Source organism: Aegilops tauschii, chromosome 3 (assembly GCF_002575655.3).
Source record: "Aegilops tauschii subsp. strangulata cultivar AL8/78 chromosome 3, Aet v6.0, whole genome shotgun sequence".
NCBI lineage: Eukaryota > Viridiplantae > Streptophyta > Magnoliopsida > Poales > Poaceae > Aegilops > Aegilops tauschii.
The window spans coordinates 65122250-65194338 of NC_053037.3; the positions used below are offsets into that span (position 1 = coordinate 65122250).

At 46.7% G+C, this 72089-nt stretch overlaps 1 non-coding gene across 1 annotated transcript; it reads right to left on the reverse strand.

Moving 5' to 3' along the window:
• Positions 1–18196: 18196 nt before the first annotated feature.
• LOC120962243 (small nucleolar RNA snoR83) lies at positions 18197–18321 on the reverse strand. Its single transcript, XR_005753084.1, has one exon. It is a non-coding gene; the product is annotated as a small nucleolar RNA snoR83 (small nucleolar RNA).
• Positions 18322–72089: the final 53768 nt, after the last annotated feature.

Below are 72089 nucleotides of genomic sequence, written 5' to 3' on the forward strand. Positions count from 1 at the left end.
TGATGACGACGGCGACGGATTCCCCTCTGCGGAGCCCCGAACGGACTCCGGATCAGCCCTCCCGAGAGAGTTTAGGGCTTGGCGGCGGCTCCGTATTGTAAAACGCGATGAATCCTTCTCTCTTATTTTTTCTCCCCGAACACGAATATATGGAGTTGGAGTTGAGGTCGGTGGAGCAATAGGGGGCCCACGAGGCAGGGGGCGCGCCCAGGGGGGCAGGCGCCCCCCACCCTCGTGGACAGGTGGAGGCCCCCCTGACGTGGATTCTTCTTCCAGTATTTTTAATATTTTCCAAAAATAAGTTCCGTGGAGTTTTAGGTCATTCCGAGAACTTTTGTTTCTGCACATAAATAACACCATGGCAATTCTGCTGAAAACAGCATCAGTCCGGGTTAGTTCCATTCAAATCATGCAAGTTAGAGTCCAAAACAAGGGCATAAGTGTTTGGAAAAGTATATACGACAGAGACATATCATTTGGCTCTAAAAAGAACTCCAAGGGTGTTATTGGGGAGTCTTTTGACAGTGATCTCCACCCCCGGAGGTAGGCGGTGGTGCGGCCGTGCGAATGGCCGCACACCCCATTCCTGGAAGAGGCTGGAATTCTCCAGGAGTTCACACAATATGTTGCCAATGCCGGCCTCACCGACTTCATCGCAGATGAGTGTGACCAGCACCAAATCCTCACAAACATCTGTGTTCAGAGTTTTACTTTCCTGCCTAGAAATAATCCTCCTGAGGTGAGCTTTTATTTATATGTTGAAAACCACCAGATACCACTTACTGAATTTTGTAACATATGCATGATCCCTTCTGATGGGAGCTTAGCTGAGCCTAGGCCGGCTGGGTTTGAGGACTTTTATCGCACTTCGACAGTGGGAGATGAGAGAGGGGTGTCAGCCACCACGGCTGCTAGCATACACTTTCCTGTCGTACATTAATTTGCTTTATTTGTTGCTAAGTGCTTTCTTGCTAGAAAGAAAGTAGGTGCGATCAGCGCACCAGACTTTGCTGTTTTACGCCGAGCACTAGAGGGCGACAACACTCATCGCTTGGGAGCTATTGTGGCCCGTCGCCTCCATCTTAATAAATCACAGGGTGAAATACATGGTGGGATTTTTGCTGCTCGTTTGGCGGCTCACTTCGAGGTTGAGATACGCCCTCATGATTACCCTCTGGCCAAGGTTTACCTAGACCGGGCAGCCATGGAACACCATCATTTTCTTGCACTAGATTATCCTAATATCCCCATTCCTTATAACCTTGTTTTTAGCATTAAAATTCGTGATATTATTCCACTGCTTGCACCTGCTTTGTTTGATTCTGCTGCCAGGGGCAGATATAGGATTATGCCTGCAGACATCATCGCCTACCGGAACGCTCAGGCTGCTGCGGAGGCAGCATAGGAGGAGCCTCAGCAGTGGGATGAGTGGATGCCCGCTCCTCAGCACCCCTACTACCCTCCAGGCCACTGATTGACCGCCAAGTTAGGTCAAAGGCCTAAGCTTGGGGGAGTACGTGTTTCTCACCGACATTACATTCATGTCCACTTATATATTCATTTGTCAGTGTTCATACTTTTTCTTTGTATCATCCATGCTTAAATTTATTTTCTTGCTTTCTTCTTGTGTGTTTGAAAAACTTTGGAAAACCCAAAAAATTCAGTTGTAGTCAATTTACTTTCTATGCATGCTTATTAGTAATATTAAAAAGAAAACCCAAAAATATTTCCTTATTCTTCTTTTGCTTGTTGGGAGCTTTCCCGTGTAAATAGTTTTTCCTCGTTTTTGCTTTTTTATTTGCTTGTTCATGAAAACCAAAAACTCCAAAAATATTTCAGTTTGTTTCTCTGAATTTATTTTCTTTTTATTCGAGTTGTAACAAGGAGAAGACCACGATGAAAATGTTGAGTGGCTCTCATATGAATAATTGTTGAACTAATAAAGAGCACATTTTACCTTGTCTTCTCCTATTGAATAAAATATTTGCAGATTCCAGCTTAGTCCATGGCACTCTTGCACTATTATTATTTTCATATCGTTCAGTCGTGCAAGTGAAAGGCAATGATGACGACATTCGATGAACTGGCCGGGGCAGAGAGAAACTGGTATGAACTCGACTTGTTCTGTTTGTGTAAATATGTTTAACCTAGTATCCATGACTCAGCCCATGATGATTAAACATGTTTGCAATCACAATTAGAGATTATAGTTTCTCATGCCATGCATAAGTAGCTGGGAGTTGATTATGATTTATCTTGGATATCGTTAAAATGATTGTGATGTAGTATGATGATATGGTATCCTTCTCTGAATGTTTGAGTGGCTTGACTTGGCACATGTTCATGCATGTAGTTGAATCAAAACCAACATAGCCTCTATGATATTTATGTTCATGGTGTTCATATCCTACTCATGCTAGTGTCCAATGTTACTTATGCATAATGCATGGTTATGACCATTGTTGCTCTCTAGCTGGCTGCTTCTCAATCTAATTGCTAGCCTTCACCTGTACTAAGTGGGAATTCTGCTTGTACATCAAAAACCTTGAACCCAAAGTTATTCCATATGAGTCCACCATACCTCCCTATATACGGTATTACCCTGCCGTCCTAAGTAAATTGCATGCGCCACCTCTAAAAAACTTCTAAAAAAATATCCGTTTTGTGTGCCTGGATCGTTCATGGAACGACAGGAGGTGGTCGGTATCTTCCATGCTAAGCGGGTTATTCTCAGGTCGAGTGTTTATTCACTCGCCATCGCACGAGAAAAGGGCGGTAATAGGGATGCCCAGTCCCAAACTGCAAACATGAAAAGGAGTTAATCTCTTAAATAATCAAACAAAAACTCCCAATGGAGTCAAAACATTTACCTTTTATCGCTTGGGAACCGCCACTAGCTTGTTTATCATGGAAGATATTGATAACTGATGGTCGTGAAGTAAATGAGAAGGATGCATGTATCAAAATATCAATTATCTCTGTTTTAAAAATTGAGCTCCGGCACCTCTACAAATCACTGCTTCCCTCTACGAAGGGACTATCTATTTACTTTTATGTTATGCCATCACCTTCTAAAACAAGCGCTAGAACCTGAGAGCACAGCTGTCATGATTCATGCATTGTGTGTAGCTAATGTTGGGTGCATCATGACCGGATCTTTTCTACCATGAATTACAATGTTTAGTCGCTGCTTGAACTTTGGAGGTGCTCTGCATTTATGTTTTGCAGTCTCAGAAAGGGCTAGCGAGATACCACTATTGTCATATTATATCATGGCTGTTTCGACAACGTGTTGCCATTTGAGATATCTTATTGTTGCTCGCTAGCTGATTATGTCATTGATATGAGTCATTATAATTTTTAAGAGTTATTGTCAGCATGGTTAGTTATAATGTGGCTGAAAACCTGGGTTCTGTTTAAGCCTATTTATGCAAACAAGAGCCAAAGAGTTCGTAAAACTTTTTCTTTTTCACTATCAGTTTATCAACTGAATTGCTTGAGGACAAGCAAAGGTTTAAGCTTGGGGAGTTGATACGTCTCCAACGTATCTACTTTTCCTAACGCTTTTCCTCTTGTTTTGGACTCTAATTTACATGATTTGAATGAAACTAACCCCGGACTGACGCTGTTTTCAGCAGAACTACCATGGTGTTGTTTTTGTGCAGAAATAAAAGTTCTCGGAATGGAACGAAACTTTGCGAGGATTTTTTATATCAATAATACGAATTTATGGAGCCAAGACCTGCCAGAGAGGGGCACCTGGGTGGGCACAACCCACCAGGGCGCGCCCCCCTCTCCTGGCGCCCAGGTGGGTTGTCCCCACCTGGTGGCCCTGCAGACCCTGATTCCAACGCTATAAAATCCTATTTTCGGAGAGAAAAATCAGGGAGAAAGAATTATCGCGATCCATGAGACGGAGCTGCCACCAAGTCCTGTTCTTCCTCGGGACGGCAGACTGGAGTCCGTTTGGGGCTCTGGAGAGGGGGTCTTCGTTCTTCGTCATCACCAACCCTTCTCCATCGCCAATTCCATGATGCTCCCCACCGGGAGTGAGTAATTCCTTCGTAGGCTCGCTGGTCGGTGAGGAGTTGGATGAGATTCATCATGTAATCGAGTTAGTTTTGTTAGGGCTTGATCCCTAGTATCCACTATGTTCCTAGATTGATGTTGCTATGACTTTGCTATGCTTAATGCTTGTCACTTTGGGCCCGGGTGCCATGAACTCAGATCTGAACCATTTATGTTATCATCATTATATCCATGTTTTAGATCCGGTCTTGCAAGTTATAGTCACCTACTACGTGTTATGATCCGGCAACCCCGGAGTGACAACAACCGGGCGCACTCCCGGTGATGACCGTAGTTTGAGGAGTTCATGTATTCACTATGTGTTAATGCTTTGTTCCGGTTCTCTATTAAAAGGAGGCCTTAATATCCCTTAGTTTCAAATATGGACTCCGCTGCCACGGGAGGGTAGGACAAAAGATTTCATGCAAGTTCTTTTTATAAAGCACGTATGACTATTTACGGAATACATGCCTACATTATATCGATGAATTGGAGCTAGTGCCGTATCGCCCTAGGTTATAACTGTCACATGATGAATATCATCCAACAAGTCACCGATCCAATGCCTACGAATTTATCCTATATTGTTTTGCTAAGTTACTACTGCTATCATCACTGTTACGCTTGCTACAAAATTACTGCTATCACTGTTACTGTTACTATTACTGTTACTGCTATCACTACTATCAAAACTATCATATTACTGTGCTACTGATTACTTGTTGCAGATAATTAATCTCCAGGTGTGGTTTAATTGACAACTCAGTTGCTAATACCTTCAAATATTCTTTGGCTCCCCTTGTGTCAAATCTATAAATTTGGGTTATCAGCAGGTCCTGAGGTGGTGCCGCTGGAGACACCGCTCTCCTGAGGCTCTTGTCGGAGCAGCTGCTTCTACTTCTTGGGGACAGCCTCAGGAGGGTAGATGGCTCCTTCGTGGTCTGGGTCTTCGATCTCCTCAGCCTGGTAGGCGCGCTCGAGGGAGCACAGCGCGTCCTTTTCCTCGCAGACGATCGTGATGATGTCGCGGTTCCCTGGCATCTTGAGGACGTTGTAGCCATGGTGGGTCACTGCCATGAACTTGGCCAGGGCCGGATATCCTAGGATGGCGTTGTACGGAAGGCGGATGTGGGCGACGTCGAAGTCGATTAGCTCGGTGCGGTAATTGTCACGCTGGCCAAAAGTGACAGGGAGGCGGATCTGCCCTATCGGAGTGGTGGAGCCGTCGGTCACTCCTGAGAAGGGCTTAATGGGCTGTAGCTGATCATACGGCACTTGGAGGCGGTTGACCGTCTCGATGGAAAGAACATTGAGCCCCGCACCGCCATTGATGAGGGTCTTGGTGACAAGGACATTGCTGATAACGGGCGAGCAAAGCATCGGAAGGGCGCCGGCAGTCGCCGCGCACTTGAGCTAGTCGGATGAGCTGAAGGTGATGGTGCACTTGAACCACTTGAGAGGACGCGTGGCCTCGAGCCTGGGAAGGGCCGCGTTCACCTCACGAGTGAACTACTTGAAGATGCGCTGGGAGGCTGGGGCCTGAGCGCCACCCAAAATGCAGGTGATGGTGCGAGGCTCCTGGAAGCCCCCAGCCCCCTCGTCCTGGTGGTGGCTGTCGTTCCTTCTTGTGGTGGTGGCAGCGGAGGAAGGTCGGCATTGCCCTGAGGACGGTCCTCACGAGGCCGGTCTCTCCAGGCGCCCTAGCGAGGCTGGCCTTTCCAGCGGTCCTCACGAGGCTGGTCACGCCACTCCTGGCAGGGACCGCGGTCATCCCAACGTCCTCCACGTCTGCCTCCTCCGCAGCCGTAGCCTCGGTCGTTGCGCTCGGGGCGTCGACCGAGGCACCCATCGCGAATGTCCCTGAGCTCTTGACAGTCATTGGTGTTGTGGCTGTGTACGTTGTGGAAGACGCAGAATGGACGGCTGCCCTTGGACGATTCTGGGTGGTCGCAGCCGCGCTTCATTTCTGGTTTAGCCGCGAGCAGGCAGCCCCCTTGCGCTTCACGTCCTTGACCTTGGCCTTCTTGTCTTCTGGGCCGGCCGCTGGGAGTTCGAGGAGGGAGAGGCGCCCCTCCTCAGCTCTCGCGCACTTGGTTGCCATGTTGAACATCTCCAGGGCCGTGCACAGGTCCTCATGGATGGCGAGCTCCTCCTTCATCTTGACATCGCGGACGCCATCGGAGAACGCCGAGATGATGGCTGATAATCCCCAAGTGCAGGGAATCATCGTAGCAATTCCCAATGGTGGAAGTGATAAGTATGGAGTGTCGAACCCACAAGGAGCTAAAGGTAAGATCAATATTCTCTCAAGTCCTATCTGCCACTGATATGACTCTACATACACCGAACGTTTGCTTCCAACTAGAAACAAGAGATAAAACTATGTTGTGGGTATGAAGAGGATAACTTTGCATGATATCGGTAAGCTAAAACATAAAAGTAGGTGTTGTTATCATAAAGTTAGAATATATTACTAAATATTATAAATAGCGAGTGTGGAATAATGATGGGTCGATGTGCGGAATTATCCTAGGCAGTTGTTAACAAGACCGGTAGTCGTCATTGCAACTTCATATGAGGGAGAGGCATAAGCTAACATACTTTCTCTTCTTGGATCATATGCACTTATGATTGGAACTCTAGCAAGCATCCGCAACTACTAAAGATCATTAAGGTAAACCCAACCATAGCATTAACATATCAAGTCCCCTTTATCCCATACGCAACAACCCCCTTACTTGGGCTTATGCTTCTGTCACTCAAGCAACCCACTATAAGCGAATTATGAACGTATTGCAACACCCTATAGCGGGAATCCCTCACGACTGCGCAACACGGAGGGCACAATAGGACAGCACCAAAATAAAACATACAACTCATACCAATCTAGATCATCAATCAACCCAAAGAGAAAGGATATCTACTCAAAACATCATAGGATGGCAACACATCATTGAATCATACTATGTGGCATAAAGCACCATGTTCAAGTGGGGATTACAGCAGGGTGCGGGAGAGTGGACCGCGTAAAAGAGATGAGGATGGTGATGATGATGGTGATGTTGATGAAGACGATCACCGCGGCGATGATTCCCTTCCCGATGGCACTCCGACGCCACCGAGAGAGAGGAGGAGAGGTTCTCCCCCTTGTGCTTCCTCCTCCATGGCCTCCCCCTGGATGGGGAGAGTTTCTCCCTCTGGTTCTTGGCCTTCATGGCGATAATGGTCCCTCCGGGATCCTCCTCCATGGCCTCCGGTGATGATGGCCCCCTCCGGCAGGGTGCCAGAGAGGGCCTAGATTGATTTCTCGTGGCTACAGAGGCTTGCGGCGGCGGAACTTCCGATCTAGGTTATTATCTGGAGGTTTGGGTATTTATAGGAGAGATTGGCGTCGAGAACAAGTCAGGGGGGCCCACGGGAAATCCACGAGGCACAGGGGCGCGCCCTCCACCCTCGTGGGGCCCATGGGCCTCCCCTCCGGTAACTCTTCGTTCCACTATTTTTTATATTTTCCAGAAAAATTATCCGTTGATTTTCATCGCATTCCGAGAACTTTTATTTCTGCACAAAAACAACAGCACGGTAGTTCTGCTGAAAACAGCGTCAGTCCGGGTTAGTTCTAATCAAATCATGCCAAAATCATATAAAACTATTGTAAACATGGCATGAATACTTCATAAATTATAGATACGTTGGAGACATATCAATGGCTTCGTCCGAAACCTTGGGGATCTTGAGGCGAACGCTGTTGAAGCGCTGGATGTACTTCTGCAGGGTCTCCCATGGCTGCTGCTTGATGTGCCGCAGGTCACCCGTGGCAGGCGGGCGGTCGCGAGTGCCCTGGAAGTTGGCGACGAAACGCTCGCGCATCTCGCCCTAGGAGGAGATCGATCCCGCGGGCAGATTCAGGAGCCACGAGCACGCGCCATCTTTGAGGGCCATGGGAAACCAGTTCGCCATGACCTTCTCGTCACCGCTGGCCACCTCGATACTCAGCTCGTAGAGTTGTAGGAACTCCGTAGGGTCGGGGGTGTCGTCGTAGCGTGGAGGCAGGTCGGGCTTGAACTTGCCCGGCCAGACGACGCTGCGTAGCTCAGGGGTGAAGGCGTGATAGCCCGCTGTGGTCATCGGAGCCCGTCGTGGAGGTGGAGCCTGATCTTGGTGCTCACACGCCACCACTGCAGGTGGCACGCAGTCTTGACGTGGCGGTGGAGGGAGCGCTGGAGCACCTTCTTGCGGCCGTTGGACCTCCTGACAGCTTTCTTCTTCGCGTGCGGGCGCCCTGCGCGGTGGGTCACGCCATGGGGCCACGCGTCTTGGACCGAGGGCGACGTCCTGACAGGGAGGTGGCGGAGGAGCTCCATGGGCCATGTCGCCCGCAGCAGGCGGCGGACGAGATAACGAGAGGGACGGTGTAGGCGAGCCGCCAGCCGCGCTGACTAGCTCGGCGATGCGGTCTAGCCAGTCTTCGTAGAGGTCGTTGACTGGGCGGTAGCGCAGGAGCTCACGCGCCATGAGCAACGCAGGCTGCGCGTTCGCCGGGCCATGACGAGCGTGGCACGACGAGCCGGCCGGAGTCAGCGACGGGGTGGCGGTGCGTCCGTCCCGCCGCACGGAGGGGTGCAACGACGAAGCTTGCTGCTCGTGCCCTGCCGGGCCGGTGGCGGCATTGGCGGCGGGTGATGGAGAATGACGGGAAGGCCCGCCGACGGGCGCCGTCTGGGCGACACGAGTGGCGAGAGCGGCTCGACGCTCAGCACGAGCTCGACGAGCATCAGCCATGGAAACAGTGGAGCAGTGACGAGTCGATCAACGGAAGAGAGACTTCGACGCACCCCTACTTGGCGCGCCAAATCTCGGATTCAGGGTTCCGCAGACCCTTGAGAGGTTCGCACTCTGGGGTGCGTGCGAAGAACTCCCTCTTCCCAATCTGCCTGACCAACGATTTCATAACCTAGCTCAACGAACCCAAGGGACAAGGGACACAACAGTTTATCCTGGTTCAGGCCACCTTGCGGTGTAATACCCTACTCCAGCTTTGTGGTGGATTGCCTCGAGAGGCTGAGGATGAACTAGTACAGCGGATGAACAACCTCAGGAGGTGAGATGTTCTTGAGCTCGATAAGCTGGTGAGGTGGTTTGGGAGGAATCGATCCGTCCTCCTCTATGATGGTGGCTAAGTCCTATATATAGTGGCCTTGGTCCTCTTCCCAAATGTAGGCGGGAAGGGATCCTACAACGGCCAAAATTGAAGGGGGGCAACTAGTACAAGCTATCCTGACAAAAGTAGTCTTCGCCTGCAAAAGGCTCTGGTGGTGACGCTGCAGTGGGCTCCCCGATGACCTCCATCCTGTCGTCCTGGCGGTCTTGGTCTCGTTGCACCGATATGGAAACCTTTAGCTGATTCCTCAGGACCCTGCGCCTGCGCTTGCCTCCTTAGCACCAAAGAGGAAACTGGTACACTGCGCCCGCTGGCACCCGCCTGGCCTTGGTCGTCATGGCTCACGTCATGTGAACCTCGCGATGTGCACCTTGCATTGATATCTCCGCTCCCCGGGAGCCAGCCTAGTGAGGCCGCCCCTCAGGGAGGTCTTGGTGTCATCCGCCTCGCGGGGGTCTTGAGTTGTTGTTGCAGAAGTTGGGCCGTACCGGGCCGTCGACGGAGCCACGCCATGGGCCGCGGGCGGACAAGTCTGGGTACCCCCGATCCCAGGACGCTGACAGATGTAGCAAAAATCTAGTCGTTTGTAGCAAACTCTGACACGGTTGCAACAAAAACGTCCTCGCCGTTGTTGCAGGTTGCAGCACCGCCCTGAATGTATGTAGCAAATTTACTCGTCGGTCGTAGCAAAATCCAGCGATAGTTGTAGCAAAAAATGTAGCCACCACCGTCGCTGGTCACAGCTTCGCCTTGAATGCGTGTAGCAAAAGCTACCACAGGTTCGAACATCTGGACATCACGGTTCCAACATTTGGACGCCGTGGTTGCAGCAACCCCCATCACGCGTGGTCACCACCGGCTCGCGCTGGGCGATCGACCGGTTCTAGCAAACTGCATGACCCGTTGCACCATTTTTTGCTGCCAGTTCCAGCATTTCGTCGTTGGTTTTCAACACCCCACGGTGGAGGTCATCGCCATGGCCGAGGTCGTCGCCTTGGTTGTAGCTCGCCGTGTGGCCGGTGCCAGCAAAATCCAAGGCCAGTTTTCAGCCTACCTCTGCACAAAAAGGGGAGAAAAAAAGGGGAAGAAGGGCGTAGAAGGTGTGGGACGACGCGCGGCTGTGAGGGTGGCCGCCGGTGGCGAAGCCGCGGGGTGGTGGAACCTCCAAGGCGGCGATGGCGCGCGACCGTGGGATGTCCTGCGGCAGGATCTGCGCGGCATGAGGAGAGATGTGGCGAAGGAAGAAGAAGAAACTAACGCGGGGTCATAGCAGATGGGGGGTTTCGGGGCGCATGATTCTGCTAGATCCAGTGGCTCGCGCGCGGCCAGAGGCAAGTTTGGCCAGCACGCTGGGTCCAAACGTTTTCCAAAAATAAATAAAGTTCTCAAAAGATACCTGAAATCTCCACCAGCTTTAAACTCGGGTAAAAAAATAATGAACAAAGGAACATAAAATCTCCACCAGCACATATCAGGGTTTTTCTTGATGGTTATACGCGTCTCATTTATATCATAAGGATCATAGTACAAGTCACGTACACACCGACTTGACAAAACTGAAAAGACAAGAGAACACCAGCCTTTACACAAAGGAACATGAGTCAAGAAGGAAAAATACAATCAAGACCGACGGATCTTCTGAACTTGACACCAACGCTCTCACCTGACTCTGGCGCCACCACAGCAGCCACCAAAGAAAAAAAAATGACGGATCACCTCCTCACCCGAGCTCGACACGGTTCCATCGCTGATATGCAGCTTTGCGGACGTCCAAGTTGGCTCACCGAAAGTGAAACCATTACCATTGAACAAATCAGACCGGGGCAACACCCCGGACACACCACCGAACTCCAAATCTTGCACCCCCACACGACTAAAACGTCGGAGGAAACCATACCTGCTCTCCTTTGGCGGTTTTCAGTTCCAACTAAGGCAACTAGAGCTTGTTTTTAGAACTACTTTGGCAACTAGAGCTAATATTCATAGGTGTGTCTAGGGCTCATTCCATCCTAAGCCCACCCCCTTGTGTGTCTTTTTTAAACAAGTCAATTGTTCTTGTTCATCTATCAATCAATGTTTGGTTAAAAAATATCTTTGTTCGTTGGTGGATTGGATTGCGCTTTGCCGTCGTTTATCAAGCTTTGGTCACCAGCGTCATTTGGGCTGGTCTTTAGTGTGTTGGCTTGTTTTCAGGTTGTTGCTTCCTATTCAGCTCGGTCGGCCACCTGTTGCTCACTTTAGTTCGTTATAGGTTTTTTGCCGCTCGTCTTTTACTGATACTTGTTTGTTGACTCAGTAAAAAAAATTATGTTAATTTTTTAAATGGTGAAATAAAATTGTTTGCAAATTTAAAAAAATCACAAATTAGAAAGGAATTAGCAAATTAAAAAAATGTCCATGAATTCAAAAAATGTTATCGAATACACTATTTTTTTGAAATTAGAAAATGTCCAAGAATTTGGAAAAATATCATGAATTTTAAAAACAAGAACTTAAAAAAATATTCATGATTTTTAAAAAGTTCATATTTAAAAAAATGCATGCCTTTTTATAAAGAAGATGAAAAAAGAAATCATGACTATTTTTTAAAATATAGATATGCAACTAGCTGACAACCCTCCTCCCGTCCCTAATTGCAGACTCATTGCGGGCATGCAGTCGCGTGTCCAAAATGGACTTGCAACTAGGACAAAAATGGGTTGGACCCAGCTGCATGTCGTGGATGACTTGCAACTAGGGCAAAAATGTATTGAGTCCCCCAATTCTGTATCAATAGTAAAGTTGCAACTTGGACAAATTGGTCGGGCTCCAGTTGTGTATCAAGGTTGAACATGCAACTAGGGAAAAAATGTAGGCCCCCAGTTGCATGTCATGAGTACAGTTGGACATGCAACTAGGATAGAAATGGTAGGGCCCTAGTTGCATATATATTAAGGACGGACAAGCAACTGGGATAAGAAAAAAGATGAGTCTTCTAATTACATGTCAGTGTGGAGTTGCAACTGGGACAAAAATGGTTGGCCCTAGTTGTGTGTCGAGGTAGGACTTGCAAATGGAACAAAAAATGGGGTGGGCCCAATTGTGTATCGAGGATGCGATTGAAACTGAAAAAAGGCTCCTCTCCGATTGCATGTTGGGGGTGGAGTTGCAACTGGGGCAACCCCCTCCCTCTAGTTGCCTGTGGGGAGTGGACTTGCAATTTAGAAAAATAATAATTAAGGGATGACCTACAAGTGGGGAAAAGAGTTCCCCCTGCATGTCAGGGATGAGGTTTCAACTGGGACACAATGGGTTGGGCCACACGTTGTGTGTCGAGGTTGGACTCGCAACTAGGAAAAAACGGGGTTCAAGACCAGTTGTGAATCAAGGTTGGACTTTCAACTAGGATAAAAAAGACAGGCCCCATAGCTGTATGTGAAGGATGGAGTTGCAACTGGGATAAAATTGGTTGGGCCCCAAATTATGTATAAAAAATGGACTTGCAACTCGGACAAAAAAAAGACAGGCCCGCAATTGCATGTCAAGGGTGTGATTTAGAAGTTTCAGTATTGATATTACCAGCGACTGTTCGAAAAACATTAGTTTCTTCTACGGAACCGACTATATTGTTAACTAGAGGATACCCCCGCGCGTTGTTGCGGGAAATTTGCTCAATCTTTTGGAGGTTTATGTATAACAATGAAAGAAGCCAATGATCGAATGAAGAACAAAAGGTATGATACCAGGCGAGACATTGCTTGGAAAAAGCTTAAGCAATCATGTTCCATGAGGAAGTTAAACTTTCATCAATTCAATGGCAAAACTCAAATTGTCACATAGCAGATTGGGGGCTCGCAAAATACGGTTACCACATTATGGTTCACATAATTTTTTGCAGAAAAATATGCAACAAAAAAAGTTAAAGCGATTTGGGAGTTGCGCATTTGAATGTACACACATACAATGGGGGTAAAGGTACAATATATTCAATGAAAGGAAGTAATAAAGAGTTGCATAATTGAACATTTTCTAAAGTCTCTGTAGCCGGGAATGCATTCTGATATATGCAAATATCTATTGCGTGTGCCGAAGACGCATGCTTAGTTGAAGCCATGGATTTAAAGCAACTTCGATGGAGATGGGATAAACTGTCAATAATAGTAGTGCTCTCTTTCCTGAAACAAATTTAACTGTGTCCAAGTATCAACTTAAGTAGTCAAAGAACCTACCTGCAAGTATATTTCACACAAAACAGAATTGAAAGCAACTTCAATGGAGATGAGATAAACATTCATCAATAATAGTGCTCCCTTTCCTGAAACAAATTTAACTGTGTCCAAGTATATATCAGCTTATCTATCTATCTCTTGTGAGGAAAATTATTTTACTGAATCCAAAAGTTGCTTACCACTATCACCAACCTGAACAAATGAGGGATGCACCCGTCCATAAACACAGTTCTAAAAACATGAAAGGAGTTTAGGGTATCGATTCATCATACCGTACAACAAATTAAGGCGGAGTGGAAAAAATGTACCCAGAGAGGAACCGAATGGAATACACATGTTGTCAGCATCATAGACCCATGGTTTAAGGCGGAGCGGAAAAACTGTATACAGAGAGGATTTCCGAATGGCATCTACATGTTGTCGCCATCATAGAGTAGACACCCCTGGTGGCAGAGCCTCCAGTCAGGCTTCTTCATATGAGGCATGGTGAAGGCTTGATGGGAATAAAACTCAAGGAAATCTGTGGCCTCCTCTTACCCCAATAGTTTCTTCATATCAGATCGAGCATGGCCAAGAACTCGTCCTCCACCATGCCCAACTCCTGGTCTAGCTTCAAGTGATCTTGGCGTCGTTGGCAGTGGTGGTGGACTCGTGGTAAGGCTATCGTAGTACGACCCATTATCACCATGGATATGAGAATGAGGAGGCAAAGAGCTAGAGGAAAATCAAGAGGCATTGCCATCAAGAATTCTCAGGGGAAAAAAGAATGATGTCGTGAAGACAGGAAACGTTGCGTTGTGGAGGAAAATTCCTTGGTAAGAAAGGAGATAATGTCACTAAGGATGATGAGATAGCGGGGCCGCTGATGTGGATAGGCTGCCTGTCAAGAGAACTAGTTTAGTGGGGATGAACTATTTAGGTATTATAGATTCTAGGGCAAGAAATTCGATTTTGTTTTGTAGCCACCTTTCCTATCCAAATTCACAATGAATGATCATTTTTATCACACACACATTCATGATTGATCACAACAAATGAAGACATGAACTCTCACATACACACATTCACATTTATTTCATAATTGCATTGTACTCATAAACATCCATCGATTTCCAAATATCCAAATCCAAATTATACAACATGTACATTCTAAAATCTGATAAGTGTCGAGCAAACAGAAAGAAAACACTAGATGTTGTGACCGCGACGAAACGTGCTGGAACCGACAGCCGGCGATGATGTGACCGCGATGAGAGCATGATGGAACCGATCGCATGGATGTTACGACCACGACAAGAGCATGCTGGAGCCAGCCGCCGACAGAGATGCAACTGTTGGTGGTAGAAGCCATGGCCCACTAATGGTTGGGTTGCATCAGTTGGAGTAGGAGAGGGGTGACTACAAGTATCAGGGCTCCTTGCGGCGACTTGCGACGCACAGTGTTGTCGGGCCGGTCGACGTGTCGCAAGGCTGATGATGGTGTCGTGAGACTAGTGATGCTGCTGCGGGCTACAATCACTCTTTCTCGATCTCTAGATGCTGCGACCTAATGCGGCAGGGTGCTATAACAGGGCAGGCACTACTGTGAGCAAGGGTGATGGCAACTGCTCAAGTCGGTCTACGTTGCGCGCGATTGTGAAAGGATCGAGATGAACCTAAAGGGGGTCAATACGGGTAACAAAAAAATTTACATTGATCATTAGGAAGTTTATGTTATGCGAATTATAAAGATATGTCATAACAATTGCTAGAGTGGGATAAACAACCTATATGATTCTTGCAAAGTCAAGGAGCAAAATAAAGCACAAGTAATGAGCTAGTGTTAGGGATAATAGAAAATATCGACGATGAGGATGTTTCTCGATGTTCACTTACTTGGAGGGAAGCTAATCATTGTTGAAGGGGTGTTCGTTGCCACGAAGGCACGCCAACATAACGAAGGTTCACCCCCTTCTCCTTCAGATATCACCAAGAAGGCGATTCCACAAGACTGGTCCATCTCTAGTAGTCTGGTTACGCTTTGTCCTAAACGACAAACTCCTAGATACGATACGTGTGGATAATGCAGAGGGTTCGTACGGCTCTTGATCAGGGGATTTTCATGGTTGGGACACAATCTTCATCAACATCTACTTCATCTCGGTCGTGTTGTGTTTGTGAGATTGATCTGTCCATGCATCTGCATAGTGTTTCTGAGTGTATTTGTACGTACAGTAAAAAAATGTTTTGTACCACGTTCCCCAACACTTTTGGGTGTCTAAGAAAATCTCCCTACTGTGTTGTGCTACGCCCTATTCTGAAGTAATATAAATGCATTATACTTAGACAAGACCATATTCTCATAAGCATTTAAAAGAAGTCCCGCAAATAAGAGTTTCTAATATTTAAGAGTTGATGTGCGCAAGCCCTAGTTAGTGGTCAGTTTGTTTCTAGAAGTTGCATTGGCGCGGTCACGAGGCTAGGCATGTAAGGGGCTGTTGGGTTGCCGCCGTGAGAAAAATTCGCCTGACCAGGAGCAAGCCGGACAATTACTCGCGTCTTGTTTGGTTGCTGCCTGAGCACAAATCGGCCAGCCTGACCTGAGAACCTCCGGCACGTAATTAGCCGGTGCCAGGCCACCAGAATAGGAGGCCTGAGTCAGGCAGAGCAATCAGTGTGTGCATGCATGCACTTTAAACAATGTGATATTATTTTAATATTGCTCAGGCACAGGCAAGGCTCTGGGAATGAACCAAACAACTTCTTTTCAAGCCGCCTGGTAGGCCAAAGTCACAAGAATTTCTAGTGCCTGTCAGGCGCTCATTTTTCTCAGGCAGGTTGCTCAGGTAGCCAACCAAACATCCCCTTAGTCCTCATGGGTCAACGACTCCGAGCCTTTTCTCACTTCCATGCAGCTCCAGGGGATCGTCTCCCACATGCCGAGTTGTGTGAGAAATCTGACAGATATTCGCCGAAAGGCTTGTAAGGGCAACTCCAGTGCCATGTATTAAAACGGAGGAGGGAGGGGAAACATCCAACCCGATGCATCAAATGTCTGCCATTTTCTTGAAAATATATAGAATTGAAACTTGTACAAAATGTTCACCATGTGTCTTCACTTTGAATCATCGATGGATAGCAATTCACCATACATTTAAACCTTAAAGCATCCGATGTTGAACAAGTTTTCTAAATTCATTGATCCCAATTCAACGAAGCTCCTCGAAAGCGGCTTTCATCTCAAGTTGTCTCCTCAAGCTTGAACTTTTTCATCTGGATGGGTTATTCATCCAAATGTTGTGCCCCTTGAGATTCATCCAACAAGGCGTCAATGTGAAGGGCTTTCCCTCCGTCCTTTGGTAAATCGCAACAACGCGTCCGAGGTATACAATGACGTGATCAAGTTCAACCTTGAGTGAATCATTAATTTGACGAACACGTAGAACAACACTAAGCAAAACTTATAATCTCCATGATTGACGCGCCCAATGGCCACCTTCTTTCCACTTGTGCAATCACACCTCAATACTTTATGATGGCATTTGAAATGGTGTACGATCGATGGAGTAGCAACTTCACATTGTGATCATGGATCATATCCAAATTGTATGGCGGGTACTGCTCGTGCTCATGAGACAAAAAATGCACATGTTCCCAAAATATCATGTCATTTTGCTTCATGCCTACAAACCTTGCACTCATGGCCAACCACGTGTCTCACAAAAATGCATCCAGGCAAGTCTAAAAAGTCTCAAATGGCATTTGACCGACACACTTGTGGGGCGTGATGTCCATCATGGCTGGCATCGGTAAGGGGCGAATGATACCTAGGCTACGGCCATTTCCGCGATGCAACAACGGGCGAAGTACAAGACACTTGGGTGGAGCAACACCGATCCGACAAGAACTAGGCAGCGCCCGAAGTGAGCGAGTGCAAATACAAAGCAAGTGGGGAAGGACCCTCCATAAGTTTGTTTATGGCTTGGTGGGAATTCGAACATCCGGACTGGTCAGTGGACGTTTAATGCATGGCTCTGGCAGAAAATATTTGTTGTCCAGATGCTTAGTTGGGTTTTGATGAACATCGCTAGATGGCAGAAAATATTCGTTATCTAGACGTTTAGCGGCGTTGGGGTTGCCCCAACTTTTTTTCATTTCACTTTTTCGTACAGTTGCAATTGAAGTTTGCAGCAATGTAATTACTGGATGCAATGCACATTTGGGGATGCATATCCGGGAATTTTTCTTCCACTCTGTCATCGAATGAGAAGTCATCGAATGAGAGGAACTTTGAGATGGCTTCAGTTATGTAGGAACCTCATGGGCAGCACTGTCGTCGGGCATAATTTCCCCTCCCTCAGGTCCATAGGCCAAATTTTATGGTGCAGATAGGTTAGTTTGATCTGGGTCACTTTGTTCAGTTCCAGTAAGTTCATATAAATGGTCGTCGTCCGATTTTCATTGCCGCGATGGATCGAGAGCCTACTTTAATCCTGCGAGGGACTTTAATCCGGCATACCTTCTTCCAACAATGATTAGAGGGCGGACGCATTGTGCGGTTTAGTCGTGTATCTGTTGCTTGTGTCACCGAAATAGAGTTTTAATCAACCGTATGTTCTATGGTTAACATTTTCATTCAAAAGGAAAGGGTATGTTGTATTTCCAATCAATTTTTTTTGGAATTCTATACTGGTGGCTACATTTTCTGAGTCCTCAAATCGTTAAAAAACAATATTCTTCCCAATTTATTATTAAAAACAAAAGAAAAATCGAGCGGTGTATCTGTGTGGCGAGTTACTAATGAAGCACCTCCACCGTTAAAGAAGGCGCTATCAGCGAAACTCCCAGACATCGTTCTCGGCCTCCCATGAATCAGAAGAACAGCTAAGCGAGTTAATCCGGGATTATGGAGGCCATGGACGAAAACCAAAACATCGTCCAAACTACTACTACACAACCATGAGCCGAAAACCACAGATCCGAAGAAAAAATGTACTAGAACCAATCCGACACCCAGCAAGAGAATTGGAGGGTGAGACACGGTGGAGGCTCAAGATCTATCTACGCCCGCAACGGAACCGGCGACGGCACGAGAAGCAATCCGCCCGGTTCTCTCGAAGGCGACGATGTGCTAACAGTAACAGGCATTCGGAAACGAAATCGAGGGAAAAGCAGAAAGCAAAGAAAGATGGAAGAGATCAAGCAAGCAAGCAAGCGGCGCCGCAGTCCACGAGGGCAAGGAAGAGGCGCGCTGGAGATGCTAGGTTTAGGTCTCCGGCGGCTGCGGCGGCGAGGGGAGGGAGGATGTGACAATTGGTTCCGCGAAGGCTTCGTATATAAAGGCGCTACTAGAAGGCTTTGTGGCGTGGGCAGCTGCGTGATTGGAACGGGCCGTGGTTCAAGCCCAGGTACGAAGAGGAACCAAGTGCCGATTTCTGGGCTCGGGGGCCGTGTATACAAACAAACGCAATAGTAGTAGTCCTCGAATATGGTTCAGTCAAATATGGTTCCGGGAAAAGATTTTAGGATGTTTCTTATCACTGAAAACGCCTGCGTTCTGCCGGCTGATGCACCCAGGACATCATCCGTCTGCGCTGCCGTCCGATTAAACATGATCGTACGATGCGGCAAGCCACCATGTGTGATCGAGATGTGCCCGGATTGCAACATCATTGGCATTTGTGAGACATGGTCATTTTGCAGAGGTGAGTTTCTGAAACAACGCCGTTGTTGCAAAGACACGCTTTTTGAAACAAATCGCATGTGCTTCTATCACCGGTTTAGACCAGTTTTAGAAGCTTCTATGCGTTTTTTCTTCTTTTTTCCTGTGTTTCTTCACTACTCTCTTCGTTCATAAATATAAGCCATTTTATAGATTCAAATATGGACTGCATACATATGGAGCAAAATGAGTGAATCTACACTCTAAAATACGTCTATATACATTCGTATGTAGTCCGTATTGAAATCTCTAAATAGGGTTATATTTAGAAATGGAGGGAGTAGTTTTCTTTGGTTTCTTTTCATTTATTTTCCACAACACGTGTCTAATTTTTTAAGGCATATTGTATATTTTTTATGCACGTCGAAATTTTCTTAATACATGTTGAATATTTTTCAAATACATGATGTATATTTTTTCAGAAAAATATTTTGAATACATGTTAGACGAATTTCAAATACACGTTGAACACAAATTTTAATGGTCTGAAATAATTTTCTAAAAGTATGCAAACATTTTTTTTGAAATGTCACAAACATAATTTTCAAATGAGAGAAGATTTATTAAAAATGTTTTGAACATTTTATTGAAATGTGTGACATTTTTTTAAATCACCCACAGTTTTCAAAAGTTGTGTCAAGAATTATTTTACACTGTGCTAAAAAATGCACTATGCATACTTTTTAAAATTTAATTAACATAATATTTGAATATACATATTCAGAAAATTTCTAGATATAAACAAATAGGGAAAACTTGTAAAAGAAACGTTGTGGCATGCATGATGTACGCGTGCATTGACTTGGATTTAGCTGCGCACTGGAGGGAGAGCCACGAGCGCGCGAGCTGCTGACATTGTTTGGACGGGCCCATGTGATATGCGCTTCAGACAAGCGCTTCTTCAAACTCACGTTAAGCGAGGTATAGGCGCTTCCTCGAGACCTCCTGTTTGACACCCATTGGCACCAAACAGTGCAAGCACACCTGAACCGAGCGCTAAATGGGTAGGCCCAGTTCAGGTGAGCTCCACTTGAGCGATTTTTTTTAACAACGGATTGTTGGATATTTTTCTCTTTGGTTCTTTCGTTTTGGTATTTTTTTTCCAAAAAAAAAGTTCGCTATGTGTTTTAAAAAAGTTTTGTGTGTATTGTAAATGTTTAGTATATATAGAAAAAAAAGTTCACTGTACATTACAAAAAATTTCAGTTTGTATAAAAAATATTCATCGCACTTTAAAAAAAGTTCACTATATATATAACAAAATATTAACATATATTTAAATAGTACAGTCTACAATAAAAAATCATTTGTACTAAAAATTGTTCAGCGAACAAATAAAGGGATTGATATAAATTTGAATTCAGTTTTCTCGATGTTTGGCGTGAACATAGCAACTGTTGTTCAATGGCAAGCACAGATCTAGGCGCACGAGATGATGTGGCGTTCATGCCCGAGGTGTTCGCCCGTTGCGTGGTCAAGCGTGAACATCTGGCTTTTTCCCGATCGATCACCTATTGTGTTATCAATACACAACACAACCAGCACTCAATCTTTTTGTCCCAATTTTTGCCATATTTATGTTACAAGTCTAGGTTCACATGCATGGCAAACTTTCATATTGTTTTGCCATGCCACCTTAAGTTTTTTGTAATACATATATAGTCATGCCTTGGAAAGCTATTTTTATTAAGATGTTTCTGCCATCAAATCTTATTTTGGATTATAACTTTATTCATTGCAGGGCAATTTTACTTGCTTTTTAGCTGTGAACTAGCAATGGCACAAATTCTGTTGTTTTTACGAGTGAACATATAGAGCAAAAATCAATAAATTTACCATGACACCTTTACTATGTTTTATTCATTTTCCACTAAACCTATGGAATGAAAAATTATACTATGTTATTCTAGATTTGGCATCACGTGCACTACTAACATGGCAAAACTTATACTTCTGCGTCTTTCCTACAATTGCCATGGCAAATCTACCATTTTTTCCCTACAAACTTGCCCATATGACCCCTTCTCACAATTTTTTGTTCAATTGACATGACCTATACAACAATTTTTAATTCTTTTGCCATGTCACTTTGTACTATATTTTTTTGTCATCTTTGTGTACTACTCACATGGCAAAACTTAGAATTTTTTCCCTCCACAATTGCCATGTCAATGAAGTTGCCGTGTTTTCTCTAAATTTTCCATCTTTCTCAGAGAAAAAAAAATTCCTAATTTACCATGTTCACGTGAGTAAGTTAGGATGGCAATATTATTATTTCGACATTGCAATTATTTTAATTAGACCTTTGGTAGTTTTGTTGTAGGTAGCATGGAAATTTTATTAATTAGACCATGGTAGCTTTATTGCATGTAGCATGCCACTTTTTAGTTAGACCATGGCAACTTATTATTTACACTATGGTACTTTTGTTGTAGCTAGCATGACACTTTTATTAGTTAGACCATGGCAATTTTATCATAGGTGTATACATGGAAATAACTACTTCCACGACAAATTTCATTTTCGATGTCATTTTTTCTTGCAATGTCTTTTTTTTTTGTACTAGGCCATGATTTTTTTTTGCCATTTCGCATTTATAATGGATATTTCTTTTTGTAGGTATTTTTTGTGTGGTAGTTTTAAGAAATGCAATATGGCAAATGTATCAGCTAGTACATTGCATTTTTTTTCTTTTTCTGTTAACTATATTTTCAGCACAGAAATTCTGGATTTCTGTGGCAATTTTATTCTAAGGATTTTTTCCATATTTTTTAGTCATTTCTTTTGCAAAAAAATCCTGTTTAGTACATAGTTTTTTCTTATTCTGAGAGAATGTTTAGTACATAGTTGGGCCTGTTCCATCTGGCTAGTGCTAGCCCGGCCCCTGAGACAAGCTTCCGACTAGCCGAAGCGCCTGAGCGTATGGGCCGGCCCAGTGCGCGGGGGCCACTGCCTCGTTTCTTACTGTTCCTTTTTTCGCTTTTTTGTTTTCATTTTTGATTTCCTTATTTACTTTGTTTACACTTACAAATATTTTAAAATTTTACTTTACATAATGTTCTGATTTTTTAGTCATGCATTTGAAAAATGTTAAATGTATATAGAAAAATGTTTCTGCTGTATAGGAAAAATGTATACAAGAAAATATACAATGTGTTTGAACAAAGTTCATCGTGTAACTAAAAACTGTTAATCAAGTATTTGAAGAAAATATTAAAAATTTATTTGAAAAATGTCAATCAAGTATTTGAAAAATGGCAAATGTGTAGAGAAAGAATGTTGACCATGTATTAAAAAACATCTTGATATTGTATTGAAAAAAAATGTTAATCAAGCATTTAAAAAATATTAAATGTGTATAGAAAAAATGTTGACCATGTATTTAAAAGGGAAACGCTTGCCGTGACCCAACTGATAATAACGCGCACGTCCGCGTCTATGTGGCCGTTAGACCTAATTTTGATCGGATAACTCGGGGATCAACCTATTCACATAGTCTAAGTTTTGCAACGGAGCCATTGTTGCAATCTCCCCACCGCAACAATTAGTTTGTTGCAAGATCTGGATCTCATGCGAAACATTGACCGCCTCCTTCATACTTCATATGTTCCTTGTGGGGCTACTCTCTCTCTCTCTCCAGACTTTTTTTTGCAAGGAACCAGTAGGAGCACTACCTTTTCATTTCATACTAAAAACGGAGGGTTCTATACATAGCTCTCTCCACCTTATCCCCACCCGACAGTCATCGCCCACATGATTTTTCCCAGGCGACTTTTTCTATGGTCTTCCTCCTTAAATGCATATTTTTCCCAAAATCAATTCTCCTGCCATCGTCCAGGTCCGCTCGAAGCTGCTAGTACTGCCACACCATTGTTGCAATGCCGCGACAACCATTACATGGCATTGCCCTCAAGGGCACTATGGCCTGCTGCAAGTCGTGCGGCCGCGCACTGACGAGTTTCTTCAACAATGATGGAGTTGCAAAAACAACGATGGTCGGACTCCTACGACAACATCTTTCATTGCAAAAAAAATCCGCAACATCATCCATGCTGCAAAAGTCTTTTTCACAATATCATGTATGTTGTAAAAGACAAAAAAAACTGCAACAGAATCTCTATGGCAAATGTTTCTGCAACATGAGCATTGTTGCAAAGGGTCCTCGGTCGTTGGATGACACTCGATCTAATGGTTGCCGAGGCCGACGCGTAACACGCCCCATTTTATAAAGTTAACCTAGTATTTGTAAAATGTTAATGAAGCATTTGAAAAAATATTGAATGTGCATAGAAAAAATGTTTGACCATGTATTAAAAAACCATTAATCTTGTATTGGAAAAGTGTTTACAATGCGTATAGAAAAAATGTTGACCATGTGTTAAAACATGTTAATCTTGTATTCGAAAAATGAGAAACGTGTATTAGAAAAATGTATTAGATATTTACAAAAAATATACAATATGTATGAAAAAAATTAGACATAAAATATATAGGTTTGCAAAAAGTACTAATCATGTATTTAAAAAATGTTAAATGTGTATATAAGAAATGTTCCTAATGTACACGGAAAATGTTGAATTTGTACCAAAAAAGTGAACATGTGTTGAACATAAAAGAGAACCGATGAAAATTAACAATAAAACCAAAGGAAAATGAAATACAACCAAAGGGAAAAACAAATAAAACAAAACAAAAGAAAATGAAAACCCGAATAAAACGGTGCAAAAGAAAAAAATGGAGAAAATCGAGAGAGAAACAAAGACAAACAAAGAGAATGATAATTATATATTTGGAAAATGTTAAAGATACATACAAAAAATGTTCCGATGTTCATGAAAAATATATAAATATGTCTGCAAAATGTGTACATGTGTTGAAGAGTAAAAGAGAAACATGAAGGTAGACGGTGAAAGAAAAAAAAGGAAGAAAGAAACAAAGAAAAACAATGAAAATAAAATAAGAATCAAAAAATGTAGAAAGGAAGAAAAGAAAAGAAATCAGTGGAAAACTGAGAAAGAAACAAAAAAACTAAATAGAAATAAAAAAGAAAATCAGTGAAAACTGGGGAAAAAGAAGAAGAAAACCGGTTAAAAAGAAAGAAAAGCATAAAACTGAAGAAAACCGGTGAAGAAATCAAAAAATCCCGAAGAAGAAATAATGAACCAAAAGAAGAAAAAACAAAATAACAGTAGTGAATACGACCAGCGAACGAACGAACGCGTGCTGAAAGAATGGGCCGGCCTTGTACGGTACGCATGCAGGAAAGTCTTCAGGTGAGACGAAACATAGCCTCACGCGAGATATAGATCTCGTAGGCCTTGGATAGGGGTTGCTGTTGGAGAACGTAGTAATAATTCAAAAAAATTCCTACGTGTCACCAAGATCAATATAGGAGAAGCTAGCAATCAGAGAGAGGGAGTGCATCTTCATACCCTTGAAGATCGCTAAGCGAAAGCGTTACAAGAACGTGGTTGATGGAGTCATACTCGCGGCGATTCAAATCGCGGAAGATCCGATCCAAGCGCCGAACGGACGACATCTCCGCGTTCAACACACGTACAGCCCGGGGACGTCTCCTCCTTCTTGATCCAGCAAGGGGAGAGGAGAAGTTGAGGGAGAACTCCGGCAGCATGACGGCGTGGTGGTGGAGCTCGTGGTTCTCCGGCAGAGCTTCGCTACGCTCAACAGAGGAGGAGGAGGAGTTGGAGGGGGAGGGCTGCGCCGGGGGCAAGCGGTGCAGCTCCCATGCACCTCCCCACTATATATAGGGGTGGAGGGGGGCTGGTTTCTTGCCCTCCAAGTCCATTGGGGCATTGGCAAAGGTGGGAGGAAAGAAATCCCATCCTTTCCCTTCCCCACAGATTGTTATCCCCCTTTTAGGGATCTTGATCTTATCCCTTCGGGATATGATCTTATTCCTTCTAAGGGGGGATCTGAAGGAAATATGCCCTAGAGGCAATAATAAAGTTGTTATTTATATTTCCTTACATCATGATAAATGTTTATTATTCATGCTAGAATTGTATTAACCGGAAACTTAGTACATGTGTGAATACATAGACAAAACAGAGTGTCCCTAGTATGCCTCTACTTGACTAGCTCGTTAATCAAAGATGGTTAAGTTTCCTGACCATGGACATGTGTTGTCATTTGATGAAGGGATCACATCATTAGAGAATGATGTGATGGACAAGACCCATCCGTTAGCTTAGCATAATGATCGTTTAGTTTTATTGCTATTGCTTTCTTCATGACTTATACATGTTCCTCTGATTATGAGATTATGCAACTCCCGAATACCGGAGGAACACCTTGTGTGCTATCAAACGTCACAACGTAACTGGGTGATTATAAAGATGCTCTACAGGTGTCTCCGAAGGTGTTTGTTGAGTTGGCATAGATCGAGATTAGGATTTGTCACTCCGTGTATCGGAGAGGTATCTCTGGGCCCTCTCGGTAATGCACGTCATTATAAGCCTTGCAAGCAATGTGACTAATGAGTTAGTTGCGGGATGATGCATTACGGAACGAGTAAAGAGACTTGCCGGTAACAAGATTGAACTAGGTATGAGGATACCGACGATCGAATCTCGGGCAAGTAACATACCGATGACAAAGGGAACAACGTATGTTGTTATGCGGTTTGACCGATAAAGATCTTCATAGAATATGTAGGAGCCAATATGAGCATCCAGGTTCCGCTATTGGTTATTGACCGAAGATGTGTCTCGGTCATGTCTACATAGTTCTCGAACCCGTAGGGTCCGCACGCTTAACGTTCGATGACGATTTGTATTATGAGTTATGTGATTTGATGACCGAAGTTTGTTCGGAGTCCCGGATGAGATCACGGACATGACGAGAAGTCTCGAAATGGTCGAGAGGTAAAGATTCATATATTGGAAGGTTACATTCGGACACCGTAATAGTTCGGGTCGTTTCAGATAAGTTTCGGAGTATCGGGGGTTACCGGAACCCCCCCCCCCCCCACCGAGAAGTTCATGGGCCTTCATGGGCCTTGGTGGAAAGGAGAGGAGGGACACAAGGGAGGCCGCGCGCCCCCCATGGCCAGTCCGAATTAGATTAGGGAGGGGGGCGGTGCCCCCTCTTTCCTTCTCCCCTCTTCCTCCTTCCCTCTCTCTCCCTCTCTTGGAAGGAAGGGGACTCCAACTAGGATTGGGAATCCTAGTTGGACTCCCCATGGCACGCGCCCCACTTGGCCGGCCTCCTTCTCCTCCCCTCCTTTATATACGTGGGAAGGGGGCACCCCAAAGGACACCAAGTCTTCTCTTAGCCGTGTGCGGTGCCCCCCTCCACAGTTACACACCTCAGTCATATCGTCGTAGTGCTTAGGCGAAGCCCTGCGCCAGTAACTTCATCATCACTGTCGCCACGCCGTCATGCTGACGAAACTCTCCCTCATCCTCAACTGGATCAAGAGCTCGAGGGACGTCATCAAGCTGAACGTGTGCTGAACGCGGAGGTGCCGTACGTTCGGTGCTTGGATCGGTTGGATCGCGAAGACGTTCGACTACATCAACCGCATTACTAAACGCTTCCGCTTTCGGTCTACGAGGGTACGTGGACACACTCTCCCCACTCGTTGCTATGCTTCTCCTAGATAGATCTTGCATGATCGTAGGAATTTTTTTGAAATACTACGTTCCCCAACAGTATCTTGGTGCGCCTTGACCAGGGGTGTGGGGCCTTGACCCCACTACCCACGTTCATGTGGGTCCCCCATGAAGGTGGGCCGCACTTCGGAACCTTCTAGAACCTTCTCGGTACAATACCGAAAAATCCCGAACATTTTCCCGTGGAAAAAATAGGACTTCCCATATATAAATCTTTACCTCCGGACCATTCCAGAACTCCTCGTGACGTCCGGGATCTTATCCGAGACTCCGAACAACTTTCGGTAACCACATACAATTCCCATTACAACTCTAGCGTCACCGAACCTTAAGTGTGTAGACCCTACGGGTTTGGGAACCATGCAAACATGACCGAGATGCCTCTTCGGCCAATAACCACTAGCGGGATCTGGATACCCATATTGGCTCCCACATGTTCCACGATGATCTCATCGGATGAACCACGATGTCGGTGATTCAATCAATCCCGTATACAATTCCCTTTGTCCTCGGTATGTTACTTGCCCGAGATTCGATCGTCGCTATCCCCATACCTCGTTCAATCTCATTACCGGCAAGTCTCTTTACCCGTTCCGTAACACATGATCCCGTGACTAACCCCTTAGTCACATTGAGCTCATTATGATGATGCATTACCGAGTGGGCCCAGAGATACCTCTCCGTCATACGGAGTGACAAATCCCAGTCTCGATTCGTGGCAACCCAACAGATACTTTCGGAGATACCTGTAGTGCACTGATGTTGCTTGAAGCTACGTCAGTATTTCCCCAAAGAGGAAGGGATGATGCATTACAACGGTGGTAGGTATTTCCCTCAGTTGTGAAACCAAGGTTATCGAACCAGTAGGAGATTTCAAGCAACACAACGTAAACAGCCCCTGCACACAAATAACAACACCTCGCAACCCGACGTGTTAAAGGGGTTGTCAATCCCTTTTGGGTAGCGGCGCCAGAAATTGCGTGTTGACGGGAGAAAGTTGTAAAAGATTGAATAAATAGATCGCAAACAAAATAAAGTGCAGAAAGGTTTTTTTGTATTGTTGGTTTAATAGATCTGAATAAAAAGTGCAAATAAAATAGATCGCAAAGCAAATATATGAGAAAGAAGACCCGGGGGCCGTAGGTTTCACTAGTGGCTTCTCTCGAGAAAAATAACAAACGGTGGGTAAACAAATTACTGTTGGGAAATTGATAGAACCTCAAATAATTATGACGATATCCAGGCAATGATCATTATAGGCATCACATCCAAGATTAATAGACCGACTCCTGCCTGCATCTACTACTATTACTCCACACATCGACCGCTATCCAGCATGCATCTAGTGTATTAAGTTCATGAAAAAACGGAGTAATGCAATAAGAACGATGACATGATGTAGTCAAGATCCGTTTATCTATGGCGGTAGATATAGATCCCATCTTTTTATCCTTAGTAGCAACGATACATACGTGTCGGTTCCCTTTCTGTCACTGGGATCAAGCACCGTAAGATAGAACCCACTACCGGGCACCTCTTCCCATTGCAAGATAAATAGATCAAGTTGGCCAAACGAAACCCAAATATCGGAGAAGAAATACGAGGCTATAAGAGATCAAAGAAACTCAAATAACTTTCATGGATATAAAAAGATATGACTGATCATAAACTCAAAGTTCACCAGATCCCAACAAACACACCGCAAAAGAGTTACATCATATGGATCTCCAAGAGGCCATTGTACTGGGAATTCAGCGAGAGAGAGAGAAAGCCATCTAGCTACTAACTCCGGACCCAAAGGTCTACAAAGAACTACTCACGCATCATCGGAGAGGCACCAATGGAGGTGGTGAACCCCATCCGAGATGGTGTCTAGATTGGATCTGGTGGTTCTGGACTCTGCGGCGGCTGGATGAATATTTCGTCGACGCTTCTAGGGTTCTGGTATTTTTGGGGTATTTATAGAGCAAAGAGGCGGTCCGGGGGGTACCCGAGGTGGGCACAACCCACCAGGGCGCGCCTGGGCCTCCTGGCGCGCCCTGGTGGGTTGTCCCCTCCTCGGGACTCCCCCAGGTGCAACCAGGGCCCAACTTCTTCCTTCTGGCCCATAAAAAATCATCGTGGAGTTTCGTGGCATTTGGACTTCGTCTGATATTGATTTCCTGCGATGTAAAAAACATGGAAAAAACAGCAACTGGCACTTGGCACTATGTCAATAGGTTAGTACCAAAAAATGATATTAAATGATTATAAAACATCCAAGATTGATAATAAAACAGCATGGAACAATAAAAAATTATAGGTACGTTGGAGACGTATCAACATCCCCAAGCTTAACTCCTACTCGTCCTCGAGTAGGTAAGTGATAAAAACAGAATTTTGATGTGGAGTGTTGCTCATCATGTGATATCATATTCTTTTCTTTATAGCATGGACATTTGTACTTTTATGTGATTCAAAGCAATAGTCTAGTTTTGACATAATAATTTAGATACTCAAGCATATCAACAAGCAACCATGTCTTTCAAAATATCAATGCTAAAGAAAAGTTTTCCCTAGCCCATCATGCTCAAACATTGACCCATTCATGAAACACACTCGAATATTAGCTACACCCAATTCTTAAGTACGATAATTTTGCCTCCTAGTTGGTGCTTTTTTATAAGAGAGGATGGAGACTCAAATTTCAAAAATAAAAATTGCATAAAGTAAAAGAAAGGCCCTTCGCGGAGGGAAGTAGGGATTTGTAGATGTGCCAGAGCTCAAAGCGAAAAATATAGAGATAAAAACATTTTGGGAGGTGTATCCATCGAAAACGACTCAGAGTTCCGAACACTTTCCATGCTAGATATGCCATAGGCGGTTCCCAACCAGAAAATAAAGTTTATTCCTTTTTCCACCATTCTTTCACTTTCCATGGCTAACCGTATCCACGGGTGCCCTCCATACCAACACTTTCCAAGGAATTTATTATTTGACAACATAAAGTAAATTCATTTTTGCATTTCGAGACTAGGCATCCCTAAGACCTTTGCCTTACTCTCGTGCAATGACAAGTGAATAAACACTCATCGTGAGAATAACACATCCAGCATGGAATATATTAGCCACCCGTTACCGTTCCGCGAGCGAAACAAACACACAAAAGAGAAGTTTATTTTGAAAATTAGAGATGGCACATGCAAATTTGCTTAGAACGACAAAAGAATACCGCATATAGGTAGATATAGTGGACTCATGTGGCAAAACTGGTTTAAAGGATTTTGGATGCACAAGTAGAGGTCATACTTAGTGCAAAATGAAGGTTAGCAAAAAGATTGAGAAGCGACCAACCAAGAAACGAATAATCTCATAAGCAAGCATTAAGCATAATTAACACCGAATAATGCACCACAAGTAGGATATAATTTTCATTGCATGATTATTGACTTTTGTGCATGCATTGGGAATCACAAACCTTAACACCAATATTCTTACTAGAGCACAATTACTCATCAACATAACTCACATATCACATCATCATATCTCAAAACTATTACTAAGAATCAAGTTTATTTTGTCCAATGATCTTCATGACATTTTTTCTTTATCCTTCTAGGATATCTATCACTTTGGGACTAATTTTCATGTCTTGCTTTTCATAAGCTCAAACTAATATAAGTGAAGACCATGAGCATAACAAATTTTCTTTCTATCAAAATAATTTAAGTGAAGCAAGAGAGAATTTCTTCAAAATTTTACTAACTCTCAAATAAATCTAAGTGAAGCAAGAGAACATTTCTTCAAAAAACTAAGCACACCTTGCTCAAAAAGATATAAGTGAAGCACTAGAGCAAGTCCTAGCTCATAAAAGATTTAAGTGAAGCACAGAGAGCAATTCTAACAAGTCATGATATAATTTTGGCTCTCTCAAATAGGTGTGTCCAGCAAGGATTGATGACTTAAAACACAAAAATAAAACAAGCAAAGACACATATCATACAAGACGCTCCAAGCAAAACACATATCATGTGACGAATAAAATATAGCCTCGAGTAAAATACCAATAGTTGTTGGAAGAAAGCGGGGATGCCACTCGGGGGCATCCCCAAGCTTAGTTGGTTGCTCATTCTTGGATAATAGCTTGGGATGCCGGGGCATCCCCAAGCTTAGGCTCTTACATCCTTCCTTCATCCATCGTAAGATAACTCAAAACTTGAAAACTTCAGTCACACAAAACTCAACAAAACCTTCATGAGATCCGTTAGTGTAAGAAAAATAAATCACTACTATAAGTGTTGTATCAAACCAATTCATATTTTGTTTTTGTATTATATCTACCGTATTCCAACTTTTCTATGGCAAAAACTCATCAAAGAAAACCATAGAGCCATCAAAATAAGCACACAACACAAAGAAAACAGAATCTGTCAAAATAGAACAGTCTATAGTAATCTGACTTTTGCGAATACTTCATGAACTCCAAAGATTCTACCAAATTAGGACGACCTGGGTAATTTGTATATTAATCTTCTGCAAAAAGAATCAGAGCAAAATCTCTTTTCTGTGATTTATGAAAATTATTTTCGTGAGCGCAAAGTTTCTGTCTTTTTCAGCAAGATCAAACAACTATCACCCAAGAAGATCCTATAGGCTTTACTTGACACAAACACTAATTAAAACACAAAAAACAAAATCATAACAGTAGCATAATTGTGCTAACACACAAGAACAGATAGCAAAAAGCAAAAATAAATTTTATTCATTGGGTTGCCTCCCAACAAGCGCTATAGTTTTACGCCCTTAGCTAGGCACAAAGTTTCAACGATGCTCACATGAGAGATAAGAGTTAAAACACAAAGAGAGCATCATGAAACATATGACATACACATTTAAGTCTAACATACTTCCTATGCATAGGAATTTTATAAGCAAACAAATTACCAAGACAAGCAACATCTAACATATGCAAAGAAGAGGAATAAAACATTGACGATCTCAACATAACGAGAGGTAATTTAGTAACATGAAAATTTCCACAACCATATTTTCCTCTCTCATAATAATTACATGTAGGATCATACTCAAATTCAACAATATAGCTATCATATAAAATTCTCTCTACATGATCCAGATGCATGCAAAGTTGACACTGTTCCAAAATAGTGGGATTATCTTTACCTAAAGTTGATGCTCTTCCAAACCCACTTTCAATATTGTTGCAAACATATTCATCATGAGGCTTAAATAAATTTTCAAGATCATAAGAAGAATCACCCAAATCATGATCATCGCAACAAGTAGTGGACATAGAAAAATTAGCATCCCCAAGCTTGGGGTTTTGCATATGGAAACTGATCTGTTTCATGCGGATGTAAACATCCGCACGCGTCAGCAGTCTCCACTACCCACCACGTGTCCAGATCGGGCCCCACAGGTGCGTCCGTGCGACCCATTCGGACCGGCTCCCGCGCGCGTGCGACTAATTTTTTTTTCATGAGGGCTGGCACCCGTTTTTCTTGTAGTAGTACTAGCTAGTAGTTGATCCTATACTCAACAAGACGCTCCGATGTGCTCCCTTTTTAGCTCAAGAAAACACACAATAAAATTCTTCCGCTAATCTAATCTCGAGGCGCCACTGCAAGCGGGATGTTTTCTTTTAACACAGTACAGACACAAGCGCTCATATATACGCGCATCCACTCATCTCTATAAGCACATACACGCACACCCTATCCCTATGAGCATCTTCGATAGACCGAGCTGTCATATCATTTTGAGATTTTACGAAGTAACGTAGGCGCTTCGTACTGGATGGGAACATTTCCTCCTACTAAACGTGCATCACCAGAAATTCTGAAGTAAATTCAGGATAAATGCGAGCCGGGATGTTTCAAGGTCAACATCGAGTCTATGCTGCAAGCAAAAGCTGTGGTACTACATAGACTACCCGGTATTGCTGCAAGCTAGGACGCAACACCGCAAGGCCCCTGCCGCTGATGCTCCAAGGGCTAGCCGCCACAAGTCGAGGCACGACGTTGCAAGGCCAGCACCGTTGTTGCTACAAGTCAGGCACACTGTTATAAAGGCTTGCTAGAGACGGGACGTGGCAAGGTCGGTGCCGCCGCTAATCTTTTTTATATTATATTTTTGTAACATTTTTTCGCAAAAAGTTTGTTGGGGTTGTATGTAACATAGACACAACATTTGTCAGTGCTGCAATGAGACGTTGCATGGGGCGTCTGCTGCAAGCCGGAAGCACACTAAGGCGATACCGGCCACCTCTATTCTTTGCTATTAGAGAGTCGGCCACACGAACGCTGCAAGGATGACTGTCGTTGCTCATGTCGGGCATGTAACGTTGCAAAGCCAACCATGCAGACGATGCAAGGATGGTCGGTGATGCTGCAAGCTGGACGACGTGATGCTGCAATGCCAGTCGTCATTGTCTTTTTTTTTGGCTGATGCAAGGACAGACCAGCACTGCAACAAGCCAGGACGCAGCATTGCGAAGCTAGACTTCCGCTACAATGCTTCAATGGGCGCGACGATGATGAGAGGCATGCTTCAATGGCGCGGTGATGCTTCAACCACCACGGATGGCGAGGCATCTCTTGATGTCGTTCACTGCCGAGGTCATGCTGCAAGGTGTTAGGAAATATGCAACTTGTATTCCCATGGGGCCATAGGCCAGTATATATACATGTACAGGTGCAGGTAATATGTAGAAAACCCCTTATACAATGGGGTAAAGACAAAAGGCTACATGGCTATATAAATATAACTCTAACACCCCTCCTCAAACTCATGGTGGATAAACAACACTGAGTTTGGAGAGATAGAAGCCATGCTGTGCTCTAGTTTGGGCCTTCGTAAAGAAATCCGCCAACTATAACTCGGAAGGCACATACTGAAGAGCAATAACCCGATCCTGCACACCAGCGCGCACATAAAAAGCATCAACACCAATATGCTTGGTGAGCTCATGCTTCACAGGGTCACGCGCAATGCTAATAGCACCTGTACTGTCAGACAGTAGAAGAGTAGGTGTAGTGACAGAAACACCAAAATCCTGAAGCAACCACCGTAACCAAGTCACCTCTCCCGTCAAAAGAGCCATAGCTCGCAACTCAGCCTCTGCACTCGAACGGGAAACTGCAGTTTGTTTCTTCGTCTTCCAGGCAATGAGTGAACCACCAAGAAATACACAGTAAGCAGAAAGTGAACGACGATCCGAGGGATCACTAGCCCATGTAGCATCCGAATAGGCCTGAAGCTGTAATGAACCGGAGCGAGGAAAGAACAGACGGTGAGAGATCGTGCCTCGAAGATATCGGAGAACACGAAGGAGGTAACTGTAATGAACCGAAGTGGGAGCAGAGACAAACTGACTCAGAATATGGACCGGATAAGATATATCCGGTCGAGTGACGGCTAGATAGACAAGACTCCCAACAAGATGACGATAACGCGTCGGATCAGACAAGGGGTCACCATCAGTATCACGGAGGTGAACATTGAGCTCCATGGGAGTCTCAACAGTGCGCTCATCAGTGAGAGCAGCACGAGCAAGAAGATCCTGGATATACTTTTCCTGGGAAATAAAAAAGCCATCAGAGGTAGAAGAGACTTTGATCCCAAGAAAGTAGCGAAGAGGGCCAAGATCAGACATCAAAAACTGCTCACTAAGACGGGCCTTCACAAAGGCAATATACTCAGGGTCGTCGCCAGTGATGATCATGTCATCAACATAGAGAAGAAGAAGAGTCCGACCACGAGCGGAAATGTGACGCTGGATCATGATCACTCGCTGAAAAACTAGCGGCAGTCACCACAGAGGCAAAACGCTCAAACCAGGCGCGAGGGGCTTGCTTAAGGCCATAGAGAGAGCGACGAAGACGACAGACCATGCCATCAGGAACAGAATACCCAGGTGGGGGCTGCATGTATACCTCCTCACGCAGCTCACCATTAAGAAAGGCATTCTTAACATCAAGCTGAGAAACAGACCAATGGCGAATAGAGGCCACAGCGGGAAGTGTGCGGATAGTGGTCATATGGGCCACAGGAGCAAATGTCTCATCGTAATCACGACCATGCTCCTGCTAAAAACCACGAGCCACAATACGAGCTTTGTAACGCTCAAGAGAACCATCAGAGCGAGTCTTAACCTTGTAGACCCACTAACAAGTGATGGGACGAACATCGGGAGGAAGAGAATCAAGATCCCATGTGCCAGTGCGCTCAAGAGCAGCAAGCTCCTCTACCATCGCAAACTGCCATTCAGGATGAACAACATCATCGCAATAAGACGTAGGCTCAAGTACAGCCGAAAGAGCATATCGACTAGGAGAATAGCGGTCAGGGGGAGGGCGAGGCCGAGCCCGAAGACCATAAGTCGGCTGGGGTGAGGAGGACGACGCACCAGAAGTAGATGGCACGTCAGTGGATTTATCCACAACACGTGGACGACGAGTATAATGAAAAGGGAAGGAGGGAAGAGGTGGAATCACTGGAGGTGGAGACGGGGAATGTAGCGATGATGAAGGTGGAGAAGGGGAAGGTATCGGTGATGAAGGTAGAGATGGGAAATGTGTCGGTGATGAAGGTGGAGAGTCATGCGATGAGGAAGGGGAAGAATCCGTAGGAGAGGATGGCGTCGGATCTGCAACAGCAGGACGAGGAATAGGAATACTGGGCACAGAGGGAGGCGTGTCAGGAAAAGTGAGGAAAGAGATATCCTCCACTGAAAAGGTCGAGGAAGATGGACGCGGGTAGAAAGGACGAGACTCATCAAAAGTCACATCCCGAGAAATACGCATCCGACGACCGATAGGATCCCAACAACGATAGCCCTTATGCTCGTCACTATAGCCTAAGAAGACACACTCAACAGACTAAGCGGTCAGTTTGGTGCGTTCACGAGGGGCAAGAAGAACATAGCAAACACAACCAAACAAACGAAGTGCTGAGTAATCGGGAGAACGATCAAAGAGACGCTCAAAAGGAACGCCACCCTGAAAAGCAGTGGACGGCTGAAGGTTGATGAGATAGGCGGAAGTGGAGATAGCCTCGGCCCAGAAATGAGGCGGAAGAGAGGCGGCGATCATCATCGCACGAGCCGTCTCAAGAAGGTGACGATGCTTGCGCTCAGACACGCCATTCTGAGCATGAGCACCAGGACAAGAGAACTGGGCAAGAGTACCCTGCTCAGCAAGGACTCCACGCAACATCTTGGAGATATACTCTCCAGCAGAGTCAGCACGGAAAACATGAATAGGAGTAGAGAACTGAGTGTGAACCATGGCAGCAAAACGCTTATAGATAGATAACACCTCACTACGAGAAGACATAAAATATATCCAGGTGTATCCAGAGAAATCATCTATAAAAATAATATAGTAGCAATGACCTCCTTTCGAGGCAAATGGAGCTGGACCCCAGACATCGGAGTGAACAAGGTCAAAAGGACGCTGAGACATAGTGTCGCTATGAGGATAAGGTAACTGGACCTTTTTACCAAGCCGACAACCCTGACAGTCTAAAGACACACCACCGGAGACGGATCTAAGAAGACCATGTCGAACTAAGGATGAGAGACGAGAGCCACACAAGTGACCAAGGCGATGATGCCACTCCTGAAAAGAGCTGGTAGACAAGGCAACAGAGGGGGAAAGACTGGCGGCGGTGGCAGCGGAGGGAAGGTGAAGCCAGTCAAGCTCCCAGAGACCCCGAGAGTCATGGCGCCATGGGCCAGCACCAAGGAGAGCACCAGTGGAACGGTCTAGAACAGAACATGAGTCAAAGTCAAGAATGACTCGACAACCAGAGTCAACAATCTGACCACCGGAAATAAGCTGCATGGTAAGTCGAGGAACATGAGCAACATTAGGAACATGAAAAGACGAAGTGCTAAGAATGCCTCGACCATTAACCGGGAGGGAGGTACCATCAGCAGTAAGAACATGAACATGAGAATCAAGAGCTCGAATAGAAGACAAAGTGGATGAATCATGAGTCATATGAAAAGATGCTCCAGTATCAAGAATCCACGGAGATGTACCTGACTGTGTTAAAGGTGGTCTCACATTGCAGAGAGTCGGTAGCAGAACCAGCAGAACCCGTCGGTGAAGAACCAGAGGAAGCGGCTAACAGGTATCGAAGTCGCGTAATCTCCTGCTCAGTCAGGAGCTCAACTGAAGAGGTGGACGAAGATGCACCCGTGGAAGCTGCTAGAGGAGGCGGTGTAGCATAAACATCATCGTCTGTAGAGGCCGATGAAGAAGATGAGGGTGCATATAGACAAGCCCCAAGCGCCAAGGGAAGGCGCGTGTCGATGGAGTCATATGCACCAGCACAGCCGGTGAAAGTCGCGAGAGAAGTCGGTGTAGAGCGACAAATACCATGTGCGGAGGTTGCAAGAGGAGTCGCTGAATAGTGACCGTCTGTAGAAGTCGACATAAAGCAGCCATCACCATCAGCGGAAGAACTCCGAGGAAACAACGGAGGAGCACCAAGCACCGAGAGACAGCACATGTGCGAGACGGGATCAATGTAGGGAACACCGTCAACAGCCATCTGGCAACCAGAGAGATGCATACTCGAGGAGATTTTTTTTACTCTGACAATCGGCGGCTGAGGCACCACGCAACACCAAGGAGCAGTAGTAGCACCGCGTAGGAGCACGTACGCCACCAGATCGAGAGGAACTGAGGAGACAACACGTAGCAGCAAGTAGCACGTAGCAGCACCGGGTAGGAGCAGTACGCTCCTTTGTTTTTGACGAAGAAAAGAGCTGGGGCTGGAGGCCAGGAACGGCAGCAGCGGACGAACACCTCAGACTGCACGTCTTGGGCTGCGGCGGGTGACCCAGCAGGCGGGGAGTGGATCAAGGCGACCCGATCTGGAGGGCGCGACCCGATCCGGACAGGCAGATGGATCCGGGCAGCAGCGGCCAGCGGAGAATCGGGTGCGGACGAACACAACAGCGATCAGGAGAGTTGTGGTTGTGTGTACACAGATGAGCAGCAACAGTCGGCCGGAGAGAGGAGCAGTGGCAATCGACGCCGGAAATTGGATCGAAGAGCACGAGTTGCGCGTGCGAAAAGAAACCCTAGGGCTCTAATACCATGTTAGGAAATATGCAACTTGTATTCCCATGGGGCCATAGGCCAGTATATATACATGTACAGGTGCAGGTAATATGCAGAAAACCCCTTATACAATGGGGTAAAGACAAAAGGCTACATGGCTATATAAATATAACTCTAACACAAGACATGCTTCAATGGCGGTGCAATGCTTCGACATCCACGACGTATTGTTGCGGTGACGAGGTATGACGTGATGGCATCGACGACTGTGGCCATGCTGAGACGCGTGCTTCAGTGGTTGTGACAATGCTTCGACGACCACGACGACATGGACGACCGTGTCAATTCGTTGATGCATGTTTGAACGAGCGCGGCAATGCTTCGACTGACGCAGCGAGGAGCCATGCCATGATGCTCCGGCAATTCTTCAAAATCATCGGCAACTATGTGTGTTGTGACATGGCTGACGTCTGCTGCAAGTGCTACTGTGAGGGTGGGAGCGGTGCCACAGTGATCTGCTGCAAAGGCCGGTGGCAGCCGGGACCGGTGTTTACCGCAAGCAACGCTATATAATGTTGTCATGACTATGGTCGACACTGCTTTGGATCGGCCGACGATGTTTGTGACGGAGCGGCACTTCTGCGGTAATAGAGATAGAGGCGACATGGTGTTGTTGAGCGTGGTGATGGTATGGCTACCATGAGTCAGAACCGAGCAACGCTGCAAGAAGGGAGAGTCGGTGTTTGCATGACAGTCGCATCAGAGCAGGGTAGTGGCAAGAGAACATAGTGCTATGTGTGTCCCATCGGACGGCTTTGCGACTTGTTTTATGTTTTACATTTTTTGTTGCAATGAATTAGTAGATTGTTGCATATATACACTCAAAATATTTGTAATTTTTTTATTGTCTTTGACATGCAACAGAAAAAATGCTTACAACCATGTTGTATATAGCAATACTGCTGCTAACTGTGCCTTTTTTCAGAACATGTTACAAGGTTTGCTTAGTCAACCACCTGGCCGTTTGCACCGTGAGAGACGTGCCACGCATGCGCAGCGATGAGCCAAGGAGAGAGCCAGAGCTGAATCCTCATCGTTGAGAGAAAAAAAAGAACGTAGAGCAGGGCTGGGTTCTGCCCACGTGGACTGGGTGTCTGACTTTGCAACGCGCCTATAGGATCCAACGGACAAAGTTGGAATCATCCTACGGCTAGCGACTCGGCTGTTCCACGCGAGGGAACATCCGACTGCCGCCTAGCACACGCCTTTGCATATTATTAGCACAATTGATATTAATAGAATTTATAGTAAAATCATTGCAATCATGCTTTTCATTCAAGGAGCTATCATGAATCACTTCATAAATTTCTTCATCACAATTTTCAGATTCACGAATCTCAAGCAAAACTTCATAAAGATAATCTGGAGCACTCAACTCACTAGCAATTGGTTCATCATGATTGGATCTCTTAAAAAGATTAGCAAGTGGATAAGGATCCATATCAATAAATTTTAAGCAAGCGAAGATGCAAGCAAATAGAAGACACATGGTAACACAATCAAGCAAAAGATAGCAAACAAGATTGCGCACAAAAACAGATATGACGAGAAAACGACAAACGAAAAAGAGGGCGGATAAAATGGCAAATTTTTGTGAAGTGGGGGAGATGAAAATGAGAGGCAAATGGCAAATAATGTAAATTTCAAGGAGATGAGATTTGTGACTAGGAACCTGGTATATGTTGAAGATCCTCCCCGGCAACGGCACCAGGAATTCCATTTGATGTCGCTTGAAGCTACGTCGGTATTTCCCCAAAGAGGAAGGGATGATGCAGCACAACGGCAGTAGGTATTTCCCTCAGTTATGAAACCAAGGTTATCGAACCAGTAGGAGAACCAAGCAACACAACGTAAACAGCCCCTGCACATAAATAACAACACCTCGCAACCCGACGTGTTAAAGGGGTTGTCAATCCCTTTCGGGTAGCGGCGCCAGAAATTGCGTGTTGACAGGAGAAAGTTGTAAAAGATTGAATAAATAGATCACAAATAAAATAAAGTGTAGAAAGGTAATTTTGTATTTTTGGTTTAATAGATCTGAATAAAAAGTGCAAATAAAATAGATCGCAAAGCAAATATATGAGAAAGAAGACCCGTGGGCCGTAGGTTTCACTAGTGGCTTCCTCAAGAAAAATAGCAAACGGTGGGTAAACAAATTACTGTTAGGCAATTGATAGAACCTCAAATAATTACGACGATATCCAGGCAATGATCAATACATAGGCATCACGTCCAAGATTAGTAGACCGACTCCTGCCTGCATCTACTCCTATTACTCCACACATCGACCACTATCCAGCATGCATCTAGTGTATTAAGTTCATGGAAAAACAGAGTAATGCAATAAGAACGATGACATGATGTAGACAAGATCCGTTTATCTATGGCGATAGATATAGATCCCATCTTTTTATCCTTAGTAGCAATGATACATACGTGTCGGTTCCCTTTCTGTCACTGGGATCAAGCACCGTAAGATCGAACGCACTACCGGGCACCTCTTCCCATTGCAAGATAAATAGATCAAGTTGGCCAAACAAAACCCAAATATCGGAGAAGAAATACGAGGCTATATGAGATCATGCATATAAGAGATCAAAGAAACTCAAATAACTTTCATGGATATAAAAAGATATGACTGATCATAAACTCAAAGTTCATCAGATCCCAACAAACACAGCGCAAAAAGAGTTACATCATATGGATCTCCAAGAGACCATTGTATTGAGAATTCAGCGAGAGAGAGATAAAGCCATCTAGCTACTAACTACGGACCCGAAGGTCTACAAACAACTACTCACGCATCATCGGAGAGGCACCAATGGAGGTGGTGAACCCCATCCGAGATGGTGTCTAGATTGTATCTGGTGGTTCTGGACTCTGCGGTGGCTGGATGAATATTTCATCGACGCTTCTAGGGTTCTGGTATTTTTGGGTTATTTATAGAGCAAAGAGGTGGTCCGGGGGCACCCGAGGTGGGCACAACCCACCAGGGCGCGCCTGGGCCTCCTGGCGCACCCTGGTGGGTTGTCCCCTCCTCGAGACTCCCCCCAAGTGCAACCAGGGCTCAACTTCTTCCTTCTGGCCCATAAAAAATCATCGTGGAGTTTCGTGGCATTTGGACTTCGTCTGATATTGATTTCCTGTGATGTAAAAAACATGGAAAAAACAACAACTGGCACTTGGCACTATGTCAATAGGTAAAATGATATAAAATGACTATAAAATGATTATAGAACATCCAAGATTGATAATAAAACAGCATGGAACAATAAAAAATTATAGATACGTTGGAGACATATCATGCACCTTTATAGTCACCCAGTTACGTTGTGACGTTTGATACGCCCAAAGCATTCCAACGGTATCCAGGAGTTGCACAATCTCATGGTCTAAGGAAATGATACTTGACATTAGAAAAGCTCTAGCAAACGAACTGCACGATCTTGTGCTATGCTTAGGATTGAGTCTTGTCCATCACATCATTCCCCTAATGATGTGATCCCGTTATCAATGACATCCAATCTCCATGGTCAGGAAACCATAACCATCTATTGATCAACGAGCTAGTCAAATAGAGGCTCACTAGGGACATGTTGTGGTCTATGTATTCACACATGTATTACGGTTTCCGGTTAATACAATTATAGCATGAACAATAGACAATTATCATGAACAAGGAAATATAATAATAACCATTTTATTATTGCCTCTAGGGCATAGTTCCAACAGTCTCCCACTTGCACTAGAGTCAATAATCTAGTTACATTGTGATGAATCGAACACCCATAGAGTTCTGGTGTTAATCATGTTTTGCTCGTGGAAGAGGTTTAGTCAACGGATCTACGACATTCAGATCCGTATGTACTTTACGAATATCTACGTCTCCATCTTGAATATATTCACGAATGGAGTTGAAGCGGCGCTTGATGTGCTTGGTCTTCTTGTGAAACCTGGGCTCCTCAATGGCAATAGCTCCAGTGTTGTCACAGAAGAGAGTCATCGGGCCCGACGCATTGGGAATCACTCCTAGGTCGGTGATAAACTCCTTCATCCAGACTCCTTCCTAAACTGCACCAGCTGACTTCCCCACCATTCAAAATATACACATATCCGGTTTGTGACTTGGAGTCATCCAGATCTGTGTCGAAGCTAGCATCGATGTAACCCTTACTGAGAGGGCCCAGAGATACCTCTCCGACAATCGGAGTGACAAATCCTAATCTCGATCTATGCCAACTCAAGAAACACCATCGAAGACACCTGTGAGCACCTTTATAATCACCCAGTTACGCTGTGACGTTTGGTAGCACACAAAGCATTCCTCCGGTATTCGGGAGTTGCATAATCTCATAGTCATAGGAACATGTATAAGTCATGAAGAAAGCAATAGCAACATACTAAACGATCAAGTGCTAAGCTAACGGAATGGGTCAAGTCAATCACATCATTCTCTAATGATGTGATCCCGTTCATCAAATGACAACTCATGTCTATGGCTAGGAAACTTAACCATCTTTGATTAACGAGCTAGTAAAGTAGAGGCATACTACTCTGTTTGTCTATGTACTCACACATGTACTAAGTTTCCAGTTAATACAATTCCAGCATGAATAACATTTATAATGATATAAGGAAATATAAATAACAACTTTATTATTGCCTCTAGGGCATATTTCCTTCAGTCTCCCACTTGCACTAGAGTCAATAATCTAGATTACACAGTAATGATTCTAACACCCATGGAGTCTTGGTGCTGATCATGTTTTGCTCGTGAGAGAGGCTTAGTCAACGGGTCTGCAACATTCAGATCCGTATGTATCTAGCAAATCTCTATGTCTCCCTCCTTGACTTGATCGCGGATGGAATTGAAGTGTCTCTTGATGTGCTTGGTTCTCTTGTGAAATCTGGATTCCTTTGCCAAGGCAATTGCACCAGTATTGTCACAAAAGATTTTCATTGGACCCGGTGCACTAGGTATGACACCTAGATCGGATATGAACTCCTTCATCCAGACTCCTTCATTTGCTGCATCCGAAGCAGTTATGTACTCCGCTTCACACGTAGATCCCGCCACGACGCTTGGCTTAGAACTGCACCAACTGATAGCTCCACCGTTCAATATAAATATGTATCCGGTTTGCGACTTAGAGTCATCCGGATGAGTGTCATAGCTTGCATCAACGTAACCATTTACGACGAGCTCTTTGTCACCTCCATAAACGAGAAACATATCCTTAGTACTTTTCAGGTACTTCAGGATATTCTTGACCGCTTTCCAGTGTTCCACTCCGGGGTCACTTTGGTACCTCCCTACCAAACTTATGGCAAGGCTCACATCAGGTCTGGTACACAACATGGCATACATAATAGAGCCTATGGCCAAGGCATAGGGGATGACACTCATCTTTTCTCTTTCTTCTGCCGAGGTCGGGCGTTGAGCTGCGCTCAATCTCACACCTTGCAATACAGGCAAGAACCCCTTCTTAGACTGATCCATATTGAACTTCTTCAATATCTTGTCAAGGTATGTGCTTTGTGAAAGACCAATGAGGCGTCTTGATCTATCTCTATAGATCTTGATGCCTAATATGTAAGCAGCTTCTCCAAGGCCCTTCATTAAAACACACTTATTCAAGTAGGCCTTTATGCTTTCCAAAAGTTCTATATCATTTCCCATCAACAATATGTCATCCACATATAATATGAGAAATGCTATAGAGCTCCCACTCACTTTCTTGTAAATACAGGCTTCTCCATAAGTCTGTATAAACCCAAACGCTTTGATCATTTCATCAAAGCGAATGTTCCAACTCTGAGATGCTTGCACCAGCCCATATATGGAGCGATGGAGCTTGCATACTTTGTCAGCATTCTTAGGATCGACAAAACCTTCCGGCTGCATCATATACAATTCTTTCTTAAGGAAACCGTTAAGGAATTCCGTTTTGACGTCCATTTGCCAGATCTCATAATCATAGAATGCGGCAATTGCTAACATGATTTGGACGGACTTCAACTTCGCTACGGGTGAGAAGGTCTCATCGTAGTCAACCCCTTGAACTTGTCGATAACCCTTAGCGACAAGCCGAGCCTTATAGACGGTCACATTACCATCCGCGCCAGTCTTCTTCTTAAAGATCCACTTATTCTCTATGGCTTGCCGATCATCGGGCAAGTCCGTCAAACTCCGTACTTTGTTTTAATACATGGATCCTATCTCGGATTTCATGGCTTCAATCCATTTGTTGGAATCTGGGCCGCCACTGCTTCTTCATAGTTCGAAGGTTCACCGTTGTCTAACAACATGATTTCCAGGACAGGGTTGCCGTACCACTCTGGTGCAGAACGTGTCCTCGTGGACCTACGAAGTTCAGTAGCAACTTGACCCAAAGTTTCATGATCATCATCATTAACTTCCTCTCTAGTCGGTGCAGGCACCACAGAAACATCTTCCTGAGCTACGCTACTCTCCGGTTCAAGAGGGGGTACCTCGTCAAGTTCTACTTTCCTCCCACTTACTTCTTTCGAGAGAAAATATTTCTCCAAAAAGGATCCATTCTTGGCAACAAAGATCTTGCCTTCGGATCTGAGGTAGAAGGTATACCCAATAGTTTCCTTAGGGTATCCTATGAAGACGCATTTTTTCGATTTGGCACTACTGCAGGCTGCTGCTAACGCGACACTACGATCAGAGACCCTTCGACGAAACTGTGTGCGATGCCATAATCGCAAATGGTGGTGTAAAATAACCGTAAAAAAGGTGCAAAACGTTTGTGATGGAGGATGCATCAAACACGGTTCAGATTTTAGTTGCATGTGCAATGCAGGGCATACGGTTCAATTCAATCAACCATTTGCGATGAGGAGGAACAAAAGAAACGGGCAGACAGATGAAGGTGTGTGCGATGTACAGCATACAGTTCACTCGGATGAACTGTTTGTGATTAGGCAACAGAAAAGAAACAGCCAGCAAGATCAAAGGTGTGTGCGATATACGGCATGCGGTTCACTCGGATGAACTGTTTGCGTTGAGACATGAGAATAGAAATGGTTCAAATGAACAAGATGTGTGTGATACGAGGCAAACAGGTATGTAATCAGAAACGTGTGCGAAGATCGATAAGAACACAGACGATTACTGCTAACAAGCCGTGTGTGTTGTGAGCAAACGATTGCTGGTATACAATTGTGAGTGATTGATGAAAACATCACCGACGGGTTCCATTGTTTAGTCCGTGTGCGATGTGATTTTCTTTGTCCGCACGCCATCTACGCTCTGTCTACAGAGCATCAACATATATACTTAAAAAGATATCATTGCATAACCAAATTAAGCATACAATTATACAAGTGACTACACACATAACATTTGCACACACCAAAGTAAGCAATTACATGCATACTAAAGTAGGAGAAACGAGGATCTAATCATCTACTTATTGTTGCGATGACGCTTGCCATTGCTCTGCTTCCGGCTGGATCCCTGGCCGTTTTGGGGAAGGAGGCACTTCCTCATGTCAATGATCCGCCTGTACATGTTGCAGCTCGTGTACGTCTCCTTGGCCGCGTACACGACGTGAGCTTTCTCGAGTTTCTGCATCCAGGCCGAGTGCCAGGCACACTTCTCCTTGTTGCACGAATCCTTCATGTCTCTGTAGTAGGGGTCGATGATGGCCTCGGCGAGGTGAACCAGTGAGTCCTTCTCATGCTCCTCGCTGCCCCAGATCTTGTATTGGCCCTGGATGTCGACAAGATTCTGGTAGGCGATGCCCGAACTCTCGAGCGCCTTTACATCGTTGGTGATGTCCACCATAGCGAACATGTAGTGGGGGCTGTTGGCAAACCTGGCGAAACGCTCGCAAGGCCTTGTGGCCAGGCAGTAGTGGTAGACGAGGACGTGGTGGCGCACGCACATCTGGGCGACGGCGACCTTGGGACGAGACCCGGCACGAGCGCGGGTGTACTCGAGGTCGAACCCAACCACCTTGTACTTCTCCTCGGCAAGCAACAACTCCATGATGTGGATGGAGTGCTCCACCCAGACCGGATCGTTGGTGTACACCACCGAGAGGTCCATGAACCTTCTGTGGGTGTCCACCACGGCACGCATGGTGAACTGCTGCTCGTCGTCGGGAGCCGCTCGAAGCGCCATTGGAGCCGCGCAGGATACCCTCTAAGAATTTCTCGTGGTGGGTGTGCTTCTTGCAATGGTGGGGCGCGATCGAAAGGTTGAAGAGACACAAGGGTAGGTTAAATGGCCGCTGTAATAAATGGGGGCCGGCCGGCCTGTAATCGTCACGTCTTGTCACGGCGTTCATAGCGGAGGATTCCAGAATCCAGTGCAAGCTTCCCGCCCGGTTAGTTTGGCCACGCGTCGGCTAGAAGAGGGACATGGGCGTTTATTGGCAGAAAGCTTTGTAAAAACGAAGTGTGTGGAATGACTTCGGTCATAAGTTTACCCTTGGGTGACGAGGTCAAAGTTACACAGAAGGGTGATGATGGACACTCGAGTGTGATAATTAATTCTACGTTCTACAGTGCACACGATGGAAGAAACCAACTGTGTGCAATAATGTCGAAGAACGTAGTCGAGTTAGCTATACAGATTGTGTGCTGTGAGATCGACAAGGTAAACTGATTCGAGAATGGTTAATAAAATCTAAGACCATTGCATATTAAGGTCAAAATAGTGCTAGCAATATACGAGTCTCATACGATGCCATTTCAACGATTGTACCACAAAAGCTCAAAATGTTACAAGGTTCAAATCCCAGAGTTATGTGGCTCAAATTCAAAGAGTACAAGGTTCAAACTGATATTAGAAATGAAATTCAGCTCATCAGTTGCAAACGCTCGCGCTGATGCGCTGAACATGGATATCAGAGAGGTTCAAACTAATATCACCGCTTCTATGTCTGGCTTCGAAACCTCACAATTTTTGCAAAGGGGTCAGCCACTGAGAAGTCATGTATGGGGTTGACCCGATGACTTCCGATTACTCTGTCATCTGAAGTTCCAAAATGAAATTCAGCATTTTTGGAGCCTACTCCATTCTGCCGCAGGTGCCGACGCTGATCAACAGACCATTCATTTTTGCGAAATAAATGTAGGGCAAACCTCATTTCCTTCAGCACCCTTGCTCTGAGAACAAAGAACCTGGCGAATATAATCTCCGGTAAGGTCCCTCGGTAGGAGTTCAAAGTAATTTCTGAGAGACGCAGATCTAGGCATTCGACGTGATTGTTATACTGTATCACATTATCCACCACTGGGCCTAATCTTATCTACAAAAGAAGAAAACGTGTTAGTGCCTACATGCAGTTTTGAACATTACTACAGGCCTAGCTATTTGGTTTGCAGGATTTGTAAAACGCACTAACATGCCATCTTCGATCTGACATGATTAACATGGGCATTTGATTACATTCTAGAACAATGTAGCCTTCTTCACAAGAGGTTGGAGTGGATGAAAAGTTCCCTAAGAAAACTAGTACAGATGAATCCAAAGGAGAAATGCTTATTGATTGTAACCATATGGATCAAGCAACCAATATGGGGGGGGGCATGTATGTACTGAAATCCTCCAAAAGAACCTTCAGAAATCGTAGTACATTGTCATTGTAAACTTGGAAAAAGGTGTCACAAATTGAACTCCCTTATGGTTAACATTTAACAGGAAAGGAACATCACCTCGATATATAGCTTCTCCAGGCACGGAAAGCATCTCAGGAAACTGACAACTTGCTCCAGGTCGGGCCTGATATATTCTAGTGCCAAGACCTTCACTGTGCGCAGTTTCGGGGTCAAGCTTGTCGGAATCATTTTTTGAATGACAGACGAACAAACATCTTCAAAATTAGAAATAATGTTAATTTGTAGAAGGAGAGGTAGAAGACGGCTGTTGTACCTGAACGGGTGCGGATCCAATAACAAGTTCGGAGTATTTGTCAGACGAGTAGCCCACCACTGTCAATTTCGGTGCAGAAATGACATTGATTCTTGTTGGACCTTCTTGATCAACTACAAGTAATCTCTCAAGTGCAGGTGTGTCCTGGATGACCATATCGTGGTCCACCTTTTGTGATGTCTTCCTTCCGCACCAACAACACACATAAATAGTCCGGAGAGTCATGGAGGTGATGTGGAAGGTACTCAGCCCATTGATCGCCTGAAGACGAAGGTACTCGAGTGCAGTACAGCCATGGAGCAGGCGCTCCATGTCACCCTTTGAGAGGCAGACGACGACGAGCTCGAGGTGCTTCAGTCGTGGTAGAATAAGAGCGGGCGCGTCATTAAGGGGCGGGAAATGGCAGTTCCTAAACTTGGCGACGCGCAGCGTGGGCGCGAGGCGGAGTGCGGACGTTGTCAGCGACCGCATATGCCCATCATCAAAAGTGAGCTCCTCGAGCTGATCTAGGGCGGGGGATCGAAACCAGTCGTCAAGCTTGGCTCGGTCCTTGCCGTTGAAACGGAACTTGCCCATTCTAAGGCCTTTGGTTGGGCCAAGGTGACCGCCGAGGATCTTGGAGAACGCATCCAAGCTTTTGCGATAGCCATGGCAGAGCTCGTGGGTGTCAATGAGGCCGAGAGGGCTAGAGTTCCATAGGGGGCGCCACCGCCGGGAAAGGAGGGTTGTCCGCGCCCCATATTTGATTGGGAGGAGGGAGATGATGACTCTCAACATATCATCGGGGAGGCTGCTGATTAAGTCTAGGCTTGCTGGAGCCGCTTACGGTTCTAGCTCGCCCCACCTCCGCTTGTTGGCAGCCCCGTTCTCCACCTCCGGAGTCTCCTTGTCAGCGGCGCTTTCTGATAGAAATGGGAGTACATGGAATATTTATTTAAAATAGGGCAATAGAAAAGTGTATTCGTAACTAGAAGTTATTAGGTAGGAATATAGTAAGATAAGGGAATAACAATTGGTTGCTTAAATACTACACAATTCATTTGACATTGCTGGGTAAGTCAACATATGCAGATAGTTGAAAACAAAACTTACTTCAAACAAAGTCTGGACGGATGATTTTGTCGGGGAAGTTAGCATATATCTCATGACCAGGCCCTTCTATGTGCAGTGCAATTTTAGTGCCAGCTTTCAGTACATAAAACTTTGCAATTTCATTCCAAAAGCCAGTGCCAAAATAGGAGTCACCACGTTCATCAAGTCTTACAGTAGCAACGATTGTAAATCCATGGTTTGTGTGCAGTATGACATTCGTGGAGCCTTGATGTATGTAAAGGGAAAAATTGTGCACTACATAATCTGTTGCATAGCGAGGGATGTTCTGCAGAAAATGGTAGGATTGTTAAAGAAAATATGGTAACATGCAAATATGGGCCCAAATTGAAAGAACTGTACAATAGTTGAAATCGAAGGACAAAAGTCTATAATTAAACAGATAGGGTAAACATGATGTCATGGAAATATGAGAGTAATCGAAAGAACAATACATCATTAATTTGCCTAATATAGAAAGAAGAGGGGAAAAAAAAATCCCCTTTGACGTATATGGTGCATGTGGCACCTTTTATCCAAATGTAGCAATTTTTAGAATATGTTTAGGAAAGTAGGCCATGCCAACCGATTTAGGGTGAGATTGAACATACCGCGCGCGTCCTCAAGTTATCTGGTACGATGAGATGGAATCTTTGGCGGCGGTCGCCAAGTCCTGAAGTGTCAGTGCACTGTACATTCTATGAATGAAATAAAACCCTCAAATTAGCTCGAATAAAAATGAATTCACGGCGATTTCCGCCGGGTGATTAAAGGAGGTAGATGAACTGGGATAAGAGATGAGATAATATCTCGTTAAATTAGTTACCTTGTCGTCCATGAGAAAGAACCCTCCGTACGGCAGATTCCCCAACCGAGCGGAGCTGGGTCGACCGCGAGCAGGGTCGAGGAAGTCGATGGCGATAGGCGGCGGCAAGAGGAAGTGGCGAAATGCGGTGGGCTTTGCCGGCAGCCTGGCGGCGGCGGCAGGCAGCGAGCTAAGTGTTTACCACCGTGATAGGCGATGCCATGGCATAGACGCGGAGGAGCTTGTGCAGGTGTGAATGGGGAACATATCGGAGGGGCCGAGGGGGTGGCGGGCAGGGTGAGGGTTTTTGTGACGTGGGGATGGTGAGGGTTTTATTTTTTATTTTTTGAATTGGGTGGTGAGGGTTTTCTGTCCCACAAAGAATTTTGGTGGCGACGGTTTGCTAGAGCGAACCGTGTGTGATTGACGCAGCAGGCAAAATGATAGTCATTGCACATAGTTCCAATTTTGGGAATCGTGTGTGATTGACGTACTACCTCCGTCCTGGTTTATTGGTCCCCCATTGTAATTTTTACCAAAATTTGGCGAAATATTTAACATACTCAGACATAGATAATAAGCGTACACGTATATAAGCATAGTTCAACCATAAGTACATAGTTCAACCATCATTAAGCATACTCAAGCGTACATAGTTTGATCCATCCCACATCTCATCTCACATGCGGCCGACACGATCCTGAAGCTTCTTCAGGTACTCAGCGTACGCGCCGTGCGCCACCCTGCGAGAATACTTCTGCTTGAAGGAACCAACGGCCCGTCCTCTTGCATGCGCCAGAACACTTAGATACGCGTCATGAATCTTGTGGTTGCAAAATGGGCATCCATAGCCGTCGTTCCAGATCCTAATACGCCTGTTATGCATTCCCGCATAAAGCTCCCTCAGGATTCACCTCTTGTACCTCCTCTGGGCATCTTCATCCTCGCTGTCCACATCGTCAGACAGCACCTATACATATAGTAAAACAAATTTGGCATCAAATCACTGATTACATGCCGTGAAGTAGGACTAGGAATTTATGGCTATTTATTTATACATATTCAGAGATTATGGTTCGATTTTTAAGCACAGTCGTCTATGTACAGACCAATCTTGAAGAAGATAATGGCACAAACATATGTAAGTCATTCAAAATCAATTGTCAAGTCCTGGCTAGTAATTATTAGCACGAACACTAACCCTAGTCGGATTACTAGCAGAAATCATTTGCACAAATGAAACAACTAATCACTTATCACCTGTACCATTCAAACAATCAATACACTACACGGATCTAACGAAACTTACTCAGATTTCATGGATTGGGAGAACATAACCAAAGGATTTCTATTCCAAAAAGGGGGAGGCAGGAGTAACCAGAGAAACCCTATGATCCATTTGACACATAAATGGGTATAGATGACTAACCAGCTGTCCGTCGTCGTCGGAGTCATCGCCGGAGTGGTCGTCGGAGTCGTTGCCAGAGTGGTCGTCGGAGTCGGTGTGGAACTCCGCCTCCGGCTATGGAAGCTCGACGCCGTCGACGACGCCAGGGTGCAGCGATAACTCGCCGGCGGTGACGGCAACCTATGTCTCCATCTCCACGCCGTGCTCCGATGCTTTAGCAGCCCCGGCATCGCCACTCCCTCCTATGGGGTGCTTCGGCGGCATCCTCATACACTGACGGCTTTGAGGACTGAGAGCGGCGTCGAGGATGCAAGCGGCTAGAGAGGATTGTGTGTGCGTAGCGAGGATGGGGGGTGCGGCCGCTCGGGCGCACCATTAATATGGAGTAGTGGGAGTTGTGGGAGAGAGGCGGGCAGCGGTCAAACCGATGGCTCGCCTCCCGGTGAGCCTGCGCACCGGACTGCTGGCATGCCTACCAAAGTTTCACACAGCTACTCGCACGCCTCCTGATGACACTGCGCAGCGAGCACGCCTCCGTCAACTCACACACCTGCACGCACGCGTCCCCGTCTGCCTGCGCGGCGGACTGCTCGCATGCGTCCCGTCAACTCATGCCTGCTCGCACGCCACACGGGTCGCGCGGCGGCACATATATTGTTTTTCTATTTGGATGATTAATGCTGCTGCTTTATTGCTTAACCGAAGCATGACACGTATCCATTGTTGGTCTAACGCTCACGGTTCGAATAAATAATCCGTTTGGGATATTGGTTTCCAATTATAATAGTCTCCCGTCTGTAATTAGATAAAGATTACATCAAAACTAGTCTCAAATTTGACAAAAAAAGTACAATGCCACTTTGTATTGGTCTCCATATGACAACACGATAAGTTTCATGAACTTCAAATAAGTTTTGGATGTACTAGAATTTAAAAATCAAGATTCTCAATGTTTGAATTTTTTTGCACGGGGAGTAAACATGCACCCAATGAGACACCTGTGTTTTTGTAATCCATTTAGGTGCACTGTCACGTGTGCATGTAGCTCAAATTTGATTTTTGCACATTATACCCAAAATCAATCAATCAATGTACTAAAACGTCTTAATGATCTCTGTGATTTTTTTGAAATTAAAACGTCCCTCCTTTGGTAACATGTATGTTCACCGCGGAATAATTAATTTAACATGCATCATAGTTGCGGTGGATTCGCGGTGTGTGGGTGTGGGTGTGTGCGTCTGGGGATGGCGGGTGGCTCGCAGTACACTACGAGTTGTGAGCCACTGTGTGGGTTGGCCGTTTTGTTAGGCAGGCTCGTGCCACATCAGAGTCGTGAAATCGTTATTTAAAACATTACACAACCCTTTCATACATAAATGTTTTGGCCACATGCAGTCGATGGTTGTCCTACACGACACTCGATACTCGCGTGTGACGCTTTCTATGGGCCCACGAGGTCGTCGTCCATCACTTTGATGAACAGCCGGCGGTGAGGTTAATTTGACCAACAAGGTAGAATGTTTTTGTTTGTGTTATGGTGGTATATAGTACGCGTCGAAGAGGTGGGAGGGGACTAGCATATATACTATACGTATGCGTCCGTGAAGAAGTACACCTCACTCAGTGTCGGGACTTTTTTGTTACCGAGGCACGTGCCACATCAAAATTGTGAAATTGGTTATTCAAACATCACACAACACCTTTTTGGGCCACATGCATATATCCTAGCTAGGACACTCACGTGTGACGCTTCCATCTGTGGGCCCACGAGGCATCGTCGATGCATGCATGCATGCATCACTTTGACCTACATCGGGAGAGGTTAATTAATTTCACCATCGATGAGGATTCTTTTGGGTTGTACATATATTACGGCAGGAGCATATAGTATGCGGTGAAGAGGGGGGAAGGGGACCATCATATGTAGTACGCTTGATATGAACCTCGCTCTGTGTGGGTGCATGGTTTACGGTTTTTGAGGCACGTGGCACATCAAAGTTGTGCATTTGGGTATTCAACATATGTATGTTTGGCCCACATGCAATGCGGTGGTCGTTGTCCTCTTGCACCCACTTAAGCGGTTATCAGCGATATTGATGCTTTCCATCCGTGGGCCCGCTTGGTCCATCACTTCTTTTTGCCTGACAACAAGAGAGGTTAATTTGACTTAGGAGGGGATTATTATTTTTTCTCTGGGATGACATGCATGATACACTTTGAGCACACACACATGCATGTGTACGCATGAATCCCTCCCATCGAGTCGAAGTGGCTAGTACAACGACACCATCATGAACCGATCTCGCTCTGTGTGGGGAGCTAGTGAACGATTTTTGACACACGCGCCAGATCAATGTTGTGTATTCAAACATGCATGCACACATCACCTCCATACATATGCATGTAGTGGTTGCCTTCAAACAATACACTCCCTCGCGTGGTTATCGGCGACAAGCCTATATATTCGTGGGCCCGCGTGGACATCCATGATCACCTTGACCAACAACAAGATAGGTTACCATGGCGGATTCTTAATTTGGTTCGTGTTATCGTAGTATAGGTCATGGTGAGACTCAGACCTAATTAAGTTTGAGCGCATATACTATGCACGCATGCATGCATATATGAATCCCCGTCGTTGGCTTGAAGTGTGGTGTAACATACATATGCATCGTCAACCTAACCCTCACTCAGTGTGGGGATTTCTAGTTCAAAATCACGGTGCCACATCAAAGTTGTTCATTGTTACTCAAAAACACACCTCTCCATACATATGTTTGGGCCACACGCATGCAGTGGTTGTCTTCGGGGACTAGCTACTTGCGTGATTATTGAGGAGCTAGCCCATCTCCGGGGTCGCATGGACGGCCATCACTTTGACCAACAACAATAGAGAGGTTGTACGACCAAGGTGGATTATTATTGGTCCGTTTTACGATCCATCTTGGTGAGATATATGCCTCTCTGGCCCGCCGACTGAAAGTGTGTGTGTGTGTGGGGGGGGGGGGGTTGCTACATCGCACTTTGCTAGGTGAACCTAGGTTGGGGGGCATGCATTCATAGCTTAATTAGGATTCCCTTTGTGGCGACACGAGGAGGGTGGGGGGCTGCTAGCTACTTCACACTTTGCTAGGTGAACCTCGGTTGGGGGGGGGGAGGGGGCATGCTCATAGCTTAGGATTCCCTTCGTGCCGACACGAGGGGGGGGGCTGCTAGCTACTTCGCACTTTGCTAGGTGAACCTCGGTTGGGGGGGCATGTGCATTCATAGCTTAGGATTCCCTTCGTGCCGACACGAGGGAGGGGTGGCTGCTAGCTACTTCACACTTTGCTAGGGTGAACCTCGGTTGGGGGGGGGCATGCATTCATAGCTTAGGATTCCCTTCGTGCTGACACGAGGGAGGGGGTCTGCTAGCTACTTCACACTTTGCTAGGTGAACCTCGGTTGGGGGGGGGGCATGTGCATTCATAGCTTAGGATTCCCTTCGTGCCGACACGAGGGAGGGGTGGCTGCTAGCTACTTCGCACTTTGCTAGGGTGAACCTCGGTTGGGGGGGGCATGCATTCATAGCTTAGCTAGGATTCCCTTCGTGCTGACACGAGGGAGGGGGCCTGCTAGCTACTTCGCACTTTGCTAGGTGAACCTCGGTTGGGGGGGGGGGCATGCACTCATAGCTTAGGAATCCCTTCGTGCCAACACGAGGGAGGGTGGGGGCTGCTAGCTCTACTTCACACTTTGCTAGGTGAACCTCGGTTGGGGGCATGCATTCATAGCTTAGTATTCCCTTCGTGCCGACACGAGGGAGGGGGGCTGCTAGCTACTTCGCACTTTGCTACAGTGAACCTCGGTTGGGGGGGCATGCATTCATATATAGCTTAGGATTCCCTTCGTGCCGACACGAGGGAGGAGGAGGGCTGCTAGCTACTTCGCACTTTGCTAGGTGAACCTCGGTTGAGGGGGAGGGGCACGCATTCATAGCTTAGGATTCCTTTCGTGCCGACACAAGGGGGGGTGGGGTGTGGGCAAGCAATACCGTGCGCTTTGTGAGAGAGGTGCCACATCAAAGTTGCATTTGGTATTTCAAAATCAAACCACCCTTTTGATACATAAATTTGGTCCACATGCAAGTGTGTTCGTGTTCTGACCCTCTCCCGCGTCATTTTTCGCCAAATTTATGAACATTAGACAAGTCGGATGACGCAACAGACACGGTTCACTCAAACTAACCGTGTGCCATGCCGGTGCACCTGTCACGCACACATCCGCACAGTACATTGGGCTCCACGAGGCTCCCCCTCTCAAAAATATCTGCCCGCCTTGAGGGTTTTTCTGTTTCATAACACACGGTTGTTATCTCCGGACCGTGTGCGATGTTTCTTGTTCCCAATCCCGCCTACATCGAAAATATCTGCCCACCTCAAGGGTTTTTCTTTTTCATAACACACGGTTGTTATCTCCGGACCGTGTGTGATGCACTATCATCAAAATTTTCAGTAGCTCGGCATTTCACTCCCACGTAGTAAAATTTTCAGTACCCGCTGAAAGGATCGAGATGGACCTAGAGGGGGGGGGGTGAATAGGTACAATTACAAATTTTAATTATTACTTAGCAATTTTAGGCAATAATGCGGAATATGAAGGTGAGCCTAACAATTGCAAGTATGATGCTAAGAGCTAAGCAAGATAAACAAGTAACACAAGAATGTAAGAAGCAAGCACAATATGATATAAGTAAGTGCTAAGAGACAAGTAACCACAAGTAGAGAGTTAGGGTTAGGAATAACCGCTACTCCGGGAGACGAGGATGTATGCCGATGTTCACTTCCTTGGAGGGAAGCTACGTCACCATTAGAGAGGTGGATGTTACCACGAAGGCACACCAATGCCACGAAGGCTCACCCTATTGTCCCTTTGAGACAACACCACGAAGGTGTTTCTCAACCACTAATGGTAGACCTTGGGGTGGTCTCCAAACCCTCACAAACTTTTCTAGGGGTAATCACAATGGTCGATTCCTCTCCGAAAGACTCCTACCGCCTAGGAGTCTCCAACCTCCAAGAGTAATAAGAACGATGGCTAAAAGCTCAAGACTTGCTCAAATCACAAATTCCTTTGGTGCAAAGAAGGGGAAGGAGTGGATCTATCACTTGATTGGAGAACTTCTCTCAAATGTTCCCAAATCCCTTGAGGATCTAGGATTTGGTGTAGGGAGACAAGAGAGGGAGTGAGATGTGTTCTTAGAAAGCTCAAAGTGAATGGTCAACCTTATCACGTGGGAGGGAGAAGGCTATATATAGTGTGAGTGCAAAACAGACCGTTGAGCCACTTAGTGCACAGGGGCTAGCGGACGTCCGGTTGGTACCGGATTTCCGACCAATATTTGTGCATACTTGAACCCATTATCTTAGAAACATACCAATATTTGTGCATAAGTTAGAGGAAGAATTTTGAGATGATATGTGAGGGAATATGTGGGTTTGAGCAAGTTCTTTCACGAAATCCAACGATCCCCTCTTAATAGTGCGGGATCCCTATACTCAAGAACAAACCAAAAAAGGAAGCCGAAGCTTACTGTCTTTGTCTTGTGTCTCTGCTCTTGAGTGATATATGTATATATATTTATGTCCGTAGTCATGATCCACACACAGCCCTTGAGACATAATCCTGAGATATACTTGATAAACATGATTAGTCCCAACATGCATGTTGTCATCAACATCAAAATATGATTATCGGAGTAATGGGCCACGGGTAGCCTAACCCGAGCCCCAGAACCTTTCAAGGCATCGGGGCCGGCTGCGCCCCTCAAGACGTCAAGATGAAGCGCCGCCTTCTGGTGGCCAGCTGGCCGAACGGCCGACTGCCGGAAGATGGCCATGCTAAGGAAGATGGCTCCAAGACGGGCCGCCTCCTAAGCAGGCGGCCTCCAGAGAGGCCGACTTCGGGCAGTCGGCCCATGGCGCCCTCAAAGTCTGCGCCCCCATTAAGAAGACAAGACAGGGCGAGGCCATAGTGTAGCCCCTCACCCCCGTATCTAGGGCCGGGCGTGGCCACAGTGCTCCGTACGAGCAGAGATCTCCGCCCGGCATGACACTGTTGCCACTCCGCCCCTGACATCACTCCTGTCAGGCGATGCCCTGCTCCCACGACCGCCTGTCGGTACGTCCCGAAGACGGCGGGCCCTACCGATCAGCGAGAGCCCAGAAGACGGCGAGAGCCTCACTAGTCGGACCCAAGGGAGGCCGGCCCCCAGCAGTCGGCCCGCCCCTTCCTCGGGGCCCACACGCCATTAACCAGATAAGACGCGGAGTGGCTATAGTGACCTCCCGCCAGGCGGCGGGACTGTAGCCACGCTCCCCTGACCAAGCAAGCGTCATTAGCGTTACGACTACAGTAATCAGCAGACGGCAAGACCCGTGAGCTGCGGGGGCGGCCTGTCGGCTCCATACCAAACCAGTCGGCGGGGCCCACCAGGCGGCGGGCCCCAGCAGTCGGCGGAGAAGCCGGCGATCAGAGAGACTGACAGCCAGGTCCTACACCCGGCCAGATTACCGTTGTACCCCTGGGGGTAGGCCTATATAAACCCCCCAGGGCACCCATGCAAAGGGTTCGAACCTGTTAGAATTAGACTCATACCTAGGAGGAGAAGAGAGCAAGCCTTGCCTTCTTCCACCTCTAGCATACAGCTCGAGGAGCACCATTTGTACTCACTAGTGCCTTCGTGATCATGCGGAGACCCCGCAGAGCAGGACTAGGGGTGTTATCTCCTAGGAGAGCCCCGAACCTGGGTAAAGTGCGCCGGCGTTCGTGTCTACGCCTCATCCCGCTTCCAGGCACCGGCGACGTTCTACTCGCTCCCACCATGATAAGCCATCCATTGGCATATGTCGCACCCAACCCCCGACAATGAGTAAGGGCATGATTGCACTTTCAATCTCCCCCTTTTTGGTAGTTGATGACAACATACATGCACTTAAAGAAATATCGAAAGGATTTGTTGTGGAGCTCCCCTTTAGCATGTGCAATAAATAAAGAATAAGCATGAAGAGAGCTCCCCCTCAATATGATACCAACACAACCACTATCTCATACACAAGATAGTGAAGACAACATAAACTCAAAATAGGCTCCATATAGGTTCATCACTCATAGCATAGAACATAAGTCTATAAAACTCATAACATGAGTTCGATACAAGCTAATAAAAACATAACATGAGTTCGATACAAGCTAATATCATAGAAACACATAAATAAGTGCCTACTCCCCCTTGGCAGCAAATACCCAAAAAGGGGGGGTCATAGCAGCATCAGAGAGCATCATCGTCATCATCATCATGAGCACCACTGCCACCAGCCTCGTCAAAGAAGTCAGCCCACTCAGAACCCGAGGGAAAACCAAAGTCAGAAGGTGGCTCGTTAGGGAGACGCTCATCGTCACTCACATCATAAAATCCGGAGTCTATCAGACAAGCCTTCAGAGCATTCTTGGAAGTGACCATGGGAGTGCCTTGCCGATCTTGTCGGCGAGATTCTCCTCTCTGACGAGCCCGCGTCTGATGCGGGCACCGATGGCCCCGAGAGCCGCCTCGTGAGCCTCCTCGATCAACTCCACGTCGCCAGCGAGCCTGTTGTGGACTTGGAGTCGGTTGGCTCCACCGACCCGATGCTTGTCGACTCTGACACGGCGTTGCTTGATGCGTTCCCCACCAACGTGGTGGTCTACGATGAGCCGCTTCCTCGCGCGGACAGCGGCGGCAGCACCGTCACGGAAGTGCTCGTCATCAGCCACAGCGAGCACTCTGGCGGAGGTGGCCAGGATCCGTTGCAAGAGGCGATGCAAGACCTGACTGCGCCCATCCCGGAAGACGCTGACGGCGAGACGCTGGAGGCACGCCGCGTCCAGCTCGTCGAGAGCGCCAATCGGCTGGCCAGCATGAGACGCCTCTGGGAGGCTTACTAGCGTGAGATGGACCGTGCTGTCGGTGGCACGCCGGCTCCTGGTGGGCCTAGCCGCATTGGCCAGATCCGGCAGCGTGGCGCGACCATCGCCAGCATGTTTGGGACTGATCGTCCCGTCTATGCCACGCCTGCGGAGAACATACGAGCTGCCCAGGCGGCAGCAGACGAGCTAGACAAGCTCGAGGGCGACGAGCGTCGCCACATGACAGAGCGAGTCCAGCAGCTCCTCGACGCGGCTACTGAACAGCAAGAGGCCGGGTGCCGCGCTGAAGCGCCCAACCGGCGAAACGACGACCCGCCTCCTCGCCGAGACCACGGCGCGACGTCCCGGACGCTGACTGGTGGCTCCCGCGATAGAAGAGACAAGGAGCCGGCTGCTAGCCGCAGCCGGACTCGCATCACCATCGAGCGCGACCAAGATGGCCGCCCAAGAGCAGTGCAGCGACGAGACGACTGTCCGCCTCCGCCTCCCCGCAGGGAGAGGCGCATTTCCCCGCCGCCTGTTGATCACCCGTCACTCGGCAACCGCCTTGGCCGCCGAGAAGGAATCGGAGAAAACGACGCCCGCCACCGGATCGATCGCCTCAATCGATCCCTGGAGCTAGAAGAAGAAGATGAGCTGGGTCCGCCATGCTTTGGCCCCCGCATCCGAGACGAACCTTTCCCCAAAGGGTTCACGCTCCCGAGAGATACGCCCAAGTACACCGACTCCATGAAGCCGGAGGACTGGCTGGCCGACTACTCCACAACCGTCAGCATCGCGAACAGCAACAAGCGCGTTGCCATGAAGTATGTTCCGCTCATGCTCCAGGGCATGGCCCAGACATGGCTGAACAGCCTGAAGCCCCGCAGCATCAACAGTTGGGTTGATTTCACTGAAGCATTCATCCGCAACTTCACCAGCATGTACAAGCAGCCGCCCAAGCCCCGCCAGCTCTCCTTGTGCGTCCAAGGCCCCAACGAGTCGACTCGCGACTACCTCACGCGCTGGGCCGAGCTGCGGAACTCTTGCGAGGGTGTGCACGAGGTGCAGGCCATCGAGTACTTCACTACCGGGTGCCGAGAGGGCACCCTCCTCAAGCACAAGCTCCTCAGCGACGAGCCGGCAACCCTCGACGAACTGCTGATCATAGTAGACAAGTACGCCATGGCCGACTCCTCCTTGAAGGCGGAGATCCAAGTTAACGCGTCGGGCAAGGTGGCCCCTCAAGCTCCTCGGACCCCGGCTGGTGACACCAGTCGCCGACAGCAACCAAACGACAACAAGCGCAAGGCCATGCAGCCGCCTTCCAAGAGCCGGCAGGTGGCAACAGTCGAAGATCAGCAGCCGGAAGGGCAGCCTCCCCCCAAGCGCCAGAAGGGCGGCAAGCCCAACTGGTTGCCCGCCTTCTCATACGAGTAGACCCTTGATGCACCCTGCAAGTTCCACAACAGCGCGAAGCCGTCCAACCACATCACTTGGAAGTGCCACTGGCTCACCAGGATCGCCAAGGGTGACGGACTCCAGCTCCTTCCGCCTGCCGGCCCGCCGCCTCCTCCTCCTCCTCAGCAGCCGGCGGTCCGGCCAGTCGGTGCGATACAAGATGAGTACCCTGAAGAGCATGGGGCTTACGTCGTGTTCACCAGCGTGGCCGACGACAGGCACAGGAGGGGGCAGCAGCAGAAAGAAGTGAATGCGGTAGCATCGGAGACCCCTGAATTCATGCATTGGTCTGAGAAGCCCATCAGCTGGAGTAGAGCCGACCACTCGGAGGTGATGCCCAATCCCGGCTCTTATGCTCTGGTGTTGGATGCCACCTTTGCCACAGAGAGGTGAGCTGCTCGCTTCTCCCGAGTTCTGATAGATGGCGGCAGCAGCATCAACATCCTGTACAAAGATACCATGGAGAAGCTGGGAATCAAGCAGAGACATCTTCAACCCAGCCGAACTGTTTTTCATGGCATCGTCCCAGGCCTTTCCTGCTCACCCATCGGCAAGACTCAGATAGATGTCCTCTTCGGGGATAAAAATCATTTCCGCCGAGAGCCAGTCTGGTTTGAGGTGGTGGACCTGGAGAGCCCTTATCATGCATTGCTTGGCCGGCCTGCCCTGGCCAAGTTTATGGCGGTCCCCCACTATGATTACCTTAAGATGAAGATGCTGAGCTCCAAGGGAATCCTGACCATAGCAGGAGACTACAAGAAGTCGTCCACCGGCGCGGCAGAGAGCAGCCGGTTAGCCGAGTCCCTCGTGACTGCGGCTGAGAAGCGGCTCCTTGACCGGGTGGTGGCCATGGCCGGCAAGCAGCCGGAAATATCACCCAACCCCAAGGAGTCGGAAGCTGAGGGCTCGTTCAAGCCGGCAAAGGAAACAAAGAAGATACCCTTGGACCCGGAGCATCCGGAGAGGCACGTTGTCATAGGTGCAAACCTTGACAGCAAATAGGAAGGCGAGCTCATCGATTTCCTCCGTAAGAATCGAGACATCTTTGCATGGTCTCCCAAGGACATGCCAGGTGTTCCGACCGAATTCACCGAGCACAAGCTACACATCCGGTCTGATGCCAAACCAGTCAGGCAGCCCTTGCGTCGCCTGTCAGAGGAGAAGAGAAGAGTTGTTGGAGAAGAGATAGCCCGGCTTCTAGCAGCCAGCTTCATCATGGAGGTGTTTTTTCCAGAGTGGTTAGCTAACCCAGTCCTAGTGCTGAAAAAGAACAAGCAGTGGCGCATGTGTATCGACTATACCAGCCTCAAAGCATGCCCCAAAGATCCCTTTGCCTTACCAAGGATTGACCAAGTGATAGACTCCACAGCCGGATGCGAGCTGTTGAGCTTTTTGGATGCATACTCGGGGTATCATCAGATCAAGCTGAACCCGGTCGACAGGCTGAAGACCGCCTTCATCACGCCGTTCGGAGCCTTCTGCTACCTAACCATGACGTTCGGCTTGAGAAATGCAGGCGCCACCTTTCAACGGTGCATGCAGAAGTGTCTCCTCAAGCAACTCGGCAGAAACGCCCACGTCTATGTGGACGATGTTGTGGTGAACACGAAGAAGCGTGGAATGCTGCTAGAAGACCTCACGGAGATCTTTGAGAACTTGCGTCGATTTCAGATCAAGCTCAACCCAGAGAAATGCGTCTTTGGAGTACCAGCCGGCCAGCCTCTTAGCTTCCTGGTCTCAGAGCACGACATAGAATGCAACCCTGTGAAGATCAAGGCCATCGAGAGGATGGAAGTGCCCACTCGACTGCTGGACGTGCAAAAATTCACCGGTTGCTTGGCATCCATCAGCCGTTTCATCAGTCGGCTGGGTGAGAAGGCTCTTCCCCTGTACCAGCTCATGAAGAAGACCACCTTTTTCGAGTGGAACGACAAGGCGGATGAAGCTTTCCTCCAGCTGAAGAAGATGTTGACCACTCCGCCTGTCCTGGCGGCTCCAACTCCTAAGGAGCCCATGCTCCTCTACATCGCCGCCACCAGCCGTGTGGTCAGCACAGTCATAGTGGTGGAACGCAAGGAAGAAGGAAAAGCACTACTAGTCCAGAGGCCGGTGTATTACCTGAGTGAAGTGTTGTCCGCCTCCAAGCAAAACTACCCCCACTACCAGAAGATGTGCTATGGTGTGCACTTTGCCGCCAAGAAATTGAAGCCATATTTTCAAGAGCACCCAATCACTGTGGTCTGCACCGCTCCCCTTGCCGAGATCATTGGAAGCCGAGATGCCTCAGGCCGAGTGGCCAAATGGGCCATAGATTTGGCCCCCGACACCATCTACTACCAGCCTCGCACCGCATCAAGTCACAAGCACTGGCCGACTTCCTCGTCGACTGGGCCGAGACCCAGTACTTGCCAGCAGCGCCAGACTCCACCCATTGGCGAATGCACTTCGATGGTTCCAAGATGCGCACCAGTTTGGGAGCCGGCATCGTCCTCACCTCTCCCAAAGGCGAAAAGCTCAAATATGTGCTACAAATTCACTTTGCCGCCTCCAACAACGTTGCTGAATACGAAGCACTCATTCACGGGCTCCGGCTTGCCAAGGAACTCGGCATTCGCCGAATCCTGTGTTATGGAGATTCCGACTTGGTGGTCTAGCAGTCATCAGGTGATTGGGACGCCAAGGATGCAAACATGGCGAGCTACCGCTTCCTCGTACATCAACTGAGTGGATACTTTGAAGGGTGTGAGTTTCTCCATGTGCCAAGAAACGACAATGAGCAAGCTGATGCCTTGGCAGGGATTGGCTCCACCCGGCAAGCAATACCAGCGGGCGTCGCCCTACAACGCCTCCTTAAGCCGTCCGTCAAGCCATTGCCAGAGTCGGATTCCATCTTTGTGCCGGCTCCTCCTAAAGCAGTCGGATCTGACTTGAGGACCCCAGCAGCCGGCACGGGGAATTCAGCAGGCAACCCAGGGACTGCAGCAGCCGCACCCGGCCCGGGGACTTCAGAGCCCGGCCCGGGGACTGCAGCAGTCGGCCCGGGGACTTCATCAACTCAGCAAGCGGCAGCCGACTCCAACCCGCCGCCTCCCGGCCCAACCGCCCTCGTGCAAGTAGCAGTCCTAGAAGTCGAAGAAATTGCAGCACCTTCATTGGCCCAGCTCATTCTCAACTTTCTGATAAATAAAGAGCTGCCGACTGATGAGATCTCGGCCCGGCAAGTGCAACGCCGAGCAGCAGCATACACCATAGTCAACAGAGAACTTGTGAGGCATAGTGTCACTGGTGTTTACCAGCGCTGCATGGAGCCGGAGCAAGGCCAAGCAATCCTCAAAGATATCCATCAAGGCAAGTGTGGTCACCATGCAGCTTCAAGAGAAATCGTGGCCAAAGCTTTCCGCCACGGTTTTTTCTGGCCGATTGCTCTAGAAGACGCCAAAGATTTGGTCCAGAAATGCAAAGGGTGCCAGAAGTTCCGCTCCAAACCACATCAGCCGGCTTCTGCACTCAAGACTATCCCCATTGCCTGGCCCTTTGCCTTCTGGGGCCTAGACATGGTGGGACCATTTAAGACGGCGCGTGGCGGGATGACTCATCTGCTTGTCGCGGTGGACAAGTTCACCAAGTGGATAGAAGCAAAGCCAATTAAGAAATTGAATGGTCCGACTGCTGTGACTTTCATCTCCGACATCACCATCCGGTATGGCATACTGCACAGCATCATCACCGACAATGGCACAAACTTTGCCAAAGGAGCCTTGGCCCGTTTTCGCGCAACGCAGGGCATCCGACTGGACTTAGCATCCGTTGCCCATCTGCAGTCAAATGGCCAAGTGGAGCGAGCAAACGGCCTCATTTTGTCCGGCATCAAGCCCCGACTGGTCGAGCCTCTGGAGCGTTCGGCCGACTGTTGGCTCGATGAGCTGCCGGCCGTCCTCTGGAGCCTGCGCACAACTCCAAACAAGTCAACCGGCTTCACGCCTTTCTTCCTCGTCTACGGTGCCGAAGCCGTCATCCCGACGGACATAGAATTCGACTCCCCTCGAGTCACCATGTACACCAAAGAGGAGGCGGAAGAAGCACGACAAGACGGCGTCGACCTGCTGGAAGAGGGCCGGTTGTTGGCACTCAGCCAGTCCACCATCTACCAGCAGAGCCTGCGCCGATACTACAACCGAAAGGTCAAGCCAAGATCCTTCCAAGAGGGAGACCTTGTGCTCCAGCTGATCTAGCGAACAGCTGGCCAGCACAAGCTCTCGGCACCTTGGGAAGGCCCCTTCATCATCGGCAAGGTGTTGGGCAATGACTCCTACTACCTGATCGATGCCCAGAAGCCTCGAGCACGCAAAAGAGATGACTCCGGCAAGGAGACGGAGCGACCATGGAATGCAAACCTCCTTCGAAGGTTTTACAGTTGGTGCAGTATGTACCACGCCAACTTTTGTATTAAGTACGAAGACTCCGGGTCCCTCGAGAAGTGCTCGGGGACTGCCCTCTTTTATCTATATGATAAGTATTATGCCTGTCATCGTGTTATTTCATAAGTCCGTCTGGCACTGGGTTCGACCAGTCGACCCGGGGACTTGCCGCCTTGTGCTGTGTAATCACTACAAAAAAATACACTTCCGTGATGATACGTGTTTGTCACAGTAGGTCGCGTTTTTTGTCATGCATGTACATCCATGACGACTTTATGACAGAATCAAGATAGTCATACCTGTGCTGTCGTAGAAGTGTTCCATGACATTACCAAAATTATCATCACGGAAGTGTCCACTTCCATGACGATAAATCGCGCATCACAGAAGTGCTTTCGTCAAGGGTGACCGACACGTGGCATCCACCGTAACGGAACGTTGTTAAGCTATCGGGTCGGATTTTGGATCCGATAACTCGTTAACAGCCCTGACCAATGGGAAATTTCCACGTGTAAAATTCTGATTGGCTGAAGGGAACACCTGTCAGCTCGTCAGTGGGCCAGATGTCGCCCGTCCATTGGAGGAGACATGCCTATGATACGTCGACACGTGGCTGGGCCCAACAGAGGCCCATATAGGTTAAAAAGGCCGGCCCAGTCAAAGGCCCGTAGAACTTAATCAGGTACTAGTGGGCCAGCCCAATAACGGCCTGCTTAATAAAGGCCCATTTACGACCCGAAGCCAGATCTGGCCCGTTAATTGTTCGCCCAATATTTGGGCCCATTTACGGCCTGAAGCCAAATCTGGCCCATTAATTGTTCGCCCAATATTTGGGCCCATTTGCGGCCTGAAGCCAGATCTGGCCCGTTAATTGTTCGCCGAATATTTGGGCCCAACTACAGCCCAGTGACTTTCGGCCTGTTAGAGGCCTGATGTAGACATGGGCCCATTTCAGCCCGGTGTGACTTTCGGCCTGGGAATGGCCCGTGCTGCCCATGGGCCATATATGGTCCGACGGGACATCGGGCCCACTAACGGCCCATGCTAAAGGTGGCAACAGTTAAGCCCAACGTGACTTTGGGCCTGTTAAAGGCATGTCGCGTAATTCGGCCCGTTGATGCCTGTGCTAAGCTTTTGGCCTCTTAAAGGCCCATGATATCAGTGGGCCAACTAAGGCCCGAGATATGTTTCGGCCTGGTAACGGCCCGTGAGCTAACTGGGCCCAAAACGGCCCGGTCTACATTTCGGCCTGCTGAAGGCCCGTCGACGACTAGTGAAAATTGAGGCCCAACATGCATTTTGGCCTGCTAAAGGCCCGTGGTTTCATCTCGGCCGTAACAGGCCAGTACAATATTCAGCCTGTTAATGGCCCAACGCTACCTGGGCCAAACTAAGCGCTGGGTCGACAAAAGGCCCAACTAAAATATAGGCCGGTGTAAGTTTGGGCCTGGCGCAATGTGTGAAGGCCCCAATCATTCGGGCCCAAGAAAGACGCAGGCCGGCCCAATTGTGGCCCGCTAAAAACCTGGCCCGTTAGAGTCGAATGTTTCGGTCCGGTCGACTACATCTGATATTTTTTCAGATAGCAAATGATGGCAGTAACTAGTAGGAATTAAGAACAAACCTACTCTATACAATAAAGAAATTACGACATAGTAACTAAGAATAAACCTACACTATACAATAAAGGATTTAAGGTATATTACATCCACTGGGCATCGTAGTTTGCCACCAGTGATCATAAAGCGCAACGAAGAAGCAGATTACAAAAACTGGGCACCATTGCAGCGTAACAAAATAATACTGAACCGAGACCACTTCCAAGACAGTTCAAGAAAGGTTAGCCTCGCGGGGGAACTGCTGCGCAAGCTGCTGAGCAAGGCTGTGAGACCGGCCTAGCATGTCGGTCATAGCTTCCAGGTGTAGCTATTTAGCGATGAGGTTCTCATTGGTGTTCTCCGCAATCTTTCTTAGAGATAGGACTTCAAGTCGAAGTTGAGTTGCAGAATGCCTTTCTGCTAGAACTTGGGACTGAAGAAGTCGAATTGATTCAGACAACGAATTCTGTGAGCTTGTCTGACTGTTAGTCTCAAGTAACTTGAACACTGCATCAAGACAAGACTTTGGGGTTGTCTCGCTATCTTCAAGATGTTTTGCCTTCTTTGCTGCAATATATGTTGGGTTTGTCTCACAGCCTTCAGCAGACTTGTGCATGCCATCAGGCATATCACCCTGAAACAAAGCAGAGAGATGACAGGTTTTGCACGTGTATAAACAAAGATGATAACTGTTCTATCAATTCTATCCAATTTCAAATTAGAAAATAAAGAGTAAGTTCAAAATATCAATAGCATAATTTGGCATTGTTCATAATGCGGGGAGCTTCACCACACTACTGGATTACCATGTCAACATAACAAGCATAGATGAAGGGCAAAGAAAATCATTGTATCTATTTTGGATAATGTGCATGGCATGTTGTTCATATCATCAGCCACATCAGTAAGATAAAACAGGAGATGACAAGGTGCAAACGTGGGCTGCTTCACCACACACTGGATTATAGATCCACAAAAACAAGCATACATATAGGGAGTATTAAGTAATGTGCATGGTATGAATAAGGAATTTGGTTTTACAAGTAAAACTTAGAACTTACTGTTCTTACAAACATGCATTTTGGTAGAAACAGCAAACTAAACAGCAGTAAACGATAGGGAGTATGAGCAAATTAAACAGTAGTTGAGGATAAAGGCTTTAGAAGGACTGACTTACATTAACAGTTAACACCGGCTTTATAATGCCCTTCTCCATGTCAAGGGAAGGATAACTCAAGAATTTCAGCATAGAATCTTTTCATAAGCATTTCCTGGACTCTACATTTTGTAGAGAGTAATTATAGATATGATAATACTGGAAGGGATAGAGGATAAAGAAGATAAGATGCAGATTGATGCTACATAATCAACTACCAATCCCTGGAAGTACAAGCGTTACAGGAAAAAATGTACTGACAAGAGCAATGGGCTACACTTCTGCACTGGCATTGTCTGTGTATTCTACTTGTTGGTAAGATTAAATATAGATCTGATCTTTTTTAGTAAATGGTGGGCGAGGGAGATAAGATGCAGAATGCTACAAAATGAACCAATCCCTCTTCCCATAATATAAGAGTGTTTTGAACACTGGTGTACTGTACAAAACGTTCTTATATTATGGGACGGAGGGAGTAGCTGTTAATGTAAGTACAGTGATAGACCACGTTCAGTCCTTACAAGAGGATTGCAGAGCTAAACCTCTTCAAATGCATTGGGTTGATTCTAAATTTATGTAAGAGTCCATACGGATCTTATAATGTCCACCAAATGGACGATTACGAGGCTAACATGTGTAGTGATGCTACATAATCAAACAGCTATGAAAGTAAGTATGGTCATACAGGGCAAGAGGTACTCACAAGAGCAATGCAGTGTGCAGTATAGTTGCGAGATTCTGTGGTCCCTTGAGAACGAATGTTCTTCTGCTAACAGTTTTCGTACAAGTGAGACATTAAGGCAAATGCAGAAATGTAGTTCAAATTGTGATGTGATATCATAGACAGTACCTTACGCTGCAGCCGAGACCAATGTGTAACAAGATTATTCCAGTCACTGTCGGATAAATGTAGCACTGGAGACTTTACAAAAATTTCATTCAGAGGCTTGCCATCGAAGTGTGCTTGCCTCAGGTAGGAACGATACTTCATCAACGAGTGCTTGAAAAGCGCAACCAACCCTTGCTCGTCATCACAATCCAGTTTGCTCCTCGCCTATTTAAAAGAATGAAATCTTGTGTCTTCTGTCAGCAGAAACATATGAAGTAATGACCATGAATAACATTAGTACATTACTTACGCGTAAGTTGCGGAGGAAGACTGGAAATTGTTCTGTGTCTGCGGTATAATCTTTCCATGAAGGAAAGATGCGCACAAAGTTCCTGACAACAACATAAGCTTCGTCTTCTAAACTGGGAAGAAATGGAACAGGGGTCCTATTTGCTGCAATTGGGGTTCTCTCTGGTTCGAAAAGGGATTTGGCAACTGGATTTGGTGTACTCTTTGTTGGAATGGGGGTTTTGCGTCGTACAGCTGGTGCTATGTCAACTGGCATAATCATACTGTTTGCTGCAGTTGGGGTCTGCTGAGTTGGGGCATCAGAAATGACCAGTGTAGTAGGGCTAGAGTCTGCTAGAGTTGGGGTATTTTGTGGGTCAGGTGATATTGCAAATACACCTAATGGGCTATTTGATTTATCAGGTGCCACTACCTTTTCCAAATACTTTGCTTGTGCTCCTCCACGATCAGCAATCGCCCTCTTCCTTTTGAACGTCTGATACACAAGAACAACATTTGAATGGATAAATATGGTATGATGACAGATGGAATATGTACTGAAAATGGATAGGCAGGGCGTATTCACATACACAATGTGTAAACTAAGCTAATGGCAATTCAACAAAGTAGAAGCAATGCAAAGCATCAGTTGCAAGATATGTGCGAGCAATGTAACCTTCGAAAGTTAGAGCAAGTACCTTGATGGGTGAATAAGATAGGGCATCTTCCTCCGACTCCTCCACTAGGGAGCTACATTGACTTAGGTCTCCCTCTAGCTCAGAATCACTGTTAGGATCATATTCTGAGCATGAATCTCTAGGTGGAGAGTGTTTGCATTGCATTGCATCCAGACTTGATTTCAGTCCCTTAATGCCAAGTTTGACAACCATGGCATTGTTCTGCTTTATTCTTTTCATGCGCGCAAGCTCATAATCATTATGATGCTGTTCAGAATCTGAGATTCATGAAAACATAAAAAGTAGTCAGATTATCTATGGAATGCATTGCGGATTCAACTCGGAGAGTGTCTCCCTATAAACCCCTGCATATGCAAAGTTCACCTCCCCAACCGTGCTGACCAGACCACACACAGAAATACAAGCCCCTTATGTCTCTATAACAGGCAGGCACACATTTCAAAACTGAAGTAGGAACATTAGAATCATATGAAATTCGTATTTGAACAAATAAACTAAGCAATTATGAGTGGCGTAATGTTTAGCTTCAAGGGTGGAGTGTTGGTAGTGCGACACAAAGCAAGTAGGCAGATTGTATTCCATGTAAAAGATCGAAACCTATGTAAAAGCTGGAAATGACACTTTCTTTCTATACAATGCAGTGTTCGTTACCCACACATGATGGAAGAGATCACATAGAGAAATACTATTCACTCATGTCTACGGTTCCAGTATTTAGAAACAGGGTGGTCCACCCTAAAAGAATATTGACAACAAATATGACAAGGCAAGCATAGATGTAGTGAATCAATCATTTACTTGTGAGCTTACTAGGACAAGTATGCAGAATTGTAACTACAGTAAGAGACCGTCAAAAATCTGAATGAAGAAGTTTGTCTAGCACTTATTGTTTGCAACTAATCGACGTGAATAATTGGATATTATATCGAATGAGTAAGAAAGACAAGTAAAATTGTCAACAAACCTGGCTTGCAGTAGTAATCTGGGTCAATGTCACTACGACCAACAATCCAAAATGACTAGTTCTTGTTCCGAGGGCCGGAATTTTGAAAACCCTGTGAACTTTAGAGGTACTAAAGATTACCGAAATACATCTGAACCATTAAGTGTAGGTAGCACTGAGCACACAACAAACCCTAATGACAGTCATGCCTAATGAATAATGAATCAATTAGAAAATGGGTGATGAGGAGTGGCTGCTGAGTGTTGAGGACGTATCTCAGGATAAATCGGGTTGGCTTGGTGGGTGCTGCACGCCTGAGCCCTGAACGGACTGGGAAGGTAGGCACCGCGGCGCGCCCGGGCAGCGGTGACGCTGTTGGGCGAGCGGCTCCTGGCCTCTTGTTAGTCCGGCGTCTCCTCCTAGAGTCATGCCGTCCGGGGACGGCAAGCCGCCGGCGAGGCAGGCGGCTGGGGGCGAGTAGAGATCAAAAGCGCGCAGCAGAACAAAGGGGAATCGGGGCCTGGGACGACCCAAAATCCCAGGGTGGGCCGGCCCACCGTGGGCACCCTGTAGAGATACACACCCGAGCGGCGAACATGCATTTTCGAAACTAATTTAGGAACATTTAGCTGAACAATTAAACAACTCTGTTTTAATAATATCAGATTCGTATTTGAACAACTAAGCTTGTTTAGCTTGATGGGTGGAGCAGTGTTATTATGACACGAAGCACGTATTCTGACCGTATAGTGATCATAAAAGGGGGAAACTCTAAGCATATTTTTTTAGCAAAAGAGGGTTTCCCCTCCGATTTCTAGTAAAGAAACCACCACGGAACCAACATGATCAATTAAACCCTAAGCATGATCAATTAAACCGTATTATGGTTGTGCCATGGCAGATTTGAAGCTGCAAACCGGAGAAATGATATTTAGCATCGATTGTTCGCTTCGAACTAAGAACTAAATTCTAAGAGCTGAAAAGAAAGTAGAGTGACCAAGTTAAGATCTATTTTCTGGTTGAGATCAAAAAGTTGAGGAGATATGAAGTACCACCTCTCTTGCGACGCCGTGTAGGCATCGGGGGTGCGATGGCTGTCGGTGGCGTTGAAGCAGATCTGCGATGGTAGATGGCTGCATTGGGGGATAAGTCCCGTTGCGGTGGAAGAGAAGGTCGTGTGAGCGGCCCCGGCAAAGAGGATGACGACGCCGATGAAGCGAGAGGACGCGATGCAAGGCTATTGGTCCGTCGCCGTGGATGAGAAACGTCCATCTCTAGCAGTGGACGACGCGGTCTTGGTAGGCACTCCGGCATGGTGGAGGACGGTGGCGATGGATGTGGTGGAGGACGGCGGCGATGGATGGGGTGGCGGACGGAGGCTGGTGTGGGGATGGGGTGTTCTAGCGCGGACGGTGTATGAATGGGAAAATGGAGGGAGAGGTATGGGGAACCATGTTTTTGGGACACGTCTGTCTGAAATATGGGAAAGTTACGAACTTAGCCCCCGTTTAAAATTTGGATGTCTCGTCGGTTGGGTATAGGACGGTAATCTCGCATCTCGCCAATATTTGCCCAGAGCGATTTCGGGCGAGGAGAGGGTGGTTGGCGCCCACGGTGTATGAATGGGGCTGACAGGTAGGGCGGTTGTGTCACGTCTGA